This window comes from Ursus americanus, chromosome 4 (genome assembly GCF_024610735.1).
Source record: "Ursus americanus isolate L20-20 chromosome 4, mUrsAme1.1.p, whole genome shotgun sequence".
Classification (NCBI taxonomy): Eukaryota; Metazoa; Chordata; class Mammalia; order Carnivora; family Ursidae; genus Ursus; species Ursus americanus.
Window position 1 is genome coordinate 75,998,231 of NC_142130.1, and position 72,089 is coordinate 76,070,319.

Genomic DNA, 72,089 nt, shown 5'->3' on the forward strand with positions numbered 1-72,089 from the left:
GTAAAGTGAGAATTAAAATTTGTTATCTTTGGGGCATAGGATTCTTCTATTGGTCCTCCTGTCTCAGCAGAAATCTCAAGAGGTTTAGTGTAGCTTGAAACAAGGTAATAAGCCTACTCCCCCTCTCCAAGAGTTGTGTTATCATTTGGCAAGTAGATCATGACATGCATTTTGACTGGGGTCTGCTTTTGGCAGTTTACATCCTCCTAAGAGCTGGAAGACTGACCCAAGGGAATCTGATATAAATGAAGGTAGTATTTCAGAATATTATAATTATAAACTAGAAACAATGAGGAAATTCCAGCTGAAGACTACAGAAAACACTACACTCAGCTGACAATCTTTCACAAATCCTGCATTTAATCAAAATTTAAAAAGGTCTATCTTTGGATTTCAAAAGATTGAAATAACAATTGTTTAAGTGCATTATCCAATTTGTCTTTAAACATATATTATTAATACATTTTAGACAAAAGCAAAAATATGTGACACTAGGGTTCTTTTTCTCTCTTTGTCTTCCATCTATGTATGACATGAAACGAATGCATTGATTTTGTGTAAATACATGGAGCTGTACACTAAAGATTTATATACTTTCCTATAGCTGTATTATACATTAAGATGTTTTTATTTAAAGGTAAAAATATAGTGGAAGAGATAGTTTTTAACAAGCGCAATTAAAGAGTTAATCAAAACTAATAACTATAAAGAGAACATAAGGCGTTTTGAAACCATTAAAGTAGTTAAATATTTGAAAAGTATGTATGACTAATAACATCTGAGAAAAAATAATTTTAGATAGTCATTAGAGATAAAATGCAGATAAAGGAGATGAAAGATGGTACTAAAGCCCAAATAGTTCATAGGGAAGGGGAATAGACATCATGGAATTCCTGATTTAACAAGCAGAACAATAAAGGTGAAAAAATGTTGGCTAAAATACCAATATAGTCTAACAAAAGTTTTTTAAGATTCCTTGAAATTTTCCAGAAAAATTGCAAAAGGTCGAGACATGGCTAATAGAGGGGAGAGGGAAAAAAGAGAATTACTCTAGCTCTCCAAATCAAACAAATAGGAATTTCAGAAAGAACAACCAAAAAAGAGAGGAAAATAAACAATGAAATTTTTTTTTTTAGTTTGAGTACAAAAAGAAGTCATAAGTTTTCAACCACAATGACCCAATGAGTCCCAAACAGTACCTGGGCTTGTTGTTCAGAACATCAGCCTTTTGAAATACCTTTCTTAAAATTTCAGTCCTCTTCTAGTGCCTGGGAACTGCTGAGACCCAGGAAGGATGATTTAGCCAGGACTAGGGCCCACATCCATTTGCCTTGGGCCCCAAGGAGGATATCCTCTGACCCCTTTCTCAAACCCTAGCCCTCTAATACATACATGATTGACTAAAGCAACACTGAGACTTCTGTCAATGTGACCAGTGTGGTCAGTAAGGTAATTCTGTGGGCTTGCATGACATTGGATCACTGGAATGGCACTGTCCTGGTGATTTGGAGAGACTCACACAAATCAGAAGCAAAAGGATGGGACGCCTGGGTGACTCAGATGGTTAAACGTCTGCCTTTAGTTCAGGTCATGATCCCAGGGTCAGACTGCATCGGACTCCCTGCTTTTCCCTCTCCTTCTACTGCTCCCCCTGCTTGTGCTCTCTCACTCTTTCTGTGAAATAAATAAATAAAATCTTAAGAAAGAAAGAAAGAAAGAAAGAAAGAAAGAAAGAAAGAAAGAAAGAAAGAAAGAAAGAAAGAAAGAAGGAAAAGAAAGAAAAAGAAACAAAAGGATGTTCAGGATTCTGGACTACCGGTGGTCCACTCCTGACTCTTAGACTTGAGCCACATGTGTGAGCTCTGATTCAGCTCTGTTCCATCCATATTCCAGCTACATTATTGCCACTGGTCTATAGCACCAGAAGGTTGCAGGGACAGCTGCAGGCATCATTTACCCTGTGCCTTCTCTAACCTACCATTGGAACCCAGGAAAGTCACCCCAACCCCTGCTGCAGGTGCTTATCAGTGTCAGACTTCTCTCCAGTGATGGCTGGCTTTATCTGTTGTGAAGTCTTTGAGACCCCGTAACACTCAGCAACCATTGATGTCCTCTCTTTCCTTTCATCCATGCAGTAGTGTAGTGACAACATGATCTACTGGGTAGATATTAAGCCATGCTAGACAAGGGATGGACAGTCATTGTGAAAATGGGACTGCTTTACTGAATCTGTCAATGGACCCCTTGCTTTTCCTTTCCGGAAGTGGCTCAGCATTGGTGGATTGCACTCAGCATTGATGGAATGCAATGATCACAATCTGAGTTCAAGATGACATGGCTGGAAAATGTGCTGTTAAGATTTATGTTGCAAAAATATATGCTGTAAATTTAATATAACTTTAACAGTCTTTCTCTCTTTCCTTCCCTCCTGCTCTCCCTCTTTTCATCCCTTTCCATCTTTACGACATTTTACAACAATAAATAAAGGCTCCCAGGCATGAGGTAACTGTGTAAAATTAATTAACTCTATTAATAAGACAATTTTATTTAAAAAAACTAAAGCTTTAAGTGTGAGAACGCAATGTAGAAAATTGGAAAAGATGGAGCTGGAGAGGTACATTACAGTCTGGATACAGATGGGTCACTAGGGATAGGACATTTTTTTGTAGAGTAGATTCCACCCCACGCCAACTCTAAGATGCAGAAATCTCCTATTGAATGGAATTATATATAAACTATAAGATGGAAGAGTGTTACTTGCTCAAAGATGAAGGGGAAACACTGCATAGTTTCTAAGAGATTTCCCAGGTATTTCAAGGTATTAAAGATGCCAAGAAAGCTTGCTATGTATGAAAAAGAAAAATGTTTAACTATAGTCAACTTAATATATTTATGCTTATTTGAACAAATCGTATTTCTCTTTTTTACCAAAGACTGAACAACAGTTTTGGAAATATTATGTAAATAATGCGGACAAGTAAAATAAACCAGTTGCTACATGGATTTTTACTGTAGATAGATTACTCAGAAGGTAGTCTAGATAAGAAGCCAGATGATGGACAGGCTCCTCTGCTATGAGCCTGCTTCTTCCTCTCCCACTCCCCCTGCTTGTGTTCCCTCTCTCGCTGGCTGTCTCTATCTCTGTCAAATAAATAAATAATAAAAAAAAAAGAAGCCAGATGATGGATAATAGGTGACTGTTGTAATAATCTAGGGCGGAGAGAATGAATTTTCAATCTCTGACATTGGTCATAGGAGTGGAAAAAGGAAGAATGGGTTTGAGTACAGTGGAATTGAGTGGTTGGTGCACTGGACATGAGGTGTGAGGAAGAGTAGGATTTGGGGTAGGTCTCAAGTTTCTAGACTGGCTGATTATTCTTGTCACCGAGATAAGGAACAGGAATACTCTTGATTCTCTTTTGCCCACTACACAGCTGCTTGTACCAACTCTCAGGCTGAGATGAAATTTGAAATGAGTTGTAGATTCAGTCCAACCAGAACTGGTGGCATTCCAACTAAAAGAAGAAACTAATACGAGTTTGTTTCTTGGGAATAGGATTAAGGATAGAGCAGGTGGAATGAGAAACAGTGCTTTTTAAAGTCATATTATTTAGTGTCTTTCACATATAAGTATTACAATGAAAAATTTAATATAAAATAAAAAGAAAGAATAAAATGAGAATACAACTTTCTATTTTATTCCACTTTAATTCTTTTACCATTATTCTAACCAAAATGTGTATTACATTTGTAGGCAGTAAATGAAGAATGCATTAACTAGAAGTTTGTTTATGCTTGGAAATTATTCTAAACATGTCCAGATTCACATAAAAAAACGTAGCCAAATAAATTTTGTAGTACATACCCTAGGATAGGTTTGAAGATGTGTGACCACATAGGGAAAAAAATTACTAGATGAGAACAAGTGAAGTTGCTATTTTTTGTGCAGGAAGATGTGCTGAATCCACAGAGAAATATTTATGGAGGAAAAAAAATACTTTCAAATTTGTTGACAAAATTTTCAGCTTCCAAGAGTCTGTACCATTGACGTTACACATTTCAAAGATTAAATACCAAATGTTCAATGTGTTAAAAATTTAACTGATACAAATTATTTTACATTAACATCTATTCGAAAAGGTAGTACTGGATTATCCTATGTGTAGGGAAGGCCCTTCTTTCTGTTTCTGGTAACAATGCTTTAACAATAGAGTTTTGAGGATTTTTTATATTGGTGTTCAGAGATCTGGAAATTACTGACATGTCAGTTTAATTCTTTGTAAAAGTGCATCTTTCCCGAAATGCACCTTGTCACAGACACTGTATACACCCATGTGCAAGCCTACACAGACACACACTGATTAGTTACAATAAACAGAAACTACTCCCTTGAAGGCAAAGATTTTCATGTCGTCTCTTAAAACAGCAATTTTCAGATCAACTTTGGGTTAGATGACAATCCGGAGTTTTTATTTTTCATACAACTGACTAGCAAAAGGGTTTCAAGTTGATTTAATCTGTAACTGATAGTAATTCAGAGACTCCTGGGATAAAACAAACAGAATTGAATGCAAAAGGAAAACAGTGCAGATTATTAGTTTAGAAGTTAAAAAAAAAAATTAGGATACATTTCTCTGCACTAAAAAAAAAGAAAGAAAGAAAGAGAAGAAAATGAAAATCAGTTACTTCAATGTCTAATCATGAGGAAAAGATATTGCTAGTTTCCTTAGCAACCAAGTCCTGAGTATTCTTCATTCATTTCTTTTCTACCAGAATCTGCCTCATTATGGTGAAAAGAAATTCAGTGTCACATCAATGAAAACTCTAATATTTATAGATCCAAATACATTTTTCTGTCTAGGGTGACTAAGTAAAGATGCTGAAATCCAGCATAGGCTTGAACAAGAAAACGTAATTTAAATGTGAAAAGAACTGAAGTTTCTCTTGAATTTTACTTATGTACGCAGCATCCATTATTTGAGCATCCGAGAGAGATGTTTTTTTCATCTACTTTGACAGGCTCAGCTCTTTGGAGAGTTTATTTTATCTCCTCTAGTCAGAAGTTGATTTCAGTGCCACTTCTGGCACAAACTTAAAAGTCAAAATACAAAAGAACTAGCGCATTTATTCTTGTCTGGCAAAGATAAGATTTATTCTGTGGTGTAAAAACACTGACAAACGATCTACTTGATACTGAACCTTCAAAATACTTTCATAGTATATTTTCTAGTGGGAAAAAATGTGTTAACATAATTGACTATAAGTTGTGTTTCCTGTGATTACTTATAAAAAATATAAATTTCAGTTACGGCTCTTTTATATAATTTGACAACACTGCCATTCTGGTTGCTCCATTGATAGATTTCTTGATCACAAGTTGTGAAGAAATTATTTTATTTTGAAATCACAGTTTTAACTTCCCCAGCTTTGTCATGTACCAAATCATATAGTTCAAATGTGTCATCCTGACACACTTACTTGTGCCTTCGTCACACACATGTGAGAGTGTCTCATATTCTGCATTTATTCCATGTCACTATGGATCCTCTATATTTTCATAGGACCCTCTGCACTTTTCTGCATAATTACTTAACAATTTCTTTTTCTGTATTTTTTGATCTAATATCTTTCATCCTCAGAAGACTCTATGTTTCATGCAAGGCACACATTTCTTTCGTTTTATGCTGTATCCCAGTACCCTACGTAGGGTCTAACACACAGGAGGGCTCAGACAATATTTAATGAATGGAGGGATGAAAAATGAGCCAACAAAAATTTTACTCTTTATTATTGTTCCTTGTTTAATGAAATTCTACTGATTATATTGATATTGTCTTTGTAGTCAAACTATATAAGCATTGCAACTTGTATAAAGGCATTGAGCAAAAGCTAGAAGATATTATCCATCGAGTTCATGGCTTGTTATTGATTAAAGATACAACACAATATGGAATATACCATGGAGTTTGCTGATTGGAAGAAAAAAAAAACTTATCTTGGAATTGGCAACGTTTTCAGGAAAGGAGAAATCGAAGAAACAAAAGTAAGAAAGGAATACAGATCAAAAGGATCCAGTATCTTTTCTTCCTATTTCCTTCCATGAAGGCTAGGAATTTTAAGTAGATTTAACAACAAAGTTTGGAGTCAAGCAATTAGATAAATAGATGTAGATATATGGTTCACCTGGTATGTGGAAACTCTAGTCCTTCATTATAAAGCACCAAATGTGTGACTGGCATTTTCCTAGTTACTTTATAGCAGCAAACAAACAAACTCTTTATTCTCAAGGTTATATTCTAGTACAATTACAGACTATATTTGTAAAAATATATATAAAGAAAATACAGAATAGTGAGACCAATAGAGAGTAGCTGAGATTGGAGATTATTTTATAAAAGGTCATCAAAAAACAACACTGATAAAATCTCATTTCAGCAGAGAACTCAAAAAGCAAATTGAACAGGCAGATATCTAAGGAAAGATTTCCAGACACAGGGAATAACCAGAAAAATTCTGTGAGGTGAAAGTAAGCGTAACACATTCAAGACATACTGACAGGTCCAAGAGCCTGTGAGGCTGGTACAGAGTGAGCAAAGGAGAGAGTATTGGGATATAAGATCACAGACTTAACAGGGAATATAATAGTGAAAGACTGTGAGCCATGGTCAGAAATTCAGTTTTTACACTGAGTGAAATGGAAGCTGTTAGCTGGTTTTGAGCAGAAGAGTGATGTGTTTTGACTGACAATTTAATAGGATCTTACTACCTGCTCCCCTGAAGAGTAGGCTTTATGAGATTGAAGGTGAATGAAGGGAGACCATCCAGGAGGCTTTGGCAGTAATCCAGTGAAGGGATTATTGTGCTTGGGCCAGGGTAGGAAGAATGGAGGTGATGGAAATAAATTGGACTTTGGACATATCTTAAAACTAGAACCTAGAGGATTTGCTAATAGAGAGCATGTGAGCTATGGAAGAAAAAGGAAAAGAAGGAGATAAGAATGAGTCATGGTTCTGGGTCTGAAAAACTGAAAGATAAAGTTTCCATTAACTGAGAAGAGAAGGAGAAATTTGAGAGGAGAAGTATAGATCATGACTTTGTTTGTTGTTATTCCCAAGTCTGAGATTGTTGTGCATTCAAGTGGAAATGTCAAATAAGCATTTTGCAATGTTTTAAAAGACCAAGTGAAACAGGGTTTGACAAAGGATAGAAGTCAGAAATTGAGTTGGTTTTGGATATTGGATTTTGGACGATCATCTTGGATGTCTCCAACGCTCTCTACGACACCTGGAAAATTGTTCATCTTGGAGTTCTCTGTCATTTTTGCCTGGCCTTATGGAATTCTATCTTATAGACACAGAGCTTAATGATCAACAAAAAGACACAAGGGGACCTATGTGCAGATACCTGAAGCTCACTTTTTGTGTGGTTCCCTCCTTTCCAGAACTTCTCTTTCAACATTCGGACACTTCAGTCTTGCTGAACTTTCATCTCTGACATTTCAATTAAAGAGACGCTAGGCTTTGTTTAGGGTCACCCTCTGTGGTCTGGGATCCAAAATGTATCTGCAGGCAGGCATCCAATGAAGTTGCATACCTCCCTAACTCATTTTCCTTCTCTTGGGGACCACAGACCTGTACTACCTGCTATCCAATGTCTGAAAACTTAAAAACTATTTTTTTTTATATATTTGTTCTGGTGTTTTTGTTTGGTTTTCAGTAGATCGAGTTTAAGTTTAGACCCAATTACTCCATTGTGCTTAAAAACAGAAATTTACCATTTATTTTTAATTTTTCCCACAATACTTTCTTTAGCGACCTTCACATTGATGTACTAACTGAAGACAGACCAACTTGCCCAGAGATTTTCTGAATATCAAGTGAATAAGTATTTTCTGAACAGAGCTTGGGAAAGGGATCAGAATCCTTCAAACTGGAATTAAAAATAGATAGTTCTAATTTAGTCTGAAGCATATCTATGAGCCTAACAAATTCTGATTATATGATTTGTGCCAAAAATACTATAGCTAAAGAGTATGAACAAATTACAGGTGAGATACCTTCTGGTTTCATGAAATATCTATATTATATAAATATTATATATGTATTCATGTGTACATATACATATAGATATAATATAGATTTATAGATACATATATAGGAATTGGTTTTATATTTTACAAAATATTTCTAAGATTGTAAAAGTTCCAGCCACTGTTTTAAAGATGGATTTGTCTTGCATTTAGAAGCAAGAACTAAGAAAGAAATAGAAAAAAATGTGGGGGGTAGAAGGAAGGAATTATAAGTGGAAAAGGATGCATTACCAGATCCTTGCATCAACAGTTCTTTTCTCTGCCTCAGTAGATACAATCTGAATGGGAAAAAAGTTTTCATTTCCTAGTTATTTTCACTACCTAGCTGCTGGTATAAATTATTTAACAATTTAGTTGTGTACATGCTGAGCATGGCCTATAAGCTGATATGCTTGAATCATATTTGTGAACAGTATTCCATGCATTTTGGTTTGTTTCAAATGATATTTCAGAAGTTCAATACACAAATTAAAAATAAACTCCTACTCATTGGGAAAGTGTGTGTATATTTGGTGACATCGTTAAAAATCACTGTAAGAATAAAATATATATCTTATAGTATGTATCATTTTAATTTTAAATAATTATGGTAGTCAAAACAAAGTTATCTTTGAAAATTTGAAATATTTTCTTTAGAATTCATAGTCTTCACTTAAAAAAAATAATTGAGACAATGTGAAATATTCAAGGCATTCATTTTACCATTATTTATTGGGAGCCTACACTTCTACAGACTTCTCCATGCCAGGATACAAATATGAAGAAGAGAATAGTTCTCGGCTCAATGAACACGGTTTGAACTGGCAGAGACATATATAAATACTATGAAAAAGAATGAAATGAGCAGGATCATGGCATAGTACAGAGACAGGGCAAATAAATATATCTACAGTTAGCGGAGTAAATACCAACTAAATATAAATAGGCACAGAAAAAATTTTTAGGAAGAGACGGGAGGAGGGTGGATACAAGGAAATGTAGTCCATAGGAAACCCTCCAAGCAAGCACAGCATGTCAAGTGTTACTAAAATTGCTTCTTTATGGGTGAACAAAGAGGGAGTTTCTAAGATAGTACTAGATAAGAAGGCAGAAAAGTCCACATCATAAAGAGACTTGCTATTTTCTCAAATGTAGAAAAGGTGTTCGAAGCATTTTGGTGGTCACAACACATGGCCAAGAGCTTTGTACTAAGGTCTTTAAATTCTAACCAAATACTTTTAATGGATTGACAATAAGGGATTTTAAGAAATGGAGGATATTGATTACATGAATTTTTAAAATATTGTCACTAGCTTCAGTGTGAGCACTAAGTCTAGGATGAAGAGAGTAGGGAACTGGGAACTGATAGCCTAGGCTAGAGAGAACAGTTAGAAAGAAGGTTGATGTAGTAATCCCAACAGGAAATCATAAAGTCTTAATTAAAGCAATGGCATTGGGAAGGGAAGAGTGGCAGGATTACAGAAATATTGAAAGGTATAATACAAATTGGGTCTCTACAATAAAATAAATGATAGGAAATGAACCAAGGCAGACAAAAGCCATGCAATTTGGCATGTTATAAAATTGATTACCAAATTTCAAGACTTGCCTAAGGTCAAGTCCAATTTGAATGTATTTTTTTCCTGAAACATTTTTCGTGTTTTTTCATCTAGCAAAATCGGACTCATGACATAGGTCGTAGTTCAAATATTATATCTAATTTGAAGCTTTTCTTGAGTACAATAGCCTATATTAGATGTCCTTGTATGCATGTCTCTGTTACTTTTTTCTGAAAATTTAGCATAATAATTACTCCTTTCCAATTTTTTTCTCTTCCTCACTGGAATATAAGATCCGTAAGTGATAGATCCTTGTCGATATCATTTCACCTAGATGCCCTTGCCACTAACATAGCAATTTGAGCATTAATGCTGTGATAAATATTTGTAAAATAAATAATTTAAAAAAAAATAAATGAACAAACATGGGTATTATAAATGTGTAAATATTATGTACTATGCTTTTTAAATTTAAGAGGTAAAATCTACATTTTCTGTGACTTAAATCTCAAGAATAAATTCCTACAATATATACTTCTGGGCAACCCTAAAAGGACATTTTGGACTTCTATGCTCATGATATATGTGATTTCTTTAATCGTGTCTCCCCTGTGAGTTATATTACTTGCTCTATAGAGTGCGGGGGCAGCCATTTTGCGTCTCAGAGCGGTGCAAGTGTTAGTTTTGATATGTGGCTTAGTCCTTAGCTATCTTTAAGATCATTTTTCTTCACATATGCAGTTATAACCTTTGAGAATTTCTAAAGCGTTTCTAATCTAATATATCCTGATTTAGAGAGCTGAGAGCTGAATGAAAAGTATTCAAGGAGAAAGATGCTTACCATAATATGATTCTTAGCTCAAAAATTCATTCATCCATAGCTTTAAAAAGACCCAAGACAACCGACCTTCAGGTCAGGGGAGCAAGTCACATATTATAGAGAAGGACGATCTGAGCCTATAAATAATTTCCTGCAGTTTATCATTTCTCTTTAAAGAAATAATAGCTTTAAAGTGTAGTAACTGTGGACCCAAAGGAAACATTTTTTTGGATCGTTTTACTATAATAGTTTTTAAAAGGCCCAGAGAGTAATGGAAAGTAGATAGCACTCCCCCTCTTGCTTTGGCCCTTATCTGTCTATTGAATTGATAGTTAAGCAAACCTAGCCAGTTCTTTTGGTAACAAATGATTAGAAATCTGAGGAGCTTTCATTGGCATAAGATGTGGTAGGTTTCTTTCTCTGTCACTATAACCCCCCCAAAAATTTATTTTTTGATCAATTTTAGCTATGTTGATAAGACAAAATAAGCAGAATCAGACAGCTGTTTTTCTTTGGAGTATTAACTAAAATACCCAGATATTCAGATATTTAAAAGAGTCTGGATTAAAAAACAAAACCAGGTGTGCATAATGTTTACATTTGAAAACCATGGGCTCTAATCCTAATTTTATTCCTACCTGGCTGTGAAACCTGGAAAAATAAAATCAGTTTCTGAACATTACCTTTTGCCAGGTACGATGAGAATGGTTTATTTGATGACTCCAAGTCAGTTTACTGTATCCAGTGCTTCGTTTCAAGAAAAAAGGTCTGATCTAGTTTAACATAAAAAACAAACATTGAAAGATATTACGTAGTCTAGCTTATTTCTAGGAAGACCTGAGATTAAGCCTTAACCCTGCCCCAATACTCCATTGCAACCCCAAAACCATTTTTGCCGCAACTACTGAGAGCAGCACTCAGGCGGGGGACCAAATAGTACCAGTTCTGCCTCTGCCCACTGACTGACCCCACCCTTGCTGGAAGGAATTCCTCTTACTTCTGCCACAAAATCCCACCCACCAGCCTGATAAAAGGAGCCAAGCCACATGCTTATGATCTAGCAACAAGAGAAGACTAGGAAGTGTTTTCTGACATCTGTTTCAGAAGGCACGGACACAGGTCGTTCTTTCCACAAATGTAGATCGTGTACTTGAAAGTTTTTGGTGATTACAAAACACAAGGTGAAGTTTCAGCGTACACCTTCAGTCCTTAAATGAGAGATATCCATGTGGGAAAAGAAACGTTTATACGTAATTAATTAAATATTTACATAGAGCTGAATTGACATCTTGGAAATGCAGTTTGGACTAACCATATTATGGATAACAAATGGGTATTGAGATTTCTTTTTATATAAGACCCTTGGTTAGAAATCAGAGTTTACAAAGAGGTCCTCATGCTTCTCCATATATTTTGCTGACTGAAGACTCGACAGCACCAACACAATCAATTGAAAAGAAAAACAACTAGTCAACAAGGTATTTTATCACATGGATCACCCAGACAATTTGAGTAATAAAAAAGGCAGCTAGTTATCTACTGAATGATAAATATAGAAATTTTCATTATTTTTAAGTCTAGGAGTCGAAACGTTTGGTAAACATCTCGAAACCCAGAGCTACCTGAAAGTCAAAATGTGAAATTTCTCTCTAGACTTTGAAAAAAGTGTGTCTAATTTAACTTTACTTTTAACTATTTTTATATTTGTTAGGTAATCTAGAAATATTTAAATGTTGTATCTAGGACATGTCCCTCCTATTAGTACAGTAAGTAAATGAGTAAATGTATAATTATGAAATTATTTTGAAAGTCTAGTTAGGAAAATCAGATTTTTTTTTCCCTTTCCATAGAGTAGTATTTGCAATCATTCTGAAACTATAAAGTGAGTTTTAATCAGGATTCCCTTTGCATATTGCCTGAATTATGTTGCTCAGTTGGTTGTCAATTTCAGTCCTTGTGGGTGACCAGCTGTTCTCTTGCTGCACATCCTGCAGGGTGGATCTGAGCATGCAACTTCTTTGAGGCTCACGCGAATTTCATGCTAGGACTAGTTCAAAGGTATATGCATTCCTTTTGCTTCTCTCTACACCACTCTACTCTTAAGCCTATTCGTTTTTAATTTTAGAAATATTCCTGGCACAAAAATGAAGCACATTATATCTCCATGAGTGGAAACGCCATTTGTTAATATTTATCAGTTAATATTACAGATTGGTTGAATCTGTCTGCAAATTTATTTTTAAATCATTAGTATATTTATATTGTGGATGATATTGAGAAGTGTTACAGGAATTCTTTTCCTTTAGAGCCCGCCGTTCTTGGGCACACCACTTCAAAGAATGAAGAGGCGGACCAGACAAAGAGTGGTGGGCAGCCAAGTTTTTTGAGCAATAATACAAAGCTCCTGAAGAGGGAGGGGACCCTAGAGGGTTGTCACCGGAATTTCTAAGTCTAGGGGTATTTATGGGCTTGATGGAGGGCTGTTTTAATCTGATTAACCCTCCATTAGTCTGTCATTTAATCAGGTGGTCATCTACCTATCAGGTGGGAAAAGGTGGAGGGCTCCTTCCAGGGTGGTGTAAAATCCTTTTAAGAGTGGTTTCCTCTTAAGGCAAGGGCTCCATTGTCCCTGCCTGCATTTCTTCCAACTACCCTGCATTAAAAGGAGGAAAACAATGAGAAGATGTTTGGAGAAAAAGTTTGAGGAAGATGAGATAGATTTCTTTAACAAAAAACAAACAACAACAAATATATATGTATAACTTTTCTGAATGTTGAAATTTAGAAGCTAATATCTACTGAGTATTTCATGCTAGACAATATTATGAGTGTTTCATGTATATTATCTTAATAATTTCATTTTTATTTCTTAAGAATAGATATTATTATTATTCCCATATTACAGTTTAGAAACAGGTAAGGGAGTGAGTTAACTTGTCCCAAATGAAAAAGATTCTAAGTCAAGTGGACTTCCCAGGCGAATCAGACATTTTGTCTTGTTTTCTTTTTCCCATGGAGACTACTGAGACAACTACTAGGATGAACTTCCCCCTCGCTTAACTCAAAAGCCTTGTTTCTATATCTGTAATAAGAGTTAACATCATCTTGAGGACATTAGAAAGGATTTAATAAATCTTTGCTGTTTATGAATGTTTTAGTTCCTGATAGGAGACCACATAAATATATGGAAGTTATTAATAGCAAAATATTGATATAAGCATTATAATATCATCGGAGTCACTCACAAGGAACAAAATAATAATGAGACTTCTTGAGTATTTATCCAGAGGTCTAGTGATTCTTTATGTTTATTTATTATGTTTATGTTTATTTTCTCATCATATGATTTAAAATGCAACAATATGCTGCTGTTATGTCCCTGTCCAGCCATGCTGCTAGAAACTCTCCCTGCTGCACATCCCATCTCTTTTACTTGCCAAGCAGTAAGCAGTTCATGTAATGCATGGAGGCACCTGGTCTGCAAAATGATTATCATTTACTTCCTGGATGACCAATTCAGGTACAATAATTAGAAAAGTAACAAGGTCAAAAGGAAATCCATTTATTGTGCACTTATTTGCACTTTGTAAAATGATTCAAACCATATATTTCTTTTGGAATGCATACATAAACTCAGGCATGCTAAATTGCTTTTTTTGTAAGTTATATTTGCAAATGAACATGTATTAAGTAAAATAATGAGTGTCCTTAAATCTATGAAGTAAGAGAATAACTTCCTATTACCAAGTGTTTTCCTAGTTGACTAGCTCAATTTTAAATTAAAACTTCCATAATTTTATAGATCCAGAAAATATAATGCTATTTTACCCCTAGGATACCTAGACAGGATAGTTAGAATATGTATGTAGAGCAAGTAATTATAGAACCACTCATCAGTCTTCCAGTGTTTGTCATTGTAAGCCCCTCATGAGTCTATTTTGTAAACAGAATAATTGAAATACCTTAGGGCTAGCTAGAATCTTAAAACAAAAGAAAGATTATTTTAGCAAAACAGAAATTGGGACCATTAACAACATAAAAGTTACGGACAAAATGCATTTTATAAAATTCTTAGGCTTCATTTAGTTTAAGTTTAAACTAAATTAAGTTTAAAATGCAATGCAAAGTCGTGGTGTAGGTGACAAAAGAATGTGGTGTTACAAATAACTTTAATTTTAGACACAACAGTGAATACATTCTGTGTCGTTAGCTTTAATTTTATAACATTTTAAAAATTTGCCTCAATATGCGTAGCATACAAAAATGTGTTTTTTTCTCAAAAACTTATTTGAACATGAAATAGTTTTACAATAAAGCTTTAATGTATACATTGAAAAACAACAGAAGTTGCATATCACGTGTAATGGCTAATTCTATGTGTCGACCTGGCTAGACTAGAGTACTTAGTCATTTACTCAACCACTAATCTAGGTGCTGCTGTAAAGATTTTTTGTAGGTGTGGTGTGAGATAACAGGAAGTATATATTGGTCTCTGCCCCCCCAGTTCCTGGCACAGGGCTCTTGGACCTCTTATAATTTCCTAAGCAATGAGAGGACTAGGAGCGTCTTTTATTCTAATGTTTGGTGTTTGACCTGGTTCTTGACCCAGGACTCCTAAACTCCTTGTAATTCCCTGGATGATAGGAGTGTCTCCGTTTTAATGAGGCACTATAGTTGGGCTCCAGGATGGCTCCTGAATGAGGGCTGGTCCCTGGAAAGACCAAGCCATGATTAGAAGCTTGGAATTTTTAGCCCCATCCCTATTGTCTTGAGAAGGTAGAAGGGCTAGAAATGGAGGTAATGATCAATTAGGCCGGCATAATAAAGCCTCCATAAAAATCCAAAAACTGTTTTCCAGGTTGGTAAACACATTCACATACCAGAAGGGTGATGTACTGCAACTCCACAGGGACAGAAGCTCCAGAGCTTGGAACCCTCCCAGACTTTGCCCTGTGTATCACTTCATGGGGCTCTTCATCCGTATCCTTTATCATATGCTTTAATAAACAGGTAAATATAAGTGTATCCCTAAATACTGTGAGCTGCGCTAGCAAATTACTTGAACCTGAGGAGTGGCTCATGGGAACCTCAGATATATAGCCAGCTGGTCAGAAGCACAGGGGATGAACTGTACTTGAGACTGATATCTAAAATGGGGTGGGAGCCCCCTTGTGGGTTTAATTCCTTAATCTGTGGGATCTGACACTATCACCAGGTAAAGACTGTCACAGTAGTGTTAAATTGTAGGACACCCAGCTGGTGTTGCAGAGAATTGCTTGGCGAAGGAAACCCCACACACATTTGGTGTCAGAAGTGTTGTGGGTGTGTCAGTAGCAGAAGAATAAAGGAGAGACACAGGAGGAAAGCTGAGATTTTCCCCAAACATATGGTTAGCATCTACAATCACTTGACTTTAAGTAAGATAGGTTAACCTCCATAATGTGGGTAGGCTTCCTCAAATCAGTTGAAGGCCTTAAGAGCAAGAAATGTGGTTTCCCAGAGCAGAAGATACCCTGTCTCAAGACTGTATCATTAATTCTTGCCTGAGTTTCCAGGCTGCTGGTCTGCCCAACAGATTTCAGACTTTCCAGTCCCCACAATTTTGTGAGCCAATTCCTTAAATTTCTTTATGTATATCTATATCCATATCCATGTCCAAATCCAAATCTATAGATCTATATCTTACTAGTTCTGTTTCTCTGGAAGACACTGACTGGAGTGTCAAAAATTGGGGTGCTGCTATAAGTGATTTGGGAATGGGATAATGGGTAAAGGCTGAAAGAGTTCTGAGATTCATGATAAAAAAGCGTATGTTGTCTTAAAGAGACTGTTGGTAGAAATATAGACATTAAAGGCCATCCTACTGAAAGTTCAAAAAAAAAGAAGTGGGGAGAGTTGCAGAACAAGCATCCAGTCTTTAATACATATACCATCATGGACAGACTGTTGGTAGAAGTATAAATGTTAAAGGTGCTTCTGGTGATGTCTCATATGGAAATGAGAAGCATGTTGATAGACATTGAAAGAAAGTGACTCTTCTTAATAAATAGCAAAAACAAAAAACAAAAATCAAAAAACAAAAATAAAAAAAAAACACCTAAATTGTGTTCTGATATGGATGGAAAGTAGAACTTAAGAGCAATGAGTTTGGATTTTTAGCTGAGATTTCCAAGCAAAGTATGGAAGATGTGACTTGGTTCCTCCTTGCTGCTTATAGTAAAATGCAAAAAGAAAGGGTTAAATTGAGGAAGAAACTGTTAATCAAAAAGGAATTGGAACTCAATGATTTGCAAAATTCTCAGTCTATCCAGATTGCAAAAGATGGGAAAGTCTGTGCTTCAGGGAATACCTAGAGGGTGGCTAGACAAAGTTCCACTGGAGAGATTAGGAGTGTGACTCATGATGTTATAACAAAACAGCAGAATAAAACAAAAAACAACCAGTTTGGACTGAAAGGAACAGAGATGGAATAAAATGAAAGAAGGCTGTTGAAATTCTGGGGTTCTGCAGGCAGGAAATGACAGATGACAGAGCTACTGGACTATGAACATGTGTTAAACTTCCAGAAAAATGACTGTAGACTTAGAATCAATGCTGGAATAGGTTAAGATTTGGGGGGATGTTGGGTTAGGCCCCCTTTGCATGTGGGATAGACATGAAATTGGGGTAGAAGGAAGACTATTCTGGGTTAAATAGTGTCTCCATATTTCTAATAAGGTTTCCCAAAACTGATGTCCACCAGAACCCCAGAAAGTCACCTTTTTTGGGAATAGAGTCCTTGTGGTTGTAATTACTTAAGTTTTTTGTTTTGTTTTGTTTTTTGTTTTGTTTTGTTTTGAGAGAAAGAGGCGGGGGAGGGGCAAAGGGAGAGGAAGAGAGAATCCCAAGCGGACTTCCCACCCAGCACAGAGCTGGACACAAGGCTCCATTTTATGACTCTGAGATCATGACCTGAGCCAAAACCAAGAGTCCAATGCCCAACTGGCTGAGCCACCCATGTGCCCCAAGATAAATTTATATTGCTTTAAAGTAGGCCCTAAATCTAATTGACCAGTAACCAGGGAGCTTTGGAAACACACACACACAGGGAAGAAGGCCATGGGAAAATGAAGGCAGAGACTGGAGTGATCTACGAGCTTTAGAATGCCAAGGATTGCTGGAAACCATCAGAAGCTTGAAGAGAGGCACGGACCAGAGTCACCCTCTGAGCCTCCAGATAACCATCACTACAGATACTTTGATTTCCGACTTCTGGCTTCCTGACCTGTGAGAGAGGAGATTTCTTCTGCTTTAAGACACTTAGTTTGAGGTATTTTGTTATGGCAGCACAAGGAAACTAATAGATCGTGTAATAAAACTCAGTTTAATTTGAGGCCATGATCAATAAATTTATTATCTGATGCTTTCTCAGGTAAAAGAAAGTGAAAATAAATTTCTAATACTTTCTAAGTCAGGTACCTCAGGAAGAATAGAATGCATGAAAAAAACAAAAATTATATTCTTAGTATTTGCAGATCCAGTGAAGACATACATTTAAATAATAAAATACCCATAAGTGGCCATGCCAATTTATTGCATTTTGATGATGGATCTGTTTACTTTGAATAGAAATAATTCAACACGATGTCTTTAAATATCATTTGCCTCTAAACTGCTTTCTACCTATAATCAATCTTTTAATATGTGTTTCTTTTATTAAGTCTATAAAATCTAAATATGTTTGTATAAATAAAGCTTAGAGCTTAGCAGCTTGCCAGAGGAACAGATGTCAAATGGTATACTTTTTAAATGAATGATTATGAAGAATTTTAGCTGCATTTTTTTGAAAAATAAACTAATTGTGAATTAAAGCAGCTATTACACAAGTAATAGAAATAATTACTCATATCAGAATATAATATATTCAATAGGACATAAGGTAATAGTAATCAAGGAACTGAAGAAGCACTGAGGCTGTATTTCTATTCAAATGAATTAAATTTATTAAAACTATGATTCATAATATATTGCATTTGTCTCTGGGTAAGAGAAAGGGCACATTTCATTTCAAACTTTCTTTTTATCTTTTCCAATTACCCTGCAGCATTAAGAAAACACATTTTCCCACTTTTAATTAAAGTCACACATGATCAGCTTTAACTGGTAAGCACAAATAAACCTTTATAACTTTTATGTTGTTTAGTGCATCTACACATATCCAAAGCCTCTAAAATATTTTGTTGCTGATAACAGACTATTAAAATAAATTAGAACAATATATAGGGTGATTTTCCCGTAAATATAGATGTAACTACTGAATTCAACTTACCATAATTTCACCCAATATAATAAATTAATATTTTTAATTTTTGGTGTATCACTTTCTAAATAGAAGGGTCTTACTCTGACTTTAAACTTTAATTTTATGTTGTATAGCTTTTATTTTTTTTCCTACGATGCAGAGTTTATCTTCATATTCACTGTTGAGAAAATACTAACTTATTAATCACATGCTACATGTTGGGCATTCTGTTACATCCAGATAAATTAATATGAATCATCCCTCAATAAATGAATATAAAAAGTAAGTCATGTCTATGTTGCATTATAAATGAGTAAATAAAAGCATGGCAGAAGTCTCAGAAGCTGAGAAGAGTTAAAATGTACCAGGTGGGTTAGAAATTTTTACATAGGAGGAGACATTTCAATTAATATATTTGAGGTCAAAAGCATGGAGCTCAGGTGGTGAATACTGGTACAATCTAAACAAGGTATGACAGTGGCTTGGACCAGATGAAAACTGGTTTGATTCTGAGGGCTGAACAAACAGGAAACACTGATGGAACACATGGATTTGAGTGAAAAAAAATCAAGGATGGCTTTTTTCTTTTTGTCTGTAAAGTATATTGTCTTTTACTGAAATTGGGAAGGCTTTGGGTGGGATGTGTTTAGAGGGAATCAAATTCTTTTTGTACATATTAGGCTTGGATACTTATTAGGCATCTAATAAGTGGCAGAGAATGGACAGCAGATTTATAAGTTAGAGTACAAGGGATATTTAAATTTTGGAGTCATCAGCCTTTAAATAGTATTTAAAACCATGTGATTGAATGAGATCCCAAGTGAGTGAGTCTAGGTCAGGATTTCTCAACTTTGACAATATTGATATGGCTAGCTAGATAATGCTTTGTTTTGCAAGGGTGTCCTGTTTATCGTGGGATTTTAGCAGCATCCCTGGCCTCTACCCACAATATTTTAGTAGCAACCCCTAGTTGTGGCAATCCAAAATGTAATCAGATATTGCCAATGTCTCATGGAAGCACAATTTTCTCCCATTGAGAATCACTGCTCTAGTTAAAAACAAAACACAACAAAAACAAGACTCCAGGACTAACTTTTAGGATCCTACAATGTTGATGAGTTAAGGACACCTGGAGAAACCAGCAAAGTATCTGCAAAGAGGCCAGAGAGGAAAAAGAAGAATCAGTTAGGAACAGTCCTCTGAAAGGCCAGTGAAGAATTTGCCACAAGAAGAAAAGAGAAGGAAACTGTGTCAAAAGCTGTGGTTGGGTTAAGCAATGGCTGAGATAAGACTTGCCAACTGTTTTAGTGACATCCAGATGACTGGAAATCTTATCAAGAATACTTTTGGTGGGGTAGTGTGAGAATCTGGATATTTACACTATGCCAGATTACATCCCACAGATTACATGAAGATCATAGATATCAAAAGTTCAAATTGCAACAGAAAGAACAGATTTAACCACTCAAACTCATCGTAATCTTGACATCACTAAAAGTGGAGCTAACAGATAGCAAGTTCCTATGAGTTGATGTTATCAATAAAATAGTATATAATATTCTATCTACAAAGTTGAACCTAAATTTAATCAAGGCTCTACATATAACTGACAGTTATAGAAATAATGGAACTAAAAGAATAAAGTAAATAACAGCATATAAAACAATTAAGGAAATTTTAAAAATGAGACATTCTACAAAACATTTTATATCAGCAATAATTTTATGACATGGATATAAATGGAAAAGCATACTCAAAAATAAAATAGGCTTAAGAGTCATAAACATGCAATTTGTAGACTTTGTTTGGATCCTGACTTTTTAACACACCAAGCATGAAAACAAAAAATAATTGGAAAGATTTGAGTATAGAGTGAATATGGGGTGATAGAAAGAGCTTTTTTTTTTTTTTTTTTTTAAAGTTATTTCTGTTGTTAGGCTTAACCATGGACTGATTGTGGTACAAAATGTGAAGTGTTCAGTCTGTAATAAAAAGCCTGCCTCCATTTTAGGATGTTTGACTACTGACATCTTCTAGGCCTCCCTGCTCCCTCTTGTCTTTGGGCCTCACTTCTGGGCATGCTGATAAGAAAGCCCAAGTACTCCCTTTTTGGTGCTGGTGGGAGATTCAAAACATGCAAGCCGTGAGTTCCGGGGGGAACCCTACCCCAACCCCATGCCCCTGATCAAAATAAAAACCCCATACTAGTCTCTTGCCCTTCTTCCCTCAAGCCAGCTTTCAGACCAGCTCAGAACATGTGTGTTCTCTCCAAAATCCCTTATGATGTGATTAACAAATTTTCATACACTTTTTAAAAAGATTTTATATATTTATTTATTTGAGAGAGAGAAAGAGAGACACAGCACAAGTAGGGGAGGGGCAAAAGGGAAGGGAAAGGGACAAGCAGACTCCACCCTAAGTGTGGAGCTCAACACAGGGCTCTGTCTCAGGACCCTGAGATCATGCCCTGAGCCAAAACCAAGTCAGGCGCCTAACCGAATGAACTACCCAGGCGTCTGACTTTTCATACACCTTTGATGTGTGTGTGTGTGTGTGTGTGTGTGTGTGTGTGTGTGTGTGTGTGTGCTTTCATCAGTCTTGATATCTGAACCAATTTTGAGTTGGGGGGGAGTCCATCCTGCCTCCATCCTGCACAACAGGATGCAGTGTTATGGCATCTAGAATGCATTGTAATATACTATGAATAAAAAAAGAAAAGAAGGAAGGAAGGAAGGAAAATAGTAAGAAAAAAAGTAGGTTATAAAAGGAGATGGACAAACTGTAAGCATTGTGATGTGTTGCCAATATGCTCTAATTTCATGATTTAAGTAATATCAGAGTGATGGTGAAGGGGGTACCATCTACTTCTCTTCTTGAGTTCAACAGACTTCACTGCTATGGTATTACTTACCTTTTCTTTGGGAACTAATATCCGTTCTCACTATACCTATTGGGCATGTCCAAGGATACATAGTCCTTGTTTGTTACGTTGTGTGCTGAAGTTAGAATGCTCTAAGCACTAATAAATCACAAATTTATTCCAATGCTCTGGTCCTTTAGGCACAGTCCTGGTTTAACGTCTTTCCTGAGGAATGGCTGTGATTCCTACAGGCCATGAGCAGGTTTTAGTCTCTCTACCTCTGAGGCCACACAAGGTTACCATCTCTAAATCAGGTTTCCCAGGTTACACTGAAAAAAACAAAAACAAAAACCCAAAAAAACATCCACAAGATAGTCCCTTCCCAGAATTCCAATCAAGGAGGTTGGAAAAATTCCACTTCACACAAGAATATTCATACCTACCCCACGGTCTGCGTGTCATTACCAAAGCAATGGAGGGTTAAGAGTCACTCACCACGCTCTCAGTCCCTTGTTTCCTTTCTTACTAGGCTTCTTCCCAGGTCTGGAAAGGGTTGGAAAGGCTTTTCCCAGCTTGCTAGGAAGTTGCCTCTTATTCTACACTTCATGGTAGAACTCTGTGTTCTGAGTTTACCAAACTTTGATTCTTGCCTCCACCAAGCCCAATGAAGTTTTATAAATAAGAACTTTGGCTTTCAAAGATATTCCTGTCAGAGACTATTTTAAAAGACTTAACTAGACAGGAAGTACTTTATGTTCTACCAAGAGCACCCTCCTTTACCTCTTTTCCAAAGCACTGCAGAGTTTGCCTCGATCTACACAGTCCCAGTTTGTAAAGCAGCAAGAATTGCCACAAATTAAACATGCATTGGATCTTATTCCAAAATCTGTTTTTTCACATGTACTTCCAGGCAATCACATTCTCCAACTATATTAAAAATTTAAATATTCGCCAATCTTGCCATTATTCATGTAAACAAGCCTGTAAATTAACTGCAAGTGTGTCTAGCAAAATATTCTTCAATTCTTTGCTCACCCTCATATTAATTCATTATGTAAGAAAAAATTATGTAGAACCCACTGTTTAGATATCACTTAAAAATTTAAAACTACAAAATTAAATTAAAGACATCTTTTTCCTTCAAGGAATTCACAGTTGAAAGGACAAATAGTTTAATGCATCGATAATTATGAAAAACATGTAGAAATAGGTATGTTTTATACATAGGGTTTTGTGGGAACACTGACTGCCTGTAAGTAATCTAACCAAGAGGAGTTAAGTGGATCTTGACCTTCAATTTAAAGGAAGTTGGCCAGTCGGAAGGAGAATAGGCAGTCTGAGTAAAGGGTTACTATAATCGGTAGTGGGTAAAACCATAGAAGGATAAAAGTAAGAAACCGTGCACAGAATGATGAGGCATGAACTGAGACTTGAGGAACACCAGCAATTAGAAGATTAGAATAATAATCTTACAGGAGGGGCGCCTGGGTGGCACAGCGGTTAAGCGTCTGCCTTCGGCTCAGGGCGTGATCCCGACGTTATGGGATCGAGCCCCACATCAGGCTCTTCTGCTATGAGCCTGCTTCTTCCTCTCCCACTCCCCCTGCTTGTGTTCCCTCTCCCGCTGGCTGTCTCTATCTCTGTCGAATAAATAAATAAAATATTAAAAAAAAAAAAATCTTACAGGAGATTGAGAGTGTTGGAGAATTTGAAGGCAGAATGTGTAGGTTCAATATGTATATGTATATATATAAAAAAACATTTCAAGCCATGTTCTCTTATTCTTCAGGTCACTAATTAAACACAAATTTCTCTAGGTGTATCACTGACTCCCACGTAAATTACATCCTTCTCTAACACTACATTTAAAAATCACCACAATTACAGCTTTTCTTCCTAGGAAACTAATTTACTTTTTTAAAAAAAGATTTATTTATTTATTTATTTTAGAGAGAGAGAGAGCATGCATGTGAGTAGGGTAAGGGGCAGAGGGGGAGCGGGAGGGAGAGAATCTCAAGCAACCTCCCCAATGAGCACAGAGCCCCATGTGGGGCTCGATCTCAACCCTGAGATTATGACCTGAGCTGATATCAAGAGTCAGACACTTAACTGACTGAGCCACCCAGGCACCCTGAAAATAAATTTTCTGAGAGCAGCAACTAAGGTTTATCTTTACTGGCAGGCACAGTACTTTTCACTAAGATATTGCCCTCAAATATATTTGTTCAGCTAAAGAGAGACAGAGAATGAAATGAATAGATTCAAGAGAATAAAAAAATTCTCAGATCATAGTGGAAAATGCAACATAGATTTACAGTGGGTGAACATTGGTGCCTTTAACAACATTTTTAGTAAAGTAATGGGGGTTGGCTCTAGAATGGAGGGTTTAGCCGTCTAAGGGGAAGTGAAGACTTAAGATCAAGAAATGTAGATATAGATTGTGAACAGCCGCATGAGAAGAATAAGAGGCAGAACAGTAGTGGGAGGAAGTTAGGGGTAAAGGGAAGATTTAATTTTGTTTTGTTTTGCTTTCTCCTAAAGGATACTTAAACATACTTCAATGTAGACAAAAAGGAGTGAGGCCAAATGGGTGTCTTGAAGATATAAATTGTGCTTAAACACAAAGTAAACTTTATCTTCTGGGGCCAAAGGAAAGGAAATATGTATTCAAGTAGTAGTGAAGGTTTTTTTCTTGTGATAGATTATCACCTAAGAGCTTTGATTTTCTCTATAAGGCATGAGGCAAGGTAATGATTAAAGTATTCTGGAGAATGGTAAGTATTTGGAATATAATCTTGATGGGAATAAGAGGTTGAGGCATTTAAAAGATAAATCAAAAGAAGTTTTGGTGGTCCTAAAATTCTGGCTGTTGTTAGACCACATATTTGTTTTTTCACAAGTCTGTATAACTGTGTATTTTCCTCTAATAGTGATTAATCTTCCAGGGCTAGTAGCAGAGAGAATTAGTTGTAGTGTTGATTCAGAGAAGTCTAGATAAGCCCAATAGATTGTAGGAAGGGGGAAGGGCAGAAGGTGCTGTGATAATTCAAGTAACTTGCATAGCAGCACAAGTGTTCCATGAGTTTTGAGAATAATGTTGTGATAGACCTAAACTGGTTGTTTAACTGTCCTTAAATTATCAAAGACATTCAGAGAGATGACAGAAAAATGTTTCTAATTATCTGAGGGATGTCCTGAAATGAAGTGTATTAACTGGATTTGAGAAGACAAAGGGGCTTACAGCCAGATTGCCTGAAACTCACAAGAGCGTGTGCACAGGATGGAGATCCAGAAGAAGAAATGATGATGGAGGGAAATCAAAATCCACTCCTTGCTGTGCGGATCATGTTTGATGGCAGTAATTCCACAGTGGAAGGCCACAGGAGAATGAGCTCTCAGGGGAGAACAAAGCAAACAATTGGTAGAGCATTGTGGGAAAGGTGGGGAGTGACTGGGCAAATTTATTTACAATGGTGCAAGGGTTCCTAAGTGCAGAGGGAAAGGGTTGGAGGCAAATCACTACTGGAATCCTCCAAGGTATTCAGTGCCACAGGAAGTTGAGAAAATAAGAGAATGTAAAAATTAGCTGAGAATAGAAGGGATATCTCCTCAAAGACCAAAAAAATGGGGCATGTTTACATGTGACTGGTTTCAAATATAATTCTGGCAGATGTCGTTGTGGGGACAGAGTTGATCTCAAGTAATACCTGGCCTGCGGAATGGTACAAATGGGTGACAATAACCATATTCTTAAACAGGGACATTCTATTCTAATGGGAGAAACGTAATAAAGGAGTAGACAGACTCCTTTTTAGTACAAGGAATACTTCGTTATTCAGAAGAGTAGAGAGAGTATTGCTTTAAGTGAATGACCCTGTTTAAACTTGAGAGAAGAGGTAGAACTCTGTCCTAAGACTGGGGTTAGGGGCCTGTTTTAATTAAGAGCCGTACCTAAGAATGCTGCTTATCTGAGGAAGTGAACATCATCTACCATATATCATAAATAAAGAAATAAAGATTAAATTGTGAAAGGTAATATTGTTTTTAATTAACAACACTTCAACATTATATAATCCAATTCCTATCAGTTTTAGTGTATAATTTTGTGGTGTGTACTAGTCAAGGTTCTCCAGAAAAACAAAGGAAATAGGAAATTAGATAGATAGATAGATAGATGATAGATAGATAGATAGATAGATAGATAGATAGATAGATAGATAATCTAAAGAGATTTATTTTAATGAACTGGTTCACGCAACTATAGAGGCAGTAAAGTCCAAAATCTGCAGGGTGGGCCAGCAGGCTGGAGACCAGGGAGGAGTCTACACTATTGTTCAAATCCGAGGGCTTTCTGCTGCAGAATTTCTGATTGCTTAGGGGAGGTCAGTCTCTTGTTCTCTTCAGGTCTTCAACTGACTTGCTTGAGGCACACCTCATAAGGGAGGGCCATTTGCTTTTCCAACAATTTAAATGTTAATCTTATCTCCCAACACTCTCACAGAAACATTCAGAATAATGTTTGACCACAGGTCTGGGCACTATGGCCCAACGAAGTTGACACATAAAATTAACCATTCACATGGCAGAATTAGTCTACAATCATTGATCATTCCTGAATTTTGTAGTTTATATTTACATCAGAAACATGCCATCTTTTAAACAGTTATATGGCATTAATTATATAGATAATTTTTTTCTTTTAAACTATACTCTGAAGAGAAAGAAGACTAAAAATTTATAGGACCAATTAAGGAACAGGTAGTAGGAGTATTACCCTTACAAGGTTTAGAGATAATGAGACTCACCTGGTTTAAAAAAAAAAAAAAGTGTGCAAGGTAAAATATCCAGTAAATTAGCAGAACTGAGACTTGAAGGTCAGGCTTCTGCTTACAAGTCTAAGACATTTACCACATCATCACAGTAGTGGCATAGAGAGAAATGTAAGCATAGCTGCAATCACTTTGACGACTCAGAATGTAGAGCCCTTTAAACAAGCGAAACACCGTTCTTCAGTGGAGAGCCAGCATGTGCTAGAACAGATTAACTTAGAGCTGCTTTAAAGGTACCCCCAGGTATTCATGTCAGCAATGTACTACTTACCAGCCACCAATCTAGAGGTGATCTTAATAAGGAAATCCTTAATTTGAAAATAAGGATGATTTCATATTACATTCCAAAGACGTAATTGTCTTTAAATTGCCCTTCGTTTCTCAGAAGATTTGATCTCTGAAGCCTGAAATGAAACTTTAACATTTTCAATTAAATTCAAGCCTTCAAGGTTTCGTTGAAACTAAGGAAATGATTTGTGAAACTCTTTTTAAACTCCCTCTGAAATAAGCTTCAAGCTAGTAAAGTTCTAATTCTTAACATTTAGACCAGTTATAAAAGAGAAGTTCCTTAATGTTGAACTTCTTTCACAATGTTCAAGCTAGGCAAAAAAAAAGAATGATTTTTTTTTTTCAAATTAATCATTAAGATTTTATTTCAATATCTGAAAAAAATTTTTAAAGATTTTATTTATTTATTTGTCAGAAAGAGAGACAGCGAGAGAGGGAACACAAGCAGGGGTTGTGGGAGAGGGAGAAGCAGGCTTCACACTGACCAGGGAGCCCGATGCACTGCTGGATCCCAGGATGCTGGATCACGACCCAAGCCGAAGGCAGACGCTTAATGACTGAGCCACCCAGGCGCCCCCAATATCTGAAATTTTAAAAAAGTAAATGGCTTGTTGGTTGCACGCACTGTTTAGGAGGTGGAGACTGTAAAGACCAATAAAAAGAATCTTGTTGCCTTTTATTATTTGACATCTATGATTGAATATACCACAGTTATGATACACATTATATAATTTTAGTATTCTCTAAATTTTGTTGAGCATTTTGGGATATTTCCACTTCAAACATGTGAAAAAGCATTACTCTATTTCATTTTCAGTTTACTCATTTTCCGAGTGATAACATAGCTTTTTCCCCCTTTCAGATGTGCTATTATGAGGTATGTTTTTCAAGGTGCTTAAAATATGAGACTATCATGTAATCATATTCATTACTTCTGTTATTTCCCTGTGGTAACAAGAAATCGGACACTAATACTGATCATGGAATCCCACAGTATGTTGTCACCAGTCCGTTTGCTCTAATACATAGGTCCCCTTTTATTTCTTCCCTCTTCAACCCTTTATATCCTGTATTAGAGGGGTGCCTCACTGGCTCAGCTGGTGGAGCATGAACTCTTGATCCAGGGGTTGTGCATTCAAGTCCCATGTTGGGTTTAAAGATTACTTAAAAATAAAAAACAAAAAAAATCTAAAAAAAAAAAAAAAAAGGAAAATGCTACCATTCTATTTTTACAAAATTTTTATAGAATTGCTGAATATTACAGAAAAATGACATTCTTGAAGATATTTCTTTTTTATTCCTAGTTTATTGGCTTCTTTAATTATCCCAGAACTGATAGACATTTAATCAAGAAGATTACAGATTAGAGTTTAACTACCTATATATAAATTTATGAATTAAATGTAACAGATATCAAAGTAGAATTCACAGAAAGATTATTTCATCACCATAATTGGACATCTTGCTAGGATTTGCACCTGGCCTTTTGAATGAAGTATTGGATTTTTATAGGCTCTCTATAATCTTGAATCTATACAACATTTTGAATGAAGATGAATATAAAAATATCATGAGACCCAATGGATTCATCTTACAATTAAGTCTAAAAGTGATTTATTCTCTTACATAACTTTATAAAACCAAAGTGATATGGTAACAATTTAAGTAAAGATGTAATACAAGCTTTATTTTTTGGTGCAAGGCAGAAAAAATAGTGCACAAAAATTCATGTTAAATAAAAACAGTCAATTATTTGTATGTCAACTGAAATAGCCATAAGAATATTAAGTATGAATTTTCAGATTTATCTTAATATGTAGACTAGGGTATTATATATTACAAATAATTATCATGCTGACACAGTTCATTCTTTTATTAGCTTAGAAATTTCTTATATTTATCTCCAACAGAAATTTCATAAAGAATTAGATTTAATCTTTTGGAAATAAATGAGCAAATGTGATAGTCTAGATTCTAAGCTCCAGAAGCCATCTGCCTATTTGGAAATAAATATCTTTATTATTATTTATTACAAAATGAACAGAACAGCTGTGCAAGAAAAGTGTCAACATATTCTGAAGTAACTAAAGAATCACTAGAATTTTGTTAGATGATTCTTTCTGATACTACTTCTTTCTGTAACTTCATATTTCATTCCTTTATATTTTGACTATTGTTTCCTGATGCCAGTTTGCACTATGCTAGCAGAACTTAACTCAGAAAGTCAAAGCCTGGAAATACTGCTCTTATTTAAATTATCAAAGAGAGGTGACCTTGTAATTCTTCCGACTAGCTTATACAAAATCAACCTGATAAAGGATGTATGCTCTTTCTAAATAAGGTGTTTAGTATTCAGATATTTCCAGTGACTGGAATAAATCACCCATTTCATATCTTAATCTAGTACTAAGTGGATGGCCATCCATATTGTACTTAAATATAGATCTATTAGAGGACCAATGATTTAACATGCTAGTTAAATATTCTGGTCATGTTAACACTGATTTAAAGAAAGTTTCTACCTCATATTTTTGCACATTCTATATATCATGACTTTGAATTGGTGAGGGTTTTTTTTAGACTCTGAGATTAGCTCAAATTTTTAAAATGGTGAGATTTAAAATTATAGTTAACTCCAGAACATTTCAAAGTGAGAAAAATCTTGCAACGTGAACTTCCAAGCTTTAACATGTATACTGTCTCATGTACTTAATATTATGTACAAAATAACATACATGTGAATATCTTTATTATGCATAATTTATGATCTCTTCAAAAATGACTGACACAGCTTACCACAATCACACATAAACTCGTACCACATCCTTAAGAATAAAGAAGAACATTAAAGTTATTTCTCAATAGAAGAATTTATTGTGACAAGACTGGGAAATGAAAATACACACTCAAAATTGAGCACTTAATCCACCTGTAAGCATTCTGACGAATCAGGAAAGAAGAAAAAGAAAAGAAAGATAACTAGAAAAGAAAGAATGGAGTAAGAAAAGAAGGAAAAAAATACAATGGACTTTATTGTATTCATTTTTAGTTTAGAAACCTATAAAAGCTTCAAAGGCAAAAGTCTTTGGCACTAGTATTTTAGGAGTCATTGATCCATGTCTTCATATATGTAATCGTATTTTCTTATTTTCATTCTATTCTTATATGTATCCTATTTTCCCAGGAGAGTTGTTTATCTCTATTGTCCCCGTTTAATTATAAATAGCTCCCCTCAAAATAGCAAAAGAACAATAAATTATATGGTCATCCTAAACAAACAGGGGACCAAATAGCTATGGGTAATGTCTCCAGCATATTTCTTCGAGAAATATACAGATATTCTTTAACTGATGACTATAGAAAAAATAGTGAAAATTTAAGAACAAAAAGAAAGGTCACCATGTGAAAGCATTTTTAAGTTAACTCAAAATAATTTGGTTTATTTTTACCCTGATTTAGATCTTTCTGATATCTTATCTGGATTATCAGAGTTTAATACTACCCTTAATTCATCAATTACCTCCAGTAATACAGATATGATTGCATCAATTTTCTTCTTATTAAAAAGGAAAGAGGAAAGAGAGAGGGAAAGAGAAGAGAAAAAGAGAGAAATACTGAAGCAAACTATTTAAATTGATACATAACTTCCAAATTTTAAAGGTGGAAAGTATAAGTCTTTTACAGATTTCTTCACTCATCTCACTCTAGCATACTGTCCACCCTGACCACCGTGTACTACTCTTGATTCTCTAAACATGTTGTGCAATATCTTAACTCCATGTTTTTGGACAGATGGATACCACCAACTAGAGTGTACTTCTCCCATGCCACTCTCACTGCCATGCACACACCAACTTCTTTATCTATCTTGTATATTTTTCCCTCTTCAAGGACTATCTCAAATGTTAGCTCCCCAAAATACAAATGAATGTTTAATCTTTCCAAAGAGCCTGCACAACTTAATATGAGCTGTACTGGAAGCAACCCATGTCCTCCCTGGAGTGGTAGATAGAAAAATGGGAGAGAGCAGGGTCTGAAATCTTCTTTATTTATTTAGAAAGACCCTTAATTGATAAAGTGCACTGAAGTAGGGATCTTACTGCTTTGCGGTCTTTTAGGGGAAATGACCACTCAAAAATCATTTTAAAGTAAAAAACTAAAAAATAAAAAAACTTGTAGTTAATCATCATCTCCCTTATACATTAACTTTCAAAGAAACACTCATCAATTGTGATTCATTACAAAACTGAAAATTGCTTAAGGAAATTTATTAATAGAAAGTATATAGTTAATAAGCCAGTAAAATGATATGATGAAAATATATTTCATAAATAAAACTAGGAAGAATATAATAGTTTTTATTATAGTTAAAAGTATAAGTAGTTAATAGTTTAAATAGTTAAAATAAAAATAAAATAAAAATAAAAACAAATAGTTAAAAGTTGAAGAATATAATAGTTTTTAAAAGAGCTGGTGTCTGGCTGGTTCAATTGGTGGAGCATGTGACTCCAAGGTCATGAGTTCAAGCTCCATGTTAGGCATAGAGCCTACTAAAAAAAAAAAAAAAAGAAGAAGAAAAAGAAAGAATAAATTTTGGAGTTGTTTTCCTTAAAAGTATATTAATAAATGAAATTCAATGTAAAAGCTAAATATGATCACATTAGAAAATTTTAAGTATATTTAAGAAGAAAAATAGAAAGTTAAAAATACTCAGCTGACATAAAACAAAATTTTAAATGTTATTTGTGACAATTAAGATAGCACTAGTAGACTAACAGATAAAAGTTTAGTGACTTGGGGCTCCTGGGTGGCTCAGTTGGTTAAGCCTCTACCTTCAGCCCTGGTCATCATCTTGGGGTCCTGAGATGGAGCCCCATGTTGGGCTTCCTGCTCAGCAGGAAGTATCCTTCTCCCTCTGCCCCTCCCCCCAACTCGAACTCTCTCTCCCTTTCATGCTCTCTCCCTCTCAAATAAATCCATAAAATCTTTTTTTTTAAAGTTTAGTGTCTTAAGAAAACAGAAATTGATGTTCTATTCATGAAAAGTCCAAAATAGCTCCTCTTGACCTGCGAAGAGCTCTACTACAAGAAGTATTTAAAAACCCAAACTGTGTCTGTCTTGTACTTCATCATCTTAAATGCAGGAAGAAAGAACATGGGAAAATAATGTGTGACTTTTTATTAAGAGTCATGTCTGAGGGGCGCCTGGGTGGCTCATTCGTTAAGCATCTGCCTTCGTCTCAGGGCATGATCCCGGCATTATGGGATCGAGCCCCACATCGGGCTCCTCCGCTATGAGCCTGCTTCTTCCTCTCCCACTCCCCCTGCTTGTGTTCCCTCTCTCGCTGGCTGTCTCTCTCTCTCTGTCGAATAAATAAATAAAATCTTAAAAAAAAAAAAAGAGTCATGTCTGAAGTAACATACATCATTTAGGGGCATTTTCCAGAACTCACTCACATGGCTTATCCACCTATATGTGAATTTGGAAAATCTAGTTTAACTGTAATGTCAGAAGAAAAAAAAATGGTTGAAGAATAACTAGTTCATCTTTTCTACATTATGCAATTTAATATGTAATAAAATTGATGTTATAACTTAAAAATAAAAGATAATTTTAAAAGAATTTTAAAATAATTTATTTATGTGTTTTTAGACAAATGAATTCATCTGTAAGTAGTCCTATGGGTTTAGGCTTTAAAACAAAGGTTTTATGCTGCTAAGCTTTAAACCATCTCTTTTATTTTTCACATTAATTCAGTGAGATGGGTTGGGCTATAGGTTACCAGTAAAGAAAGGCTAACTCTCCTGTGAGAAGAAAACCTATGTTTCAACAACTACAGCAGCCATCCGTGATCAAACCGGTAGTCTAGTAGATAGTGTGGCAGTACAGGAATTGGATAGCTTGGTGGAGTGATGTAGTGGATCATGTGATGTGCTGGATACATATATCCTTTCAAGACTAAAGAATTCATTTCTCTGTCGGCATATATCTGGCTGAGAATCTTCAGCTGGCAGCCCTCTCTGAAAATGGCCTTGGCCATAGACAGCTACCTTGGCTCTATCCTTGCTCCTTTACCAAGGGAAGCCTGTGTTCAAAGATTGGTTGATGCAAAGTATAAAGGTTCAAACTCATTACCTCATCTTGGAACATCTCTGAAGGGCCATTTCAGCTTGGCTGACACCTTTCTGATGTTGTATCACATTCCAAATTATCCCTTGGCCTAATATTACTTCTTTTTCTTATTTCACAGATAAGCACTCCTGGTGCTAATCTTCTTAGGGTCTGTTTCCTGGTGAACCCTTGTGCCAGTTGGTGCAAGAAGTGGGAGAAAAAAATAGCATATATACTGGAATTTTCCAGCTAGTTACTCATCGGCCAGATAACAATAAGAAGCCCACCACTGGTAGTTTTGCATCTATTTAAATTTTCACAGGTGAAGGTCTTGTATGGGTACATGCATTGAATTATCATGCATTTGTTATATATGTGAAGAGTAATAATTATAAGGATAATGGAATTGAGTAGCTGTTGCAGGGCAATTGATGTTTTGGGAAAAGCAAGTGAAAGCCTGAGAGTGACTAATTATCATCTGAAGACTAGATGAGAAAACTAGGAGGCCTTTTTGGCAGTATGTGAAGAGACTCTTGCTTCAGGCGGAGGGCAAACACAGCTGAAGAAGAGATTCGGGACTTAATATAACAGTAGAGCTAGAAAGAAGGTTGATCTCTCAGGATAGGGTATCTGCTGTCCCAAGTTTATTGTCTTAGTTATACATTTGAAAATCTTGACATTCCAGATTCTCCTGTACCTACAGAAATAGCCAAATTCTCTCTGTTAGAGGCTAGAGCTCTTCCTTAAAAAAAAGTGTGACACTTAAAAAAAAGTGTGACTGACAAGATAATGTACACCTCTCAGGATCTGCCATTATCTTCTTCCCTGTCCACTAGACCAAACACTGAAGTTAATTTACAACATAACTTGTCAAGGTAAGCTGCACTTTGTAAGGAAGACAAGGTACCATGAAGAAGCCGCAGAACCAAGCCAACATATTCTGGTAGGAAATAGTCTTATATATATGTGATGGGATATTAATATCTAGATCAAGAGGGGTTAGAATATGAAGTTAAGTAACAGAATATTCATACATATGGGAGCATCTTCCTAGGATTCAGGGTTTAACCCTAAGAAATTAAGTACCTGCAAGTAGCTATCCTGGCTTATAAAGAGTGAGGACCCAGCATAAGAACTGGCAAAATTTCCACAGCAAATGATAGTAGAAGAAGTCAAAAGGTTTAGAGAAATGGGCAAGTAAATATACAATGTAGGGCCAGAAAACCCAGGAAAAGATTATGCTCCCTTAGAGAGCCTAAATTTACCAAAATGATAAGGAATGTGCTTAAAGCAGCAGCATAAACATCCCTGAGAAACTCAGGGTTGGCTCGCCTCTGTAGACCAGGGCTGACTTTAGAAAATGCTGTTGTAAGTCTAAACTCACAGCTTGCAACTGGGACAATGATAGGAATCCAAAATTGTAGAGGCCCGCCGGCAGTACCTCACTGTTTAAAGGAAGGCAGTAACAATTAATGTAATGTGAGTCAAAGTCGGAGTGAAAGCCAGGGAGCCTAACCCACAGACAGCTTTGGGAATGCTCAGAAGAACAAAGCATCCTTAAGGGCAAGATGGATGGGCATCCAGCACAGGTATTGCTTACTCTCTACAAACAAAAGAAACTGAGGGTGGATAATCGGGAATGTGAGAGGAGCCAGTCTAATATTCTTGATTATTTTATCAATTTTCAGATCTGAGACAGTTTTCCAATCTAGATCCCACGGAGAGAGGAAAGGTTAGGTCTCCAGAAGGAAGGAGTGTGCAACACCATGGCAAGTATACAAAGTCATTACTCCTCAGTCCTTCCCTCAGGGAATCTACAGCCATTTATTTAGCCTATTTCAGAGTGAGGGGGAAAAAATGCTTTCAAGTTTGGGGACTGTTGACCATAGGATGCTCCAAGCTAACATTTATAACATACATGAAAAGCATTAACATGGATCCTTTATTAGAATGGCTGCATATGAGAGCCAAGTAATAAATGGTGTCATTGTCTAGGTGTGCATTACCATGGATATACTGGTTTGATGGATTCACTTGGTGATCATTTTTTGTTGTTGCTGCTAACTATATCACTGTAATGGGTATACTTAGGGATTTGTATAATGCTCCCCTAGTGCCTTAGTCAGTGAGGTAAGACGCTTACTAGCAATGCCAAATGGAAATCTCTGAAACTCCTCCACTCTCTGTCTGAGAGAGTAAATCATAAATAACACAACATCCTAAGGGTATGATAGATCAGAGCTATCCTTAAAGAATTTGAGAGTGGTGGTCAATTTCTTTTCCTTATTTATTTAATGAAATTGGCCACCCCAACTTCATTGGCTCATTGGAATGGATCATCGAGGATGACTGTAAACTTCCACAAACTCAACCAAGTGAAAAACTCCATTGCAGCTGCAGCGCCTGCTGTGATATTTTTGCATGGTCTCAGATACATGGTAAATGGCCTCTTGCCCAACAAAGGCATTCTTTATACTCATATCAGAAAGACAATCAGAATTTACTGCTCCTAAGGGCGAATGCATTCACTATTCTAGGGGTGAGGGATAAGCCCTATGAAGCCTCAGGGACTGCAATATCAATGAAGTTTTCAAGAGGCTAATGAGCCAGACCATGCTAGCACATGCCCGCGAAGCTATATTTCTCGACTGGGAGAAAGGGAGACTTTTGTTCCTCAGCAGACATTTGGCAATATCTGGAAACATTTTTAGTTGCTACAAGTGGGGAAGTATAATACTAGCATCTAGTAAATAGAATTCAGGGACGCTTCTAAGCATCTACCAATGTATAGGGCAGACCTCTAAAACAAAAACTTATTTTGCCCAAAGTCTATAATGCCAAAGTTGAGAAGCTCTCCTCTAAAGTAAGAGACAATTTTATTCCATCTCACACTTCTCACCACTAAGAAATGTGACTTTTGGAAGACCTCATGTTTTCCTAACTCAGAATAATTCTAAAAGGCTACCCTTACTTCAGAACTTCCTGGCACTGACCACACCTTTGTTGACCCTATGTGGCAGCCAAGCCTCTCTGTCTACTCACCCTACTTCCTCCTTTTCCTCAACAGGACTTGATTGCAAGATTAAACCCTAATAACATTTCTGCTAATTAATCTCCATCTCAGAGCTCCCTTCCAATGAGATCTAACCAGCAAGAATACGTAGACTCAAGTTCAATTTCTTACTTGTATACTTATTACCTGAGTGATACTGGGTATATCATTTAGTTTCTCTGAGCCTCTGGTTTGTCATGAATAAAATGAAAATAATAATGGTTTTATCACAATATTGTTCATGAGGTAATATACAGTAGTAAGCTACTAAATAATTGTGCTAGATTTGTATTATCTTTGAAGTCTTTTGATTGAGAAACATGAGAAAAAATCCTTGAATATTTCAAAGTGATAAAGATTTGATAAGTTTATAGTAATAACACATATAGTAAATTTAGATTTAAAAAACACTGTAATTCTTATGAAAATTCACAATTTTGTTTGTTTCCTTTAATATAATAAACCAATCAATCAAATTCTTTATAAAGCTCTTTAAATTTCTTTAGCAATTCCTAGTTTTCAACTTTCTGTTTCTATGGTGACAAGTGCCCATTTAATTATTCAATCACAGAACAATGCTTTATTGTGTTTTTCAATCACGAATAAGTCCTTTTTAAATAGATATTTACAAGCAGTAATTCAAGTAATAAATTCTCAACTTTAATGTCAACCCCTGAAGTTACTAGACAGTTTCTACAGGTTTTGAAATATACCTGAAACATAAAATTATATTGATTTCAAAGCTTATCTAAATCAAATGATTAGACATTTAGAGACTTAATATTTTGCCATTTGTAAGAAAAATAAATTTCCCAAACATTGCTGGTTTACCTTTTTTTGTTTAACATATAAATGAAAAAATATATAAATTTATTAAAAAATTATTAAAATAAATGAATGATAATAAAATGAATAAAATGTAATAAAACTGAAAAAAGTAATAAAAATGAAAAAAACAAATGAAAAATATAAATAAATATTAAGAATAATTTCTGTATTCAAAAATTGAAAGTAATTTAGTAATAAAGATCACTATAACTTTTAATTATTTCATACACTATTATAAGCACATAACTTTTCAGATAAAGATACCATTGTATTGTATTGATTGTATATATTATTTGTATGTATTATTGATAATATCATAGTCTTTGTATAAATAAATAAAATGAAAGCAAAACTTTAATTTGGCCAAAGTTTTTCACCAAAATGATTCATCTTAGTAGAATAAATAAATTTGATAGATTTTTAAAGGTGTAATGAAAACATGAATTGCTCACAGTCAGTAGTTGAAAAGTTTAGTCATGAAATACAACAATTTAAGAGCTGTGTTTTACATTTTGTTAATTACTAATCCTTCCAGGTTTTTATTTTGTTTTGTTTAGCTTTAGTTTTAAACACACTAATTATATTGGCATATTTACCTTTTCAACAAAACAACTGGATAATGCAATTCCCTGGGCAGGGAGGACATAAGGGCAGAAATGTCAGTAATGTTGACCTAGGAGAAAACAGACCTGCAGTCCAATAAAGTTGTGCTCTTACATACTCTGTCCTATAAAGAGGAAAAGAATCTGGTTATTGAATAATGACATCTGCTGAGAATTCCATTAAAAGTAAGGAGAAAATGAGGTAAGCACTTACTGAGTGGCAAATATTACTTACCAGACACTTACTCTTTTCTCATTTCATACGAATAGGCACCAATAATAATCACATAGGTGCTATTTCCATTTTGGACGAGACGAAATTGAGGCTGAGCGAGATAAGCCAATGTTACCAGATCAACTTTTTTTTTAGAATTTGAATTCAACAGTCTTGATTAATTCAACAGCCCATGCTTTCTCCATTAGACCAAGATTTCCCACGTTAGTTCTTTCGATTTTTTAATGAAAATAATAACTTATTTTCCAAAGCTAGCTACAGCTGAGTACAGTCCTAGGGGAGAAGTTGGAAGAGTACGGTACAGTGTAATTCCGCTCCACCACCTGGGGCACAACAGGAGCCACTTAGAAGGTAACTACATTAATATTACTGTTCTGTTGTGACTTTGACCATTAGCTGAGCTTGAGCCTTAAATAATTCATAACAGAAGAGGGCCCAGGACACCATGCTTTGGTTAGAGGTAGCTAAATTTTGCTGTTGTCCACTTGACGAGCTATTAAAGCCTAGTGCTTTCTTCAGCACACCCTCAGGGTGAGACACATTTGCTAATTGAGTGGCACTTCTTCCTTCTCTTGAGTCTTCAAGACACTTAGACCTTAAATATCTGTCCCTTCCTTGCTTTGCCTCTCCTTACAGCAATCTGTTTCTATGCCACCTTTCACACTGGAATTAAAGCTCTCTGAAGATAGGCAGAAATCGAGGTTTCTTCTCTTTTGTATCTCTCACAAAATCTAGCAGTGCCTTGAACACAGTGGGAACCTAACACATTGTTGAGAGCCAGATTAATTGAAATTACATATTTTGTTTGCTTTTAACCACAAATCGTCACAATAACATATAACACCATTTATTCTGCGCAGATGATACATTAGAAAATAACAATGCATAAAAATGCAAGTCCTGTTATTCAGGGCTTTGTTGATATAATCTTGATGATGCTAATAAAAATGTTGCATTATTATGAAGACAGCTTCTCTTTTCAGGAAAAATAACGCTTTGTCACTTAGCTTATTAAATGTAATCTGAGCTGTTCTCCACATGCGCTCATAATCAGTATTAGCTTTTAACATTAAGCTGTATAACAGAAAAATTGTAAAAATAAAGCTCAGACATTTTATTCAAAATATTTTTATTAGATTATGACTCTTGGAGAAGATTTTATTTCTTGAAAAATATTTTTTTCTTAAATGCATTTATTATTTTTTGGAAGCATGGAAGGAAATAAATGTGTCAATTTCTTATTCAAGTTTTGCCTAAAATTACAAGTGATGGTGACTTTTTTTTGTCTTCATATTATTTAAATTTAAACGAAAGAAATGTAAAACAGTAGAATGGAATGAATATCAGCCTTTAAAATTAGGAGATGTGTTTTAGTTTATTTTCCTCAACTCAGTGACAATGGACTTAGTTATATATATACATATATATGGCAACTTATACCACTTGCCATACTTAACACAGTTCATACAAACTGTGAAAGTAAATATATATATATATATATATATATATATATATGTGTGTGTGTGTGTGTGTGTGTGTGTATAGTGAACAGAAAAGTGATTTACATTCTGCAAAAAAAGTTTACATACCAAGTATCTGATTATTGATATCAGATTTTTGGTTATTATACCTTGGGAAACTAAGCAGAATTTTGTAGTCATCATTGAATATGATATTAATGCTTTACAAAGTGTGCTTATACTTCTAAGTGCGTGTTAGTTTGGGGCTATTTGAAAAATCAAAAATTTGATTTGGAAAAAAAATAGATGAATGGTATTTGTTTAGTTTAAGGCTGTTATCCCTTCATTTAGTTTTCTCCCTAACTGCCTTGCAAACAAACAAGTATTTGTCCTTTACCTCTTTGTAGGAACATGGCCTAGTTAACTTTGAAGATCAGACAACTGGGAGCGACCTGTTTCTTTTAAAATTTTGACATTTTATAATAGAGTTTGAGACTTATGGGTAATTTTGCTTCCAATTTTCCCTTAGAATTGGAAATATTGTCCTTGAATAATTTCATATCTGTAAGATTATTTGTTCTGTGAAATTAAATCATCACCGATATGTGTACTCGTGCATTATTTTTTACTAACAAGCTTGAAAAGATATTAGCAACACAAAACAGTACCTCGTTCTGTCCTGAAGAACAAAAGATATTCATCTTTCTAAACAACAAATGAAATAAATAAAAGAATATTGATTAGCCAGAGACTGAGAATTCTTTAGAAGTTGGTCCTGCAGAGTACCACTAGGTCAAGACCCCAAAACTCAATAAAACGGTTATTTTTTTATCTGGCCATGATGAGTATCTTCTAAAATTGCTACTTACTTTTGAGATAATTTCAACATTAAATAATTTTCAAGACATCCAGCTTCAACATAACTTAGTTTCTTCTTACAGAAATTGATGAAGTAAGAAGACACAGTACTAATTTAAAGATTAGCATCTGAACAGAATAAGATATTCTACTTCAAAGGGTATCTGGCTGTTTGTCAGTAAAGAATCAAAAAGGAGATCACAGAGATAATATTTTAGAAAACCCATTTCTAGAGCTCAGAAGGGGAAAAAAAAGTTTGCTTTTTGTATAACTCAAAAACATTTTGCACGAAAACATCTTATTACTTTCAGTGCCAGACTCAAGTAGACGAATGTCTCTGAGCCAATTTCTCACCATGGTTATTAGCCTTTTATTATATTTTAGAACTTCCAGAATGGCAGTGAAAAGGCATCCACAAATCCATTCCTCCATCAAAGCAATGAGAACACTTGGCAAAACTTAAAACTCACCCTTTTCAGAGCACTTGAAATAAACCAAAAACTTTCCTGCTTGTGGAAGAAAAATGTCTAAATCTCTATAAGAATAGTGACTTTGGGGCACTTTAGCTTGCTCTATTTAAATATTTTTCTCTTTGGGGCACCTGGGTGAATCAGTTGGTTGAGAGTCCACGGTTGGTTTCAGCTCAGGTCACCATCTCGTGGGTCTTCAGATTGAGCCGCACCGGGCTCTGTGCTTAGTGGGGAATCTGCGTAAAGATTCTCTCCCTCTGCCCCTCCTTTTGCTCTCACGGTCTCTCTCTCTCGTTCTCTTTCAAATAAATAAATAAAATCTTAAATATTTTTCTCCTCATTATCTTTGTGCCTTGAAAACCGTAGCTACACAACACTACTGTGAAAATCAACAAAATAGTAGCCACTGGAAGGGGCAAAATGAGCATTGAATTCCTCCAAAAGTCCTGTTTCTAGAGAATTGTTACTACATGACCTATCTGGTATATAGTGCCATAACCCTGAAATGTTTCGTTCTCAAAGCTTGTCTTTGTTTGACCTAACTTTAAGCTTGCTTAGTACAAACAAATTTTCCTTTGGCATTTGTCAAAAGAAAAAAAAAATTTGTTGCAATTGTTTAACATCATAGCTGCCTGAGGCAGTGTTATCATTTGGGGCAATACAAAACCTAACCAAAAGCTCTGAGAGAAATCAGGGTATTGAAATGAAAATAAGGGGTTTATAAGTCAGGATGTATTCCTGGTCACCTAGAAAGGCATGTACATGGATGGTACTTTGAGTATGCCCAGAAAAGTTCTAATAAGACCTTAATTTCTCACCTATCTCATTTTTTACCTATTGTTCAGGCCAATATTAGGGCTCTGAATAAACAGAAACTTCAGTCTAAGACTCTGTTGTGAACCGCCAGAGGATTCAATACATGCCCCAATTAAACACAGAACTCCTTTGTAAAGTGTGGGAGACTTATTGATTCAGAACTGTTAAGGAAATCTTTAGCTAAACTAAGAAAATAGAGACTTTAACATTTGCACATGACAAAGAACACTGACCTTACAGAATTTTCTAGAAAAGTCACTAACGAAACCACCAGCAAGAGCAACAACAATAAACAGTGGAAATAAATACTGTCTGGGGGAGGGAGATGCAGATTTACATACAAAAGTCACCACATTTTATTATTTAAGTCTAGTTTTCAACAAAGAATTATGACACTGAAACACCAGGAAAGTATAGGTTCATCAACAGAAAAGTTAAAAAAAAGGGGGGTTCAATAAATAATATCCCTAAGGAAGCCCAGACATTGGACTTATTAGACTCCAACTTTAAATCAGCTATTAGAAATATATTCAAAACCTAAAGAATATCATGTCAAAATTATAACAAAAGTATAAAAAAGACATCTCACCAAATACAGAATATATATAAAGAGATAAAAATCATTTTTTCACAAAAGAACCAGAGCCAGATTAAAATTCTGGAGTTGAGAAAGTGTAATAACTGAAACGAAAAACTCAAAAAAGTTACTCAGCAGCAGATCTGTGCTGGCAGAAAAAGAGTCAGGAAAGTTGAATGTAAATCAATTGAGATTAGATAGTCTGAGGAACAAAAAGGAAAATGAACGTGAGCCTCACAGACTTGTGGAATGACATCAGCATACCAACATAGGCATAATACTTCCAGAAGAAGACAAAGAGAAAGGAGCAGAAAGACTGTTTGAAGAAATAGTGAAAAAATACACTCCAAATCTGATGAAAAATGAATCCATTCATCTCACAATTCAACCAACTGAAAGTTAGATAGACTCGAAGAGATCCATAACTAGACCCATCATAGTCAAATTATCAAAAACCAAGATAGAGAAATTTAAAAATAACAAGAGATAAATATTCATCACAAAAAAGGGATCATCAAGAAGATAAACAATGAACTTCTAATCAGAAGCTATGAAAACAAGAGGCCAGGGGAATGACACAGTTGATGCTGAAAGAAAAAGAGTGTCAAGAATTCTGTATCCAGCAAAACAAATTCTTGAAAAATGAAGAAGAAATGAAGATATCCCCAGACTATCAGAAACTGAAATAATATGTCACTAGAAGACTTGTGTTATGAGAAATACTGAAGAAAATCCTTCAAGCTAAAAAGAAATGACGCTACATAGTAACTCAAATACACATACATACACAAAGATCATCAGAAAGGGACATTATACACATAAATATAAAATACAGTATATATGTATCTTTTTGTAACTCTTTTCTTCCCTTACCTGATTGAAAAAAAAAAAAAAACTGCATGAAGCAATAATTGTAGAACTGTGTTGATGGCTTATAACATAAAGATATCATTTTTATGATTTTAATAGAACAAAAAGATAGGGGAATAAAATTGTATTGGAACAAAATTTTTGTAAATGTTGAAATTAAGCTGGTATTAATCCAAACCAGATTGTTTAAATTAAGATGTCAATTGCAAAAAAAAAAAAGGGAGGTAAAGAAAGGATGTAAAGTTCATTCCAAGGAAACTACTAAATACAATTTAATAATATAGTAAATTAAAAAACAAGAAAATTAAAATAATATGCTAGAAAATATTTATTTAAAGATAAAAGTAACGCAGAAAATGGCACAAAAAGGATACAACATATACAAAACAAATCCCAAAGTGGTTGACACAAAGCCTACCTTTTCAGTAATTACAATAATGTAAATAGACTTAACACTCCAATCAAAAGGTGGACACTGAAATAATGGATGAAAAAAAAGTCCAACTGTGTGCTGCCTACAGAAAACCTTTATTAGGATTTAAGGCACAAATTAATTTACAGTGCAATAATCAATATAAACTGGCATGCTAATATCAGACAAAATAGATGTTAGAACAAACATTATTACTACAGACAAAAAAAAAAAGACATAATGATAAGAGGATCAATTCAAGGAAGAAAGGACAACTCAAAATATAATAGTTGAAGACTTCAATTTCCACCTTCAATAAAGGTTAAAAAAAGCTGAGCTGATGATCAAGAAGGGAATTAAAGACTTAAAATACACTAAACTAATTTGATTTTATAAGCACCTACAGAACACTTCACCTATGTACAAATAGAATATTCTTTAAGAGAGACCATATTCTAGGTTATGAAACAAGTCTGAATAAATTTTAAAAGGTTAAAATAATACAAAACAAAATTTCAGACAATGGAATTAAATTAGAAGTCAACAGTAGTGGAAAAGTGAGACTTTTTATAAATATATGAATATTGAATAACATGTTTCTGAAAAACTAGTGGATCATAGAAGAAATCACAGGGTAATTCAGAAAATACTTTGAGATAAAATTTTTAAAAAGCAAAATTTATAGGAGGTAGCAAAATGCTTAGAAGAAAATTTATAGGTAAAAATACCTAATATAAAAAAAATGAAATAAATAATCTGACTTTTTACCGTGAAAAAGGTAACTGGAAAAAAGGGAGTAAACTGAATCAAAATCAAGAAGCAGAGAGAAAAAATTTGTCATTAGAGTGGAAATAAAATTGAGTACAGTAAGACAATAGAAAAAAAATCAACAAAACTGAAAGTTGATTCTTTCAAAGGATCCACTAAGTTGACAAACCTTTAGCAACCCAAAGAAAACGAAGGAGAGATTCATATTACTAAAATACAGAAATGAAATAGAAAAAACTCTACCCTTTTAACAGAAGCGAAGATAATTATAACAGCAGACTATGAAAAAATGTATGCCAACAAATTAGATAATCTACATACAATAGACAAATTCCTAGAAAGACACAAACTGCCAAAATTGGCTCAAGAAGAAACAAGAAATCTGAATAGACCTATAATAAATAAGGAAATTGAATTAGTAATGTAAAAACTTTACACACACACACACACACACAAACTCATTGCTATGTTTTCAATACTTAATTCTAACAAAGATATAAAGAAGAATAGATATCGATTCTACACAAAACCTTCCAAGAAAATTAAAATTAAAAATTAAAAAATACACTTCCCAACTTACTCTATAAAACCATTGTTATTCTGATACGCAAACAAGGCAAATAAATAACAAGAAGAGTTACAGAAAATATCCTTTATGAAATCAGATGTAAATATTTTCTATAAAATATTAACAAGACAAAACTGGCATCATATAAAAAGGTTATACGTCATGACCAAATGAGATTTTTCTCAGGAATGCAAGATAAATTTAACATCTGAAAGTCAATCAATATACGACACCACAAGATCAAATTACTGACAAACATATGATATCTCAATAGATGCAAAAAAATATTGAAAAAAATCCCAACACATTCTTATAAAAACACCCAACGAAATGGGAAGAGAATGGAACTCCCTAAACCTAATAAGGGCATCTATCAAAAAATGCACAACTAGTAACATTCTTATACTGAAAGATTAAATGTTTTCCTTTTAAGTTGAGTACCAAGACAAGCACACCTGCTCTTGCTGCTTCTATTCAACATTGTCCTAGAGGCGTTATCCTGGACAATTAGATAAGAAAAAGAAAGAAAAAGCGTCCAGAGTAGAAAAGAAGAGATAAAACTGTCTCTATTGGCAGATGACATGATAGTGTATATACAAAATTGTAAAAAAAATCCACAAAAACTACTAGGACAACTAATGAAGGATTTCAGCAAGGATTCAGGATAAAAATATCCATATACACAAATCAACTACATTTTTGCAAACAATAAAAATTCCAAATAAAATTAAAGAAAGAGTTCTATTTATAATGGCATTACAAAGAATGAATATCTAGAAAAAATTTATCAAAAGGAGTGTAAGAGTCTACATTGGAAATTTTACAACATTGTTGGCACTTACGGAACACCTAGATAAAAGGAAAGGCATCCTATATTAATGATTTGGAAGACTTACTATTCTTAGGAAGGCAATACTACTGAAAATGATCCATAGATTCTTGCTGCTTTTAGGCAGACATTGACAAATTGATTCTAGATTTTGTATGGAAATGCAAGAGACCCGGAATAGACAAAACACTCTTGAGAAAAAAACAAGTTGGAGGACCACATACTTCCCTATTTCAAATGTTATTATAAAGCCACACTAATGAAAATACTGTCATAGTTATCCTAGATATATACATCAAGATCAACGGAATAAAATCGAGAACCTAGAAATAAACCCTTACACTATGGTCAATTGATTTTGACAAGAATGCCAAGACAATTCAATGGGCTAGTATTTTCCATTGTTGTTGTTTAGACATCTTGATATCTGTATTCAGAACAATGAAGTTGAGATCTTATATCACATCATAGAGAATAATTAACTCAAATGGAAATAGACTTAAGTATAATGTTACAATTATAATTAACTTAGAAATAAGCATAGGAGTAAATTTTGTGATCTTGGGTTAGGAAATAGTTTTTTTAGATATGACACCAAAGCACAAATGACAAAAGAAACAAAAAGTTGAATTGGAATTCATAAAAATTTTAACCTTTTATGCTTCAAAATACATCATTAAGAAAGTGAAAACACAAACAACAGAATGAGAGAAAATATTCGCAAATCACATATTTGTTAAGGGACTCATATCTGAATATACTGAAGACATTTACAACCCAACGCAGTTAAAAAAAAAAAAGCCATTTTCTTTCCACACACAGCATATCAATTACATTTGTCCCAAACAAATAGTGGTTGCCCTAGAGTTTACAATTTACAGTTTTGACTAACCCTAAGTCCATCCTCAAATAACACTATGTTGCTTTGAATACAGTGTAGGTAGCTGATAATAGAGTATTACCAATTCTTCCTTCCTGCCCCTTGTGTTATTGTTATAATTGATTCACCTATCCAAATTTATTGCTACTATTAGCACATTAAAACATGTGATCTTTCAGATCAATCAAGAATAAAAAAATATAAGGGGAGCCTGGGTGGCTCAGTTGGTTTAAGTGTTTGCCTTTGGCTCAAGTCAAGATCTCCGGGTCCTGGGATAGAGCCACACATTCAGCCCCGCGCTGGGCTCTCAGCTCATCGGTGAGTCTTCTTCTCCCTCTCCCTCTGTGATCTCACTTTCACTCTCTCTCAAATAAATAAGTAAAATTAGAAGAAAAAAAGAATAAAAAATATAAGATTTTTATTTTGCATGTACTTATTCCTTCCCCAGGGCTCTTGCTGTTTGCTTGCACGGTTTCTGTTGAGAAGTCTGGTCTAATTTTTACCCTTGTTACTCTATAGGTAAGATTTTCTTACTCTGGCTTTTCTCAAGATTCTGTGTTTCATTTATTGCAGTTCAAATATGATATACCTACATATAATTTTCTTGATATTTATATTCATTGTTATCTGAGCTTCCTAGATTCATGGTTCAGTGTCTCATTAATTTTGGAAAGTTCTTGACCATTATTATTTCAAATATTTCTACTTCAGTCTTTCTTTTTTCTCCTCTGGTATTTCAAATAAGTATATACTACACCTTTAAAAAAATCTCCATCTGTTTCTGGATAGTATTTTTCCTTTTTTTTTTTTTCCTTTTATTTTCACCTTGGGAAGTTTCTACTAACCTATCTTCAAGCTCGCTGATTCTTCCCTTGACCATATCCTGTCACTGATGAGACTATTAAGGGCATTTTTTTATTCCTGCTACAGTTTATTTTGATTTTTATCGTTTGCTTTTGATTCTTCCTTAGAGTTTTCATGTCTCTGATTGCATTACCAACCTACATGTTGTCTACTTTTTCATTAGTGCTTTTTACATATTAATAACCGTTATTTTAAATTCCCTTATTCTAGTTCTTCCGATTACATATTTCTCTAGTGATCTCATTTTTGTCTCCCCTTTTGATTTGGGATCCCCTAAATACTGTTCTTAGGGAGTCTGTGCCTTGTGGCTTTTTAAGCTATAATCTACTGCAACTCTGCTGATGTAGGGATAAATCATGGGGCAGGGGAAGCACTATATAATATTATGATTGCGTCTCATTCTTTTAAGGGGTCTATTTCCCTGCACTGTGACTTTCACAAGTGTTTTTTAGCTTTTCTTCTTCCCTTAGATGAGACAGAAAGTCTAGAGGGTTTTAGAGTGGGGTAAATGCCCTTCTCCGTGATGGGATAAACTCTTCAAGTGTTTTCCCTGGAAAGTAGGCCTTTGATAAGGAGAAGGCTCTGGACATATGTATTTCAGAACTATTTGTCTTTCCTTCCCCCTGCCAGAACCACGAGGAGATCTTTCTTAGATGTTTACTGGGTGCCTAGAAAGAAAGCCCATAGAAGTACGTACCCCCCAAGACTGCAAAAACCCCTCTCCTCCGTGGTTTATTATTCTCAAACTAGTCCACAGTCAGCTTCCAGCAATTTGTTAATATTACTAGTTAAGTGTTTCTACCAGTTTATGGCTCCTGCTTCTCCTGGTAAGCAGACGTCAGCTCTGATTCTCTGAATGTGTTTGTGTCTCTAGATTTTGAGGTAGCAGTTTGCTTTGCAATGTTGGTTCTCTGACAGGTGCAAGAAACATCACTCATTTTTAGTTTGTACAACCATTTCTTATTATAGGAGAGATGACTTCTAAGTTCTTTAGATATTGGAGCTGAAATTATTAAGTCCATTAATACTCATTGATAAAATATTAGTTTTATTCTTAAAATTTGTTCGTGCCTCTGTGCACTTAATTTTTATCTCTTATGTGGCATTTCCTCTTTTGCTATTAACTTTTTGGTGATATGACAAAAGCTCTTCAAATATGATTCTTGTCTGTATCCATTTGTTGGCATTTGCAACATCTTTCCATTAAATTCTCATGTTACTCCTCCCTTCTTGCCAAGTGAGAACCTGTCAGCTTACACTTGTTAGGAGGTTTCCAGGTACTCCCACATCCAACCATCTTTGTTTCTTCTCTTCTCAGCCATTGCAAGGTGCTCTTCCGCTATTTCCTTCACCCTACATTTAACAGCCCCAGTTAGTGGGGCTTACTAGGGTCTCAGCTCATGCTAGCATATCTGACATATAGTACATGTTAAGGTTTAACTGTAATAAAATGAAAAAAATCAGTAGCTATCCAGCAGAGTTTATTAAAATAATATAACTTTGTTAAAACAGTAGTATTTTTTGAAAATTTTAGAAAGTCAAGATAACGTGGAAAGTACATGTATGCTTAAAAATACGCCATTAAAAATCTTATTTTTCTGATGCCACAATGTCAAGTGTTCACATTGTGACTTTGAACTACAAAACTGAATAAAGTTCAAGAAACATCTTACTCAAGTCTCTCGATGTTTAATTCACTCATTTTAGAGATAGGAAAGTGAGCCCCAAAGAAGTAAAGTGAGTAGCACAGATTGTACAATCTACCAATTTACAGATCAGTGCCCTTTCATTATATCACCCTGTCTCTGACACCTCGGAATAATTTGCTAGTTGTAGACAGGTAAATGGAGGCTATGGATTGCTACAATTTTCAGTCAAGGCAGACTCAACCAATAACGTTACCAACAATATCCCCCACAGACATATTTATTACAACCATTTCCTGTTTTGTTCTACATCAGCAGGTCCGTCTGGCAGTAAAGGATTGACCAGGTGTTCTGGGGAAAAGTTGGCACACAACTGCCTTGAATATTGTGATACTAGCAGAAGGGAGAGATTTAGAAAATGAAAGGAAATTAAATTATTCTTGGTATATATGAGCTTACAAGACATTTTTAGGTGGTAACAATTATGGAACATCTTTTGCTTTATTTGTAGATGTTTTTTGGCTTGGTTTAAAAAACCAGAATGAAGTATAAATATTCAAGAGGAATAGAGTGTTGCATCCATTAGTGTAGTGAGTAAACAAAAGCTTAGGTAAGCAACTTTGAAAATCTGTAGTTAAATGTAAAAAGAAAATAATGTATGACATATCTCATCAAAACTATTTATTATTCTAAAAAGTAATAATAATAAAACCTGTTTCTTAATTAGTCTTGATTAGTTGGTACCTGAGTCAGGTTTTTTTCAATCAGATGATCAGATTATGGTTTACAAAGGATCTTTGCCTTACTAAATTGAATTTTGTGGCTGGAATTAGTTAATCCTTTCCCCAAGTGAAGAATTTCCTGTGTATTTTAGCTTATCAAAGACAATGAAGGTATTAAGAGAGCAGATCTTAGTCTAATACTGCAGAACTCTGATTGAATAACAAATGTCGTGCATGTCCACTGAGGCTTCATACAGCCCCTAAGAAGCTTTTACCAGACAAAAGATGTTTTTTTGTGTGGAACACTGGTACACATTAATGAGAAATTTCTATTGCTGGTATCAGCACTGTGCAATGCCTGTGATTTTCATTAAAAGATTAATACCATGGGCAAAAGTGCTTTTATCAGTCCAGAATGTTCATATGCTATATCATAAAATATACAACCATACAACATTTCTATGGTCCTTTAAGTCAGGAAAAAATGATTAATATTCTATGATTTAGTTAACTTTTATTTATTTTATTTATATTTTATTTAATCTTTTTACCATAACCTTTACATTTTATTTAAACTGTTTCAACTGAAAGGATAATTTAGTGATTTTAGAAAAACAGAAAAAGCAAAACTTAAGATCAAAATTGATGATCACACTATTTAGAAATAACATTTAAAGATATAGCTCTTTTTTATATACGAATATATACAAGTGTTCTTTCACATTTTTTAAGTATGGATTTTATCACAGTATTGTTTTCTGACTTTTCTCCAACAAATCATTTACCATATATTCCCTTTTAACTTTATTGTTTGTGTAAATATTTTATATAGTCATTATTTTAAAAATATATAGATGAAATTAAAATGGCACCTAAATTGCACATATATATATACACATACATACATATATAAATATGTATTTATTTCAAATATTAAATAATTTAATGACTTTGAAAGAAATATATATATATGTATTTATTTCAAATGTTAAAGAATTTAATGACTTTGAAAGAAAAAGATCAGGAGCTTAACATTACTGTATTTTTTTTTTTTAAGTAGGCTCCACACTGGGCATGGAGCCCAACATAAGAGTTGAATCCACAACCCTGACATCAAGACCTGAGCTGAAATCAAGAATTGAACACTTAACCGACTGAGCCACCCAGGCACCCCATTTTACTGTATTTTTTAACATCTTCTCTACTGACTTACTAATTCTGTTGCCTACATTGTTTTTGTCAGTTATCCAGTGACATTCCCTCCAGGGTTTATTCTCGGTTCTATGACTAAACGTATTTAATGGTCATCACCAATAATAACTGAGATCATCCTGGTTATTATGTTATGTTATCTCTTACGTTGTTTAATTTCATTACCAATGATATGTCTCCAGAAGTGCTCATTTTCTATTTCCTGAGTCTTTTATACTATAGAATCACCCAATTGCTTTAATTCTTTTATGAGTATTGAGATGCGTCTCATTCTTGGATCATAGCTAACTTTCAGGACTTGGCAATGGCCGCTTTACTTGTCCTCTGATGAATAGTGTTTCTGTGGGAAATCTAAGGCAAGCCTGATTTTATTCTTCCAGGTAACTTTTTCTTACTATTCATGGAATGAGAAATTATCTTTGAAATTCAATGGCATTGGTGTGTTCACCATGAATCCCAATTTTTATTTTTTGGTGTCACCTTTTCTTGGTATATAGTATATCCTGATAGGTTTTTTGTTTCTTTGTATTATTCTATCTAATTATTCTGTGAATTTATTTCCTATATAAGTTTTTTTTTCCCTAATGTATCTCTTGTGAATAAATTATTTGTATTGTTTACTTCAGGGACACCAATTATCTTATGTTGCATCATCTGTGTCTTTATATTAACAATTTTCTTTGCGTTGATTTAATCTCTTTGACTTTTCTTCTATGTTCACTATGAATTCTGAAGCCTTGTTCCCCTAACAGCAATTTAGTTTTCAACTGTATTTGTTCTGCTTCCTTCAGTTTCTAATTTATTTAATAGATCCAATATTGTTCTGCATTTCAGTTTATTTACTTCTGTCATTTACCTCTACATAATATCCTATCTTTTAGGTACATGTTTTGTGCTTTCATTTTATTGATGTAATTAAATTGAACTTTTCAATAAGTCAATACTAAGGAAGCTTTTTTTTATGCCTTTGTTTGCTGTTTGTTTCCTAATTGTTACTCCTCTTTTACATGATGGATTTATTTATATTTTGTGACACTCTTATTTTCTCATAATCATGGATAGCATAGATGGCCTTCTAAAGGGTTTTTTGTGTTGTTTTTTTTTTAACCACAGGGCAAGTGGATTCTCTTTGACACACTTTCAAACCTAATTTTTATTTCCAATAGCTCAAGGACCTGTGGTTAAGAAAAGATAGAAGCCTTGCCGGGGACTCTACTGGGATCTCTGAGATCCCATGAGGCATCCTGGTTTTTGGGCCCCTCCGCTTTGCCAGAAGTTGTGGCATAATAACTAAAAGGATTAATATAAATTTTGTAAAGACTTCATAGAATCCAATGAGAAAAAGATTAACAACATTAATAGAATTTTCATTAGTAAACTTGAGTATATTCTTCACAGAATAGTCAGTACATATAAAGAGATACCAAAACTCAGTGATCCTAAGGGAAGTGAAAATTAAGACTACAATGATTTTTTATACCCATTCAATTGAGAAATAAGATGCCTGAAAATTCCAAATGTTGCAGCTGATACAGATCAGTGAATTCTCTCATGCACATACCAGAGTACAAAGTAGAACAATTGCTTTGAATAAAAAATAGGAGATTATTCCGTAGAGCAGGTGATTCATATACTCTATAAGACAGAGATACAGTACAACGCCCATATTTTGACAGTTGTAGGTGCTCAGTCAGGGAATACGTACCCAGCCTACGCTGTAATTAGGTACAGGCATGTACATCATTGGAATAAGAACAAAAGTGAGTGTATTAATTTGCTAAAGCTGCCATAACAAAAGATCAGAGACTGGGTGGCTTCAGCAACAGAAATTAATTATTCACAGTTTTGGAGGTTAGAGGTCCTAGATCAAGGTGTTGGTATGGTTAGTTTTTCTTGAGGACTCTCCTGGCTTATAAATGGTCACTTTCTTGCTATGTCCTTGCATGATCTTTTTTCTCTGCATGTGCATCCCTTCTGCCTTTCTCCCTTCCAATAAGAACAGCAATCATATTAGATTAGAGCCCCACCCTGATGGACCCATTTTAATTTGATCACATCTGTAAAGGCCTTATCTCCAAATACAGTTACATTCTGAAATCCCGGGTTTGACGACTTCAACACATGAATTTTGGGAGTACACAATTCAGCCCATAACTATTAAGTACACCATTTCTGGGCCAGGATTTCTAAGACAGAAACATGCAGGCTCCACATTCTTGTTATGCTTCTGATAACCATAGGCATACAACCATGTGGTACAAGAAAAAAGAAACTCAATGGAGATTAGCTACATGCCTTGGACTACTAAATAAGCAAGAAATACAGGTTTAATGTATTTGAATCATTTATTTATTTTGGCCCATTTTTTGAGTGATATTAACACACAATCATTAATAAAGTCCAAGCGCTATTGATACCACTCCTACACAAAAGCAAATTTTGCACTTTGTAACAACAGATATAAAGAAGGTCTATAGAGATACTACACAGAAGAGGAAAAATCTGTTAGCAGCCTAAATACTCATTAACTTGAGAATGGATAAACAAAGTGTAGTTACTAAAACTATGGATAGCAACAATTGGACAGCACTAAAAATGAATATACCAAGGCTACATATTTCACTAATGGTAACTTTCAGAAATACAAATTTGGATGAAAAATTCACAGACAATTGCATGCAGTTTCTATTCTTTTTGTAAGCATAAAAAAGCAAAGCAAGAGATATTTTAAGCATGTACATATATATGATATAAAGAATTACAAGGGGATGATAAACAAAATATCAGTATCATCTCTTTTAGAGGAAGGAACAGGGACTGTTCAGGAAATTATGCAGGAAGCTTTTATAATTTTAGTTATAGTCTGTTTTATTTGATTTCGTGATGGATTCTATTGGTTTTATAATGCTTCCTATGTTACATGTGAGATATAGATATCCAATATTGTATCTAATTTTGCATATTAAGAATTTTCACCTGAATAACTAAACAGGACATAATTTTAAACATGTAAAAATAATTAATTTGTAATAATAAATTATAGTTTATATGGTTATATTTGTTAAACTAATAAAAATTCAAAAAATCAGGTTGTCATTAAGGCCACTCAGTAATATATCATATCATGGTGATTATAATTTTGACCAAAACAAAGACATTTAACAAAAATAGCATTTGACACAGTCTTTTTACATGACGAGAGACTTAAAAGCTAGGATGAGGTTCAAAAGTATTAAATTCCTTAAATTTTTTTAGATCACAAGAATAGCATTTGATGATTTCAAATACCATACAATTTCATGGACTAACTGTCTTTGTAAAGGACATCAGTTTACCGGCAGATACATTAAATTTCTTATACTTGTGATTTAATGATTTTATGGGTAATGCTTATTGACTAAGGGTTTACATAGGTTAAATATTTGTCACCCTTATAATTTCAATAAATAATCAGTTGTGTGTGTTGATTTAAATGAGAAAAAAAGCAATAGTGACTAAATGGTTTATCCGACTGACATGGGCATATCTCTACTGCACGTGAGTTTTTTAGTTAAAGTTAGTCAATATGTAGGAACTGGATATAATTCATGATTTCTCAATTCTTTGTGAGGAAGCATAGAGGATAATTCAGGAAGTAAATATTTATAGCAAAGATTTGGCTTAGGAGCACTGGATATCAGAACACCATTTCCATTATACTTTTAAGAAATGTGGCCATAATTCAGGCTTATAGTGATATCCAAATTTAGAACATTTGGGGGCATATTTGCCAAGGAATTGAGGAAAGCAGAGGCGCCTGGATGGTTCAGTCGTTAAGTGTCTGCCTTCTCTGCCTTCAGCTCAGGGCGTGGGAGCCTGCTTCTTCCTCTCCCACTCCCCCTGCTTGTGTTCCCTCTCCCGCTGGCTGTCTCTCTCTCTGTCAAGTACATAAATAAAATCTTTAAAAAAAAAAATTGAGGAAGGCAGTTAATTATTTCTTAAAAATTATCATATCTTACATATATTTGCATATATCTTGGCCTCTAAAAATTCCTAATACTGATAGTTCTTGAACTTTCTGTTCAATATTTTTTATCAATTTTTATTTTCTCTGCTCTTCTTTAGACTTACTTTTACCTTATGCTTTTCTCTCTTTCTCTAAAATGTTAAAAGGAAAAAATGAGAGAGGAGCAGCACTATAGAGGCCATATGTGTTATTTTGTTTTTTACAGAAGGCATTGTATCTTAATGGAAAGTGTGAAGATTTATGATAAAACGAGTATTCACTTATCAAATTGGTTATGTTTTATATAAATTTGAACTTCAATTTTTTCATCTGTAAATAAGGGTCAATAATGTTGAATTAGAGTTATTATAAGAATAGAAAGAATATATGTAAATCCCCAGTACATATTAAGTATTCAATTGCTGGTAGCTATTACCAATAATATTACTTGGGCTGGTATCACTGAGGGCAGAAATAGAAATATGTTATTTGATGTAGCAGTACAATTCAGAAATCTACATGGATGATATTAAGCTTTTAGAAGCATTTGTAATTCTCTAGAATTTATCAGAAGCAGGAATTTGAAGATTAGAATCACTACAAAAAGGAAGAAAAATACCAGTCTCTTTCTAGTGAGGTCTTTCACTGAAATGACTCACCCCTGAAGCGAGAAGATAGACTGAGGGGAACCTGGGTGGCCCAGTTGGTTAAGGGTCCAGCTCTTGGTTTCAGCTCAGGTCATGATCTCAGGGTTGTGGGATCAAGCCCCACTTCAGGCTCCACACTCAGCAAGGAGTCTGCTTAAGACTCTCTCTTCCTCTCCCTCTGTTCCTCCCTGCCTCGTGTGCTCTCCCTCTAAATAAATAAATAATATATTTTTAAAAAATAGACAGACTGATCTTGCCCACATGATCAAGTGCAAATCTCAGGTGCTTCTTGGGCACCTAAGGTCCAACTTTGGTGTGCCATGTCTGGCAGTGGTAAAGTTGGTTGAAACAACCACAATCATTCAATCATTCTGTTTTCAGAAATCTTTTAATAACTGAGTCAGCTTCAGAAACCCATTTATTCATCAAGTTCTGTAAGAAGAAAGGACAACTTTTAAAAAGAGGACAAGTCTGACCTAATAACACCAGGTCGTAACTGAGTCTTTCTTCCAATGAGGATTTCTTAATACAAATTTCTGAATCTATTCCTACCTGAACATTTAATTAATTTTTATACTGTCAAAAACAAGTGTGTACTAAATGTAGTATTATTCCAGATGAGGACAAGTCATTCTAAAAACATAATTTATTTATAGTGTCATATTCTAGCCCTGTATCTCCTAATATAGAAGGAGATAGGAGGAGCTGGATATGTTGCACACAGATACATAATTCCTGTTCATGATATTTTTATGTGTATCTGTTGGAGAGTGAGGCCTGTCTCCAGAGAATAGAAATTAGTTTATTATTTCCATAATCCTTGTAAAAAAAAAAAGCTAAACTATAGAATTTTAGAGGATACAAATTGTGAGAGTATTTACAAATTATAGAAATATAAAATATGTATTCAATTCATATTAATTTGAGTCTCAAAACTTAGGTTTACCATGTAAACACAAAAATCACTAATAGAAACAACACACAAAATAAATAAAAATCTAGAAAATAATGTATAGTAATAAGTGAATAAACTTGGAAAGTAGAACAGTGACTTATTTAATCTATTTTGAGTGACAAATTTTAACAATAATGCATGAACATTGAATTGAGAGAAACACAAAATTTAAAAGATGAAGAGAAATAGAGAAACATACACTCAACAAATAGAATTATATATTACATGCTGGCTTTTTTTTTTTTTTCTTATTGTTAGTTTTACCTCTGTATTTATTATTCTTTAAAATAGTTGCAAAATATTCAAAATGCAAGCAGGTTTCAAGAAAAATATTCCCATGCCCCACATGGTTGAAACTGAAGAAATCAAACACCACATGTATGATTGAAACTCCTTTTGTTCCTCTCCAGAATAATTTGCATCCTTTCTTCCACATAGTTAAACACCAGACAGAATTTGGTATTCACTGTTTCCACATACTGCTTTGTACTTTTACTGAAGAGTATTATGTGATTATGCTGCAAGTATTCCTCGGTCATTTATTTTTTTTATATTTAGCATTATGTTTGAGATTGATCCATGTCGATAAGTGTCATTCTAGGTCATTCATTTCTACTGTTATATCACATTCCATTAGGTGAATATGCTACAATTTTTCCATGCTCCTATTAATTTTTAATCCTTTTTTAAAAATTATTTATTTAAAATCTTATTAGATATTCTTTAGAAAGAACGTAATAATGATTAACACTTAATAACATGGGTATACCATAATATGCCTAACAATTCTCTGATTGTTAGATATTTAGGATAGGGTACTCTCTCCAGTTCTCCCCAAAATTTAGAATATTGTTAGTACATAACAGGTGCTGAATCTTTATTAGACAATTTTTAATAGAATTTAAAATAAATTCCATTTAATTGTTCATTTTTATAATTAATGATTCAAATAGATGACTTCCTGATAATATTTTATGCTGTATCACAGAGAGTATTGTAGAAAAAAGGAATTGTACGATTAGATCATTTTCTTTCCTATTCTTATACTTTAGAGGTAGGATTCGGAGTACAGATGCAGCCCTGCTACAGCATAAAACTTTGGGAAGGAGAACTTAGCTGCTGACGACTGGGTTACCTTGACCTTCTGGAAGATGAGGGGTAAAAAACCTTTGTTTCAAATGTGTTGCCCTACTGTTTTAGAAATATGGCATGGGATCACATTTCAGGATGAAAAAGTTGAAAGCTCTTTGTTACTTTTTCAGTGTGCTCAGATCTTTATGTTGTAGCAGGGAAAAACACCAAAGTATGTTGACTTTCTAAAAATAAATTAAATAATGTTGGAAATCTAATTTATAAGAACACCGTTTCCCTCATGGGGCTTAATACAACAGTTATTTTCACTTAGGGTTGGGGGATGGGTTGTTGCAAATAAATAATTTTATTTGTTCCAAATTGATTCTACAGGGGGAAAATGCCACTTCTAAAAGAAATGCTTAAAGCCATTATTGTCCTGCTGAGCCCAACATCTTAGGAAAAGAAAGAAAGAAATTGATGGAAAAATTCCAAGTAGGGATTACCAATGTGAATTTGCTGGGAGCAACCTCCATCTTCTCCTGTTTCTCATTTTATTTTCTATAATAAAAGATAGGTGGTGGGTGTAGCGGCTATCTTGCCAAGGCTAGAGAACCCTAATGAACACCATTCTTGCTATTGTTTATTGTCAGTGTTCTATTAACCATTTTGACTTACTTTTATCCCAGCACTTCTATATTCTATCTTAAGACCCCAAGACCTCGTTGGATTTCTTCTCCATTTTTTCTTATGTAAACAATGATGAATTGGATATCTTTGGGACTTGGTCATCACAGTTCCATCTTTGGCATGTGGACTTGAAGTGAACATCAATGATTCTCCCCTCCTTGTGTTTGCACCCTGTAAAATCTTTCATTGAATGTGACTTGGTTCTAGCAAATAGGATATGGCAAATATTTTTTTTTTTTGCAGATATAATTAAGGTCTCAAATAAATTGAATTTGAATTAATCAAAAGATTATCTAGGTGGGCCTGGTTTAATGAGGGGAAAGATCTTAAAAGATAGAATGGTTCAACTCTGAGGTGAGAATCTCTTTGTGTTGCTGGTTTTGAAGAAGTAAGCTTCTATTGTGAGAGGTCATATGGAGAGAGCCATGTGACAGGGTCCTGTGCATGATCTCTGTGAGCTGAGAAAGACCCCTGGCCAACAGCCAGCAAGAGGGACCTTATGCCAGCCACAAGGAGATGAGTTCTGCCAAGAACGTGAGGGTCCTTACAAGTAGATTCTTCTCTAGTTTAACCTCTGATGAGACCACAGGGAACATGGGTTTCAACCTGGAGAGACTCTGAAAGAGAGAACCTAGTGATTCTGTCCCTCAACCTCTACCTTTCAAAAGCTGTGGGAAAAGAAAAGGTATCCTAAGCTAAGCTGCTAAATTTGTGGTAATTTGCTCTGCAGTATAAAAAGCTAATACACTATCACTTCTCTTTCTGCAATTTTTATCTCTATGAGTCAAGTCACATTTGGAATCAATAGATACTTTGTGAACTTTTATTTTGTACCAGGTCCTATTAAGAATTCATCTCACCATCACATGTCAGTAAATAACAGAGCCCAGATGGGAGTTCAGGTCTTTTTATTCCTGACTCAGTGATCATTCCCCTACAATAAGGACTATGGGTATAGCAATTAAAAAGTGAAGTGTGTAATTGTCCTAAATTTTTAAGTTATAGTGGATCAGAATTATCGTCCCTTCACATGTGACTATATATGTGCCAAATTTGTTATGCTGATTCTTATGAAGTGCTAACTTGGGTATAGGAGATTAAGTAAACCATTCTTTTCATGAATTGCCATCAATGTTTATAGAATACATACATTCAATTTTTGATTTGCTTGAAGGTCAAGAGAGAAGTGAGAATCATATGGTAAATATAATTTCTCATGTAAAAAAGACAGTTAATGATTCCCATTTACAAAAAAATGTTAATATCTATGAGCTCTGATTCATAACACTTCTGGATATCATCATTTAAATTTCCCTATAAATTTTCTATTTTATTTTTGTGAGTTTGTGAGATTTAATTATTTCAAGTTTTGATGGAACCTTCGATAAGTTGACTTTTTAGTCAAAATTATCTGTACATTTACAGCCAGAAAATAATTTGAACTATATTAATGGAGCTGCAATAAAAATAATTGAAAATTTTATGGACAATAAAAGCATATATGAAAAGTCAAAGTTAGATTTTGTTTTAATATAAAAGCTTCTTTAGAAATCTATAATGTTATAATAAAATACTGTAAAGTGAATGATTTGGATTCAATTTACTATTTGATAGAATCTAATGATTATGTGGTGTTAATTAAAAAGTACATTATAGATTTCTTTTACTTTTAATCTCATTGAGAACTACATTTTAGACTGCAATAAACCAAAGGTCAGATTGAGAGAACAATTATATCTTACTGGTGGTAGCAGCAAAAATATTAACCTGAATTCACCACAGCTTTAAGAGCTTTTATTAATATCAATGATGGCTCTGGAGAAACAATGATACCAATCACATTACTTATTTTCACCAATTTAGGGGAGGAAAACTTTTCCTCTCTTCCTTTCTAGCTTCTTTGATTGACCTAATAATTTAATTGACACGACATATTAAGAGGAGAAGCGCGCGTGTGCGCGCACACATACTCGCATTTTAATTTTATATGTATGGGAGCTCATTGAAATATGAGAGTCAAACAAATGACCAAAGAAGGCAGCTCCTATACCTTTTAGACAGAGAAACAATAAATTTGTGAAGAATTAACAAAACAAAAAAGTCTGGGCTTGGGGTAGTAGGTTAGTGAGAAGGTAACTAACAGGGCTTGTTTACATAGTCTTCTTGGCCCTGAATTCCCTGTCTCTGGTGATAAGAATGTCTCTTTATCTCCTGCTACAGAGAGGGTCACTTTCACATGGAGATTTATTTCCTGCTTTCAGGGGTACAAAGTAAGGTCAGACTGTCCTTCTTGCACCGGGTGTTTCTTACATAACTTGAATTCAAAATAATCAATCTGCCAAAGTGGCATATTTTGATGAGCCTGCCCTGAGCCGTTATCACCATATTTCATGTTTTAGAATAAATGAGATTATTCCAGGAATAAAAATATATTTATTTGGCTTACTTGGCTACGGATAATAAAATCTGTTTCACTAATTAATAAGTTGGGATACAGTGGTGCCTGGGTGGCTCAGTTGGTTAAGCGTCTGCCTTCAGCTCAGGTCATGATCCCAGGGTCCTGGGCCCTTCATGGGGCTCCCTACTAGGCAGGGAGCCTGCTTCTACCTCTCCCGCTCCCCCTGCTTGTGCTCTCCTTCTCTCTCTCTTTCAAATAAATAAATAAATAAAATCTTTAAGTAAATAAATAAATAAATAAATAAATAAATAAATAAGGATACAGATTCTGTTATTAATCATATTGGAAGCTGAAATATTTTATCAGTGAATAAATCTTTTATAATGGCTTACTTCTGCAACACACAAAAATGCGTCTCTTACATTCTGATTTCTCCATCATGCAGTTTGTACTGTAATTTAATTTCAGCATTGCTAGCTATTCAATCCCTTATGATTGACTCAGTCGTAAGAACAGAGTTGACTGGGAAAATAATGGTATTCTGACCAGGATGTCGAGGTTGTCCTAACAGAGAGAGGGCAAGCAAAAGCTGAAGTCAAGTTGTCAATCACTAAATTTCTTTAGAATGCCTTGTTGCTCCATCAACTTATAAAATAGAGTAAACTTGGTTGAAACAACTTCTGTTTCTCTGACAGCATATAATTTTTCCCAGTTGATGTTTTCAGGATAAAAAGTCCATATTCTTTTAGAAAAATACCATTAATCTTAAACCCTGAAAAATTGTTTTGAAATAAAGAGATAAAAATTTGGTGACACTCTACCAGTAATAAAAGTGGGCAAAACCAGTGAGTTTATTTAAGAAAGATAATTTGCCCACATAATAGACAAATTTAATGTTTTCCAGTTGCTTGCTATTTCTGTCCCACACTGTAAGTTTTTGGAGGTCAGAACTGTAGTTATTCTCCTTTGTCTTTTCAGCAATTAAGACTATATCTGACTTAAATATTTTCATATTAGATACATATATATATATGATTAGAATTGATCAGGTTCTTTTTTTAATCATTTATTTATTTATTTATTTAAGTGAGAGAAAGAGCAAGCATGAGGAGGGGGCAGGGGCAGAGGGAGAGGGAGAAGCAGACTCTTTGCTGAGCAGGGAGCCCAATGCAATGCAGGGGCTCTATCCCAGGACCCTGGGATCATGACCTGAGCTAAAGGTAGACCCTTAACTGACTGAGCCACCCAGGCACACTTGAATAAGGTTCTTAATCAAATTCCTGAAATGAGCCACGTTTCCATCAAGAGTATAAAGTAAACAAATCTATGTAGTCTTTACAAGATTAAAAATGCAGGTCTTGTGTTGGGGGCTTAGATCACCTGCTTCATAGTACTTATTGCTCTTTATGCTCATGGCCTCTAGCTATTTGAAGGAAGCGTATTTTTTGCTTGTTCTTGTTTTGTTTTGTTTTTGTTTTTTTAAGATTTTCCTTATTTATTTGAGAGAGAGAGCAACCATGGCAGGGAGGGAGGGTGCCATAGAGGCAGAGGGGGACGGAAATGTAGAAAGACTCTCCAGCAGACTCTGGGCTGAGCCAGGAGCCCCACACAGGCTTGATCTCGTGACCGTGAGATCATGACCAGAGCCAAAACCAAGAATTGGATGCCCAACTGACTAAGCCACTCAGATGTCCTAGAAGGGTATTTTCTTAAATGTAATAAGTCTTCCATGGAACATGACAACCTTCATTCAATCTAAAGTTTTCTTTTTCTGAATCCTAAAATTTTCCAGTTCCAAAACAAATAATTAATCATTGCATATTTCCCCAGCTAATGAGATCTGTGCTGCCAACTCAGTTCTAGCCTGTTCCCTAGGCTCTGGTGAATAAGGTCCATTGGAAATGGCAGAGGCATATAAATGCCGGGTTTGAATCAGACAATTTGGTTTGGTAGATTCATATCCATTAATTCTTCAATTAGCTGCCAATGTGATGGGTGAAACTATGATCTATGCCAGTCTCCAGCATTTCCAAAATGGTATGACAAAGCCCTACTTATCCTACAAGTGTTGTATAAAAACTAAAATGAGACACAGATCGTGGCATTGCAAGAAATTTAAAATGTAATGATATGTAATTTATTAATATTGTGTTATCATTATGATGATTAGCAATTAAAGTAATACACATATGAGCAATTAAGAATCAGTTATAAAACTAACAATTAGGTGATTAAAATGTTAGCCTAAATCAATTAAGAACTCCATTTAAAAACCTTGAAAGTCATGGTTAGAGAGAATCCCTCAAAATTATTAAAAAAAAATTATCTACAGGCATTATGATGCTCTCTAATATTTGCTGGAAAAATGCTGCTGAACCTTGATGGCTCAGCTATGCTATCCTTGCCTCGGATTGCAAGGATACATTTAGTAATACCTATGAAATATTTGATTCTGTTTTGTATACACAGGTATTGACTGGAACACAAAAGCAGATTTGTGAAAAATATACATTAATATTTCTTAATATTGGGGGTACTGATTACAATGCCTTACTGCTGTATGATTTTACTCCATTGAACATTACTGGATTGTGAGATAAAGAGAGTAAGTTGTCAAAGGAATTGAGTATAAATCAAGATAATTGTTATAGTAAGACAAAGTCTTACTTTGGAAATAATTCAGAAGATGAATCTTTTGGTGGCAAACACTGATAGAAATATATTTAGTGTTAACATTGTTTAAAGGGGTGATGGTTAAAACCCTTGTTGAGAGAGGCAGCCTCCCAGGTCCCAGAACATCCCTGGCATTTTCTCCCTGAGTGTGTCACAGGGCAAAGTTTATCACCCGATCCTGAACAGTTTCTGTCGTCAGTCAGAAAGGCAACAAAGTAGTTCAAAGTGACCACAGTGTGACCTGTAATTGCTCCTTCCTGGGCTTGTTTGTTGCTTGCTACGGTATTTGCTGCTTGATCAAAAAGTGCTGAGTCCCTGGCCCTGCGTTCCTCCCCCTGCACCCACTGTGTGCTTGGCATCCGTCTGGGCCTGTGCGTCTCCCTGGGAATCGGGGGCCGGGGAGTAAGTCCAACTACGCTGAGGTTCCTGATGTTGGCTGAGCTTTGAGTAATCAACTCCCTGGCTACTATCCAGTAAGTCTCACTGTCCCCTTTTCTTGAAGGAACCAGGCCATAGAGTCAAGCCAACCTTGTGTGCCTAATTATTTGTTCGGTAGTGTTGTGCTTGACCATTATCTCTGAGGTTGGGGTTCTTCCTAAACAACACTTCTGAATTTTTCTTTCTTCTGTGTAAAGGTTCCATCTTATCTTTTAGTTAGTTTGATTTTAATTACTCTTTAATTAGTTTTATCTTGGATCACACGTACATTTCACTTCAAAATTACTTTTATAAAAATATTTACAGCAAACTGTGGAAAGGTTTGCATGTGAGCCCTATTAACATCGAATTTAACACTCAGAATAATGCTGACAGAGAAGCCACGATTGCCTTGAAGTAAAAAAAAAAAAAAGAAAGAAAGAAAAAAAAAGAAAGAAAAAGATATAATGGCTCAATAAATCAAAGTGTGAAATGTGGAAATCTGTGGTTATCCACTAACTAGCTCTCTGATTCTGTAACATGTTGCAATCCAAACCTCCTGTTTTTCTTTGTTTTCAGTTTCCTCCAGAGGTTGCATCCAGCTAACTGGGACATATACAAGTGTTACTGAGTAACAGCTTTGTGTGGGCGGCTGTATTTGCTCTGCCCCGTGGGCAGCTGAATGAGTAGGTCTCAGTGCACTTAAAAGCTTTATAGTCCCAGACATTTCTAAGAAATGTCAATTCAGTCATTTCTGAACTCTGTAAATTTCATCATTGTTTTATAAACTACTGCACGGGATGTGTTTATGTTTTGTATTGATATTAATCAAACGCTCGTCATGTGCCAGGCGCTGTGCTCGGTGCTTGGGATCCAGTCAACATCGGTATTAACATGCTGCTTCGTCTCATGAAGCTTCCAGCTCTAATGGAAAGAGACAATTATGAGCCATATTGTAACCAAAAAAATGTGAGTTTACTCCTTGGTGAGTCACAGATAGAAACTATACCGGATGGCGTTGTCCCACAAAGGAAACTTTATTTGCGGCAAATAAGGATATTACAGGGAATAACTTCCAAAGCCATGACTCCCAGAGCAAGGGTGAATGGGTTTTCTTTATATAGGATTAGGATGGATGTTTAGATTAGGGGAGATTGTCTTTGTATATAAAGGCTGCATCAGGTGACATATGCACCTTAAGGAAACATGCCTACATATGTTATATAAATGAGGCTTGTGCTCCTCCTTGCATGGAGATTTTACTATTATGTTTTACTATTTACTATTTTACTATTATAATGAGGTAGAGGTAACTGTCAGTCACTCGTGGGCCATCTGCACTCGTGGGCCATCTGCACATTCAAACTGGTCTGGGTGGTCTGGGTCATTTGGAACACTTTGTCCCAGCAGTTTTTATTACATGAGGGGTAGTCTCAGTTTCCATGACAGGATGCTATGCCTCTTGGGTCTTTTGCCTGAGGTAGGAGATAAGCTGGAAAGAAGAGCTTAAGGAAAAATGTGGGACAAAGGTTGGCGGATACAGGCAGGTGAAGAGTAAAGGCCAGGTCGTGGGGTCTAGGTGGTGACGCTCTCACAAAGGTAAGTGCTGTGTGACGTGATAAGAGAAGTACCGACTACTACAGCAACATATAATGGAGACATTTATTTCAGTTTCTAATGTATTAAATGCATTCATCTGTACATGAAGAATGTGTTTCTCTTGGGCTCACCTCCTGATGTTTTCACTAGAGTTTTCCAATATAAGAGTTTGCTACAGTCAGCTGATATTGAGTGTTTTTTTTTCTTTTAAAGATTACTCTTAGGATTTTGCTTTTGTCTAACAGCACCATCAGAGCATTTTTAAAAAATGGTGATGTTATCACTGGGAGGCAATTGCCCATGGGTCTCTTGTGTTTGTGAGTGTCTTGTAAGCCGAGGCACAACTGCTTTTGTTTTTATCTATCTTTTCAAGGAAGTCTGTACAGCAAACAGCCCTGGATGATAAAGACAGTGGGCCCCCTTTTGACCATTAAAGCAGGAACAGGTTTGTTTAGGACCTTGGGGGATAAAGCATGTCTCTCTCAAGCAAGAGACAGACCTGCCTACTGCTTAATATTAAACAATTCTTTAAGCTCCTCGTGCTGCTCCATCAAGCTCTTGGGGTTTCTCATACATGTTCAAGAACCCGTTGGGAACCGGACTCAGTAGAGAAGGCTACAGAGCTCCTACCCAGACTCCAGCCAAGGGAACTTTGAATTTCTTTACTTACTGCATTTTGAGAAACATCAGAAAGAACACTTCAAATAAAAGAAGTTAGCAAATCATTACCTTAACGACTCAAAAACTCACTTTTTTAAGTGAAACTAGCTACTGCTGGCCTGATGACATTGGTAACACTTCCATAGGGATTCATTTCTTAAATGTGGAAACTGGTTACATAAAATTTTCACCAAGAAGATAACAGGATTATTTCTCTTTAAAAGACTATAATTCTCAATTACAGCAGTCCTCTTTAGAGGCATCCACATTGTGGAAGGGAAGAAATGATATCAAAAATGTTAATTCTATACTTTTATTAGTATTTGAGATGTGACAGGAAAATTCCACTGAATGACAAACATTTTGGCAGAGAGCCAAATTTCAAAAAAAATATATATATATCATTCCACTGAGATTAATGTATGAGCAGAAGATAAATGAAATGCATGATTTTCTCACCCACACTATTAAGGTTGATCTGTTTTTGAGAGCTTATCGGCATTTACCTTAGTCTTGTCAAAGGCAGTCATGATTAAAATCCAATAATGTATGATTTATAATGTTCACAGCAGTTGCTTTTGGTTGTCTTATAGTTATTTTTAGTCCAGATTCATTACAAAGACATTTTTCTAATATTCTGTAATTTTATTTAGTAGTTTTTTCTAATAATGTAAAAATCCTATACCAGCATTAACTTCTAAAGCTTGATATTTTATTAGGTTTATAATGCTCACTTTGGAATGTTTATCAGCTGTTTCTTTTGCCATCATAATTATTCAACTCTGATTTTCACCTGCATGCCAAAAATAGAGGATTACTCTGAGACCTTAATCAACCATAAATGAAAGAAGAGTTCATTTTTCATTACTCGCTAGAACCATGGACCTTACTGTATATTAATCACTTTTTCAATCATCCCAAATGCTTTTAAAGTTCAGTAAATTCAAAATAATATTCAAAACTTTTGAAAAGCATGAAATTTGTCCCAAACCATTAATAATTTTACTAACTTTGACCATTATAAGCAAAATATAGAAGATAGATAGATAGATAGATAGATAGATAGATAGATAATAGATAGATGATAGATAGATAGATAGATAGATAGATAGATAGATAGATAGATGATATTAAACAGAAACATGTTAAAGTGATTTAATGGTTAAAACGTCAGCATGTGGGGTGCTTGGGTGGCTCAGTCAGTTAAGCATCTGCCTTCACGTCAGGTCATGATCCCAGGGTCCTGCGTAGCCCTGCATCAGGCTCCCTGCTCAGTGGGGAGCCTGCTTCACCCTCTCTTGCTCCCCCTGCTTGTGCTCTCTCTCTCTGTCAAATAAATAAATAAAATATTTTAAAAAATAAAAGGTCAGCATGTGACACATGTTCACATAAGAGATAAAGTAACTGACAGATGAAATCACCGTTATTCTGATAGCCACTAATAACTATACATAATCATGTACTATTCACAAGAAGGTTCTCAGAAGCTCTCTTTAAAAGCAGCATTCTATGTAAAACTAAATAGATTTAAAATATTTATTGTAACCTTTTAATCTCTGGATTCTTCTTGAGCACCTTAAACACTTCTGTTGTTCCTAATAACAACTATACCAACCTCTTCTTTTTAAAATTATGGTAACCTATAGTGATTTGCCTCACCCCATCCAATTAATTAAGAATAGTCAGGAATAGATAACAACCTTTCACATTTATTCCAATATTTTAGGGCACTTCTCCACCTATATAGTAGTTATGCTATGTTAGCATATGCTATGTTAGCATATATTTTAGGGCACTTCTCCACCTATATAGTAGTTATGCTATGTTAGCATATGCTATGTTAGCATATATTTTAGGGCACTTCTCCACCTATATAGTAGTTATGCTATGTTAGCATATGCTATGTTAGCATATGCTATGTTAGCATAGCAAGTTATTGTCATCCTACTAGCAGTGTAACTAAGTTTTTGGTAGGCCATCTCGATTTGTATTAGTCCAGCTGCTTCTAGAAATAGAAGTAAATGGCAAGACCAATGAATGTCATGATAGTAAGCCAGTTCTCTTGCTTCTTCAGATGTAAAAAGATTTCCTTATTCAGAAACAGGTTGTGTGACCACCAGGATGTTGAGTGAAGTACTCAATAAGTCCAGTTGAGGCCGGTGCTGATTGAATTTGGGGCAGGTAAAAACATCTACAACCTGAAGCACCATTTTAATGAAGATGAGTTATTGGTCTACACTTCTCCCTTATGTAATGGAAGGGATTGAATATAATTCAACTACCATCAGGTATCAGGCTGGTCCTCTTGGGAAATGATATACTATTAGGAATTTGGCATTGGTCTTTGCATTTGAAATCAGTCACTCAGCGAGATAGGCCCTACTTTAGGAAGATCTTTCTTATTGGCTTCATGCATAACATTCATCCCTTCTGAATTTTCATGGGACTTAACTATCACCATTTGGCACATACCACTTACAAATATTTGTAGAGGCTATTTGCTATATCTTAACCACCATATCCAATTTCTATGATACTATCAGGATGGTAACCCCTGCATGTTCAGAGGGATGGTGAAACAGTCAAGGTTCCTGTGTACTATGAAATGACATAAGACAGCTGACATATTCCTAAGTTAATACAGCGAACATGTATCAGCTTTCATGCCATGTGAAAGCAGATTCTCTGGGGGGCCTTCCTAATAGATACATAAATACAAGCATTTGCCATAGTAACAGCTTTATACCAGCTACCAACATTCATGATATTTGTGCCAATATATAGATCACATCTAAAACGACAGCTGCTTTTGGAGGTAATTCCTAATTATGTTTCCAATAATTTCCTTTCATTCTCCAGCACTGACATTTCTTCACAGTCACAGTGGCATTTTAAATGGGGATAAGGTATTCTTGTATTTTTTAAGCCTTTGATGGTGGCATAATTCTTTGGGATTGCATCACAGGTGATATGCATTTTTTTTTCCTTTCTGGATATAATGGGGTCAGAGACCTCCACTTTTTCTTTGTAGCATAGCAGACTTTACCCCACGGGCCAGGTAACCAATGCGGGGATTCTGTCAGCTCTGGAGTACAGATATTTCAACTATGCATTTGGAATTTGGAGAGATAACTACAGAGTATTTTTGAAGGTTTACCAAGCCCTCTAAGAGATGGATTCAGGCCTATGTTTTATTTCTCAACTGACCTTCATAAGCACTCCAAATGGAGGGGTGCAGTGGCCTTTTTGGATGATCAAAAATTCATGTCAGTTCAGAGCTGTGCATTGAGTAATACTTAAAAGGTCTGGATATTTCTCTTTGTCCAAAGCAAGTTACCCTGAAAATGTTCACAGGTCCCTTTTGGGAAAACTGGGAAGACTAATTCCATTGCATATTTGCATTTTTATTATTAAGATCCACCTTTAAGGGAACTTAGTTTCTGCTTTATTCCAGGAGCTCTAGAGTCTGCATATTGGTAATATACAATCTGGGAATTAGGTTAGAGGCCCTTGATTCTCCAACTTGATGGAGACCTCAGGTGTCTTCACCCCACTTAGATTTGTCTGTATTTATTTTTTCTATTCTATATATTAAGGAAAAATTCACTAGATTTCCCTTTGTTTTAGTGAGGGTTCAATCTGAGGAGCAGGACCTGTAGGATATTTATTATAGGATATTTATTATAGTCTTATTTAAGTATGGGAGTTGACTAAATATTCTTTTCAAGGGTGTTTCTGCTTCTAATGCTAGACGGTGAAGTCTATAGGTAGGAAGAGAACATAATAAGAAGGCTGGAACCACGGGAGAACAGAATGAAAATCATGCCTTTTCTTGTTGCTTCTGACCTGAGTGATGAAGACATTCTATAGAAACCGGGGCCCTTTGTCCTGGTGTTGAACATACATTCCATGCCTATAGCTCAGGAGTCAGAGAAAATGAAGGAGAATCCAGAGAGAAGGGAAAGCAATTAAAGGGCTCCTCTTGGGAATATGATTAATTTGACTGAGTGAATAACCCATGAAGAATCCCCTGTAGATAGCCTTTCTCTTTAAGCATTATCGTTTCCCCCTGCATGATGTACCAATTAAGTTCCAATATCTCAACTTCATTTAATATAGGCCAACGCTGAATCCAGATTTCAGTTATCCACCAAATAACTTGTTAGAGACACTTATTGTTGCTCAGGCTACCGGCCATATAAATAATTTGACCTCATCTATTGTTATGATACATTATTCCTTTAATTCTTTTTTTTTTAAAGATTTTATTTATTATTTGACAGAGAGAGAGACAGCCAACGAGAGAGGGAATACAAGCAGGGGGAGTGGGAGAGGAAGAAGCAGGCTCCCAGTGGAGGAGCCTGATGTGGGGCTCGATGTGGGGCTCGATGTGGGGCTCGATCCTAGAACGCCAGGACCACGCCCTGAGCTGAAGTCAGACGCTTTAATGACTGAGCCACCCGGGCGCTCCTCTTTTAATTCTTTTTTAAGTGAACTCCCAGGTTTTGTTTGGCATAAATAGAAAAAAAAAAAAAAACCCACACAAATGATTTGCCAGATTTTTTCGATCTCCTCTCAGTCGTAATTCATCTTAATTATTCTGAGGGTATGCTAGTCATTTAATTCTGGGTCAGGAAAACAGGAGAGATGGTACTTGTGGATCTTAAATATAATCAGCATCCCTTTGAAAGGTATCTGACTCAAGTGAGGTTGTTAAAGGGTCTTGAAGCGAAGGAACACTAACAATCTCAGTCAGAACAGGAGTTTTTGGTTTTTTGTTTTTTTCCTTAAAAGCAAAATTAAAGAGGATTGGAGGTGGTGGTCTAAGTAATAATATCTATCATAACCCATACAAATTCGCCATTCCAATTTTTAGGATTCTACATTTTCCTAATCATCATTCCCACTGTCACTTAAGAGAGCAGGGAAGTTCTGGATCTCATTTGCATTGTAATCTTTTACTTGCAAAATCAAAATTTGTTCTGCTTTTTCTTTATATCAGCCCCATGGTTACAAGAGATTAAAAAAATTCTTTTAGGTCTCTTATAGGAGCTCTTAGAATCATTCGTTTCATTTTTGTGAAAAATACGTTCTCTTGTCTTATTCTCCCAGGCGTGCCTTTGTGCTCTCATGCTCTTTCTTCCACATCAGTTTTCAAAGTGATTCTTACAGATTTCAAGTTGCAGTATGCATTTAATTCCTTGTTGGAGAAAATGTGAAAGAAAAGTTATCAGCGAGGTGGTAATATTAGAAAATACAACAAGGTGGGATAAGGATGCCATATTTTAATATTTTTCAACTACATTCAAAAATTTATACATTAGGTATATTGATTATCACCCCTTGGGCATAATCATAATTCCGAGTTGGCTCCCAAGATTTCCATTCTTTGGTTTGCAGGTACCTGTGTAATTCCCTCATCTTCATTCGGAACCTGTGAGTTTGATAGATTATCACTCCTACAGTTTGTTCTGTTAGATGACAAAGGAGATTTTACAGATGTAAATATAATTAAGGTTACTAATCAGTTGACCTTGAGTGAATCAAAAGGGAGATTATATGGGTGGGCCTCATTTACATGAGCTTTTTAAATCTGGGTCTAGAAGTCAGAGTGCGAGCAATACGTTTCAAAGCTTTAAAGGAGCAGCCACCACATTGTAGAGAGGGCAGGAAATAGCAGGCAGCCTCTCAATGCTGAGAACGACCTCTGACCAACAGCCAGCAAGAAAATTAGAACCTTAGTCCTATGACCCAAAGAAACTGAGTTTTAATTTCTTATAAGAATGACCCAGGAAGAGGACTTCTGGCTCCAGATGAGATAGCAGCCCCACCCAACACCTTGAGTTCAGAACAGGAGCAAAGAACTCAGCCAGCTAATGCCAGGTTCCTGACCAAAGAAACTGTGAGGTAATGAATTTGGTTTGTTTTAAGCCACTTAGTTTGCAGTTTTGGGGCACATAGCAATAGAGAAATTAATGCAATTAACTAAGGTATAATCTATTATATGGCAAACAAAATTACCCTCAGATACTGCCCACGCCCGTGTTTAATAGAGTTATTGCTTCAGTTTATGCTACAATTAAATAATTGCACTACTATAAGGTTTCAGAGGATTCACATGGGCAACATGCTTTAAATATGTTTATATGTAAATAGGTTAAATAATATTGTTTAAACATATGGCAGAGTCACTAACACCAGGGCAACTATTACTTAGGATACTAAGTAGTTTTATCACTAAAATGACTTTAGACAAAGTTCAAAGATGTGGAAAGTCCTCTTATGTCTATCATCAATTTGTAAATGGAAGAGTCCCTTTCTGCGAGTTTTCCTCTAATTTTCCCTGATTTGAACCTGTGTTCTCCTCTCTTTTTTTCTTATTGCCCCATCTCCAAAATTTATACTGTATCCTCTGAAAACATAATTTCATACCAACAAACCACTCAATATCTCACTTAACACAGAGGGATAGCACCTTTCTGATTAGGTTTTATTAGTTTACCATAATT